Here is a 71746-nt window from a genome sequence, read left to right as displayed (position 1 = left end):
GCAACTGTAGTGCTGAACTTGGGAGAGCTTCCTTAGGATGTCCTCCTCAGGGAGCTGAACTTGATATTGCCATTCTCCCCTCCAGCACCTGCCAAGGTTGCCAGCTTTGATGGCTGGAGTCCCAACCTGAACCAGAAGCTCCAGCCTGGATTCTGCCTCTGAGTGGCTGTGTAACCTGGGATAAACTTTCTGGGCTTTGGTTTCCCCATGGTCAAAATAAACATCTTGGAGTCAGTGTTCTTGAGAACCTGGTTTTGTGAGCTTCTCAATCCTCTGGGGCTTTTGAGCTGGAACCTACTGAAAGTGGAACCTGTCAGCTGGATTCTATACTGCTCTCACCTTCTCAGCTCTCGCGGTGGGATGTGGGTTCCGGGGACAGAATTTTCAGGGACTGTGCCAGACTTCACTTTGGCCTCTGTAGCACTCTCAGTGTCCACCAGGCAGTGCTAGTCAGTGTCCCCCTGAACTGCTCTGAGCTGGTCACTGACTGTTCACACTGCTTATTCTGGAGGATGCACCCGTGCAGCCCAGCTCTTCCCCCTGGAGGACCATTCCCTGCTCTGCAAGCCTGATGAGGACAGGATTCCACATCAGATCCTTTCTAAAATGAGGAAGAAAAGCTGGGCATCGTGGCACATGACTTTAATCCCAGCATTTGGGAGGCAGAGGCAGGCAGATCTCTGTGAGACTGAGACGAGCCTGGTCTATATTAGCCAACTGGCACTATAAGGAGACCCTGTCTCAAAAAAAAAAACCAAAATAAATAAATGAATAAACATATTAAATAAATAAATAAATAAATAAATAAATACAAGGAATTAAAAAAACCCTAAACCATATTACTTAAAAGAGTAAGGTTGTCAGAACATGTTTCTTTCCTTCCCTGGTGACTGTCTAGGGTCTCTGTCTATTGGTGTTATTTATAATACTAATCGTGTTTGTTAAGTTCTTACTTCATGTCATGAACTTCTGTATATTGGATGATTTAGGGGTAACTCTGTGAGGGAGGGTCTATTTATTTTTTTAATTTAATTTTATTTATTTTTTGTCTTTTTGAGACAGGGTCTTCCTATAGTCACAGCTGGCCTGGATTCATTATGGAGACCAGGCTGGCCTTGAACTCACAGAGATCCACTTACCTCTGCCTCCCAAGTGCTAGGATTAAAGGTGTGCGCCACCACGCCCGGCAGATATTTTTATTTCTTGTGTGTATGAGTGTATTACCTGCATGTATGTAGGTGCACCTGTGTTATGCACTGCCCTCAGAGATCAGAAGGGGGTGTCAAATCCCCTGGAACTGGAATTACAGATGGTTGTTAACCATAATGTAGGTGCTGGAACCGAACCTGGGTCCTCTGCAGGAGCAGTCAGTGTTCTTAACCACTGAGCCATCTCTGTAGCCATGGGGGTCTATTTGTATTCCTTTTTACAGAAGGGAAACAAGCTCAGAGAAGCAGTAGTGGTCTTATACTTGGGCAACAGGACTCTTGCTTGAGCCCCATGCTTTTGGGAGCTTTTTCTGACCTTTTTCCAGCCAGTGTCCCTCCATGGGGTAAGAACTATCGAAGACCAAGGGGATGTGCCCTCCTAGAGGCTGTATCCTCCTTTTGGACTGCACTTTGGGCACTGGGGAATCATAGAGTCTTTTGCTCAAATGGCCCAACTCTACTTTTAGGACACCCACTAGCCTTTTTTCCAATCCACCTTTCTCTCATGTGTGTTTCCACAGCAGAAACTTGGCCCCAGGGGACGTGTTTAGAGAAGATGCAGATGTACCTTAGACCCACAGATGGGGGTGTTTACATGCATGTCCCTGAGCCCTCTTGTTTGGGGGTGAAACTGTCACTGGGAAAAGAGTAGGACATGATGTATTTCTATATAGAACCTCAGGGAATTTGGTCATTCTAAATTTGATCCTAGATTTCTAATATCAGATTCCTTTGTAGAATTTAAGATTGGTGATCTGGCTTGGGAGGCAAGGGTTACTTTGAGGGGAACTCTTACTTGGCTTGGACCGCTGGGGTAAGGATAGAACTCTTAACTGTGCTATCATAGTACTTTTGTTTGCACTTCGGCCCCAGCTCTGCACATGTTGGTTACAGCCATGCCAAAAAGTCACATAACTTCATCAAGAGGTGATGCGGCTGAGCAGCCACAGGGCCAGGCTCTGCATCCAGGTGCACACTAATCTTTCCCTTTTTCTTCCATGCAGTGTTGACCAGGATTTTGGCTTCCTGGAGGTCTACTGTTTCAGGGTCCCACTGTATCCACTGGAGTTCCCTCTTGGATGAAGAGGGCATCTGTCTCCTTAGACTGTGAGCTTGTTAAGTGACCTAGCACAGAACCCATATTTTCTCCGATTCTGCCTATCTTGTTGCACCTGGCACATCCCAGGAAGACACTTGGAAATATTTCTGATTTATCAGACACACACTCTGCTCGGCAACTCCTAATCTAATAGTCATGGTGCAAGGTCCTTTTCACGCTCATCAGGGTGCTAGAATTCAAGGTGCAGGGTGGGGTGAGGCAGTGCTTGGAAGTTCTGCTTGATTAGAAGGGTTGACTTAGGCTCTTAGTCTTGGAACCTGTATTATCAGGAAAAGACTGATGGGTCCACTTCCCTGTTGTGTTAATCTCCCATCTTCCCCTTATCTCTCTATGGTAGTTTGAATGACAATGTCCTCCATAGGCTCCAAGTATCTGAATACTTAGCCCCAGTTGGTGACACTGTTTGTGGAAGTTTAGTGTGGGAGTGCTGGAGGGATTAGCCTCGCCCCACTTCCATTTCCCTTTTCTTTGTCTGTTTGAAGATGTGAACACTCAGGTTTCTGTTCCAGCTGCTTCCTGCCATGTCTTCCCTGCCAGGATGGACTCCCCCCTCTGGGACTGTAAGGCCCCCCCAAACTATTTCTTCTGTAAGTTGCCTTGCTCATGGTGTTTTAGCACCATGACAGAGAAGTAACTAATACATTCCTGAAGACACCCCAGAGGGATGGGTGTTTTGGGATCTCCTCACCGTGGGACCATCTTTGGGCAACACTTTCTTTAGTTATATAGTAGTTGATAGGGTGGTACAATTCTTCACCCTCACTTCTTTGGATTGAAGCCATGGGATTTTCAAGGGAGGCCATGAGACAGAGGCATCTGGGGGTGGGTGGGTGAAGAGCTACAAGTCTTAGTAGGAAGGACATGAAACCTTCTTCTGGGGTCACTGGCATGTCCAGACCCCCACTACAAGATCCTGCTGACAGGTGTCTCTGCCTTTCAGTCCATTTTCCTCAATTAATCTAAAAATTAATCTTCCCAAGGTGTAGTTTTGATCACGCGTTATCCTGTTCAGAAGCCTCAGTGGCTAAATCTGGCTGGCAAATGATTTGCATCTACCCACTCTAAAGCACTCACTGGAATCTATCATACGGCTGTCCAGACTTCAACAAACAGGTAGAAGATGTGGTGGCTGCTTCTCCCAGGAGGATAGGGAGAGAGCAAACAAATATTTGGAAAATAGCTTAACTTGTTTGTGATCAAAGAGATGGAAATGAAAGCTGAATCAGGATAGCATTTCAGACTGATTAAATTAGCAGAATCTAATAAACATCATCACCCGGAGCTGGCAAGGGTGTGTGAAGCCTTGGTTTCTATGTCTTTGGAGGTGGTGTGCAAAAGTCTGCAAAAGCAATCCAGCTAAATGTAACAACAGCTGTCCAAGTATTATTGTTAAGAAAGGGCAGGACACAAAATTTGCACGAGCAGTGATTGCAGCCATGCAGAATAAGTATGCATATTGACAAAGTCAGGAAGAGAATATGCAAAAATGAAAATTATTGAAGGTTGGGAGAATGATGAGTAGTTTTCTTATTTTCTTGTTTAACCTATCTTCTTTATTAATACTGTTGAAATAATGCTACTGAATGAATTCCCTAACAACAATATCTTTTAATCAAAATATATCAAAAGGAAAATTCCTTATACTACATTCCAAAAAATGAAATGAGCACAGTGTACATATGGTTTCATTGAACCTTGTAACAACCCTAGGAGATAAATACTATCACTCTCATAAATTAGGAGCCAGAGCTCTAGTGTGGTTAACCTACCTGCCTGACTTTACCCTGTCAAAGAGCTGGGCTCTAATCTCAGTCTGTTTGATTCACAGATCTCATACTGAATTCTACAGTCAGTGCTGTATATCAGCACACCATTACAATTTTGGGATAGCTGTGGCTCACATATCATGTAGTATTAATTATTTGAAGTGATTTTTCTTTTTAGACAGGGTCTCAGTATGTAGCTCTGTTTGGTCTAGAGCTTCTAATATGTAGACCAGGCTGGCCTCAAACTCACCAGGATCCACTGCCTCTGTTTTCAGAGTGCTGGGCTTAAAGGCATGCTCCACCATGCCTGACTGAATTACTTAAATTTTAAACTTAAGTCAAATCACCTTTTAAATATTTAAATGCCTACTTTAGCATTTTATTTATAAAATTATTTTATTATTATTATTATTATTATTTTGCCAGGCGTGGCAGCACATGCCTTTAATATCAGCATTCCGGAGGCTGAGGCAGGTGGAATTCTGTGAAATCGAGGCCAGCCTGGTCTACATAGTGAGTTCCAGGCCAGCTGGGGCTATAGGAAGATCCTGTCTCAAAAAACAAAAATACAAAAGCCACCCCAACCAAATTGTTCATTTTTGGTGTGTGTGTATGTATACATGTTGTCTGTGCACATGTGTGTGCATGTATGTGCACATGTATATGGAGGCCAGGGGTCAATGCTGAGTGTCTTCCTCAGTCACTCACTTTTAAAAACTATATTTATGTGTGTATATGGGGTCTGCATGTATATTTGCACACTTGATGGGGTGTCCACTGAAACCAGAAGAGAGCATCAAATCCCCTAGAGCTGGAGTTATAGGTGGTTGTGTTTTACCCAATGTGGGTGCTGGAAACTGAACTCAGAGTCCTCTGGAAGAGCAGTAAGTACCACTGAGTCATCTCTCTAACCCCTCCACCTTATTTTTTGAGAGGGTCTCTCACTGAACCCAGAATGCATTGATTCACTAAGCTGGCTGGTCAACAAGCCTCAGGTCTCCCTGTCTCCACCTCTCCAGCACTGATGTTATAGGCATGTGCTACTACACCCAGCTTTGTACATGGTGCTGGGAACTCAGGTCCTCGTATTTGGGTGGCAAGCACTTGATTGACTGACCCATCTCCCCAGTCCCTACATTAACATTTTCCTAAGTGTGACTCTTCTTGGAGTCATCTCTTAAGTGTGTTGTTTATATTTTTCACTGCACAGTAAAATAGAAACATTAACAGTATTTTTAAAAATCACAATGAGCCTGGTGTGGTGGTGCATATCTTTAGTTCCAGCATGCAGGAGGGAGAAGCAGGCAGATCTCTGTGAGATGTAGGCCAGCCTGGTCTACATAGTGAGTTCCAGACAAGCTGGGACTACAGGGAGACTCTGTTTCAGAAAAACAAGACAAAACCAAAACCAAAGCAAAACAAAATAAAACAGAACACAGTGATCTTGTGTATCGCCCTTTGGGAAAAACCTAACTATGCCACACTATGAGCCCCGATCTCTCATTCCAGTCTTCTTTGATAGACTCTGCTCCACCTCCACTTGCGAGGCCTGAATCAGACCCTACTGGTCCACTCATCCTGAGCCTTTGTGGCCCTTCTCACTGGATGCATTCAGACCCACCTGCACCCCATACCCCAAACCCCATACCCCAAACATAGCACTTCCCCAGGTCTTGCCTGAGTCAAACCTAGAGAAAACTATTCATGCAGAAAGAGGAAACTCGGGTTCAGAAACCTGCTTACGCGGGGCCAGCAGCTTGGTATACATTGTTCCTGCTGGCCCTTCATAACGAGCAGATATAGCGCTGAAAAATTTCTGCACTATATCTTAGGAAACTGAGGCCCACCAAGGGTTAAGACATTGCTCAAGTCACACAGGGAGCACATATTTCGTGTTGGTCATGTGGACTCATGCCTGTGATCCCAGCACTGGGAAGTGGAAGCAGGAGGATCAGAAGTTCAAGGTCAACCTTGGTTACATAGTGAGTTCCAGGGATGCCTGGGTTAAGTGAAAAGGTAGGATTCGGGGCTGGAGAGATGGCTCAGTCCTTAAGAGCACTGGCTGCTCTTGCAGAGGACCTGGGCTCAATTCCCAGTACCCACATGGTGGCCAACAACCATTTATAACTCCAGTTCCAGGAGATTCAAGGCCCTCTTCTGACCTTTGCAGGCATTGCACAACATGGGTGCACTTACACACATGCAGGCAAGGCACTCATATACATAAAAGAAAAATAATAAAGTATTTTTTAAAAGGCATTCAAGTCTGACATTGTTGGATCCCCAAAGTCCTCAATCTTATTTTTCTGCTCTTGGGTCTTAGTCACGAGAGGAGTCATATAACAGGCCAACCACTCCCACCTGCATGTCCTTCAAAGTTGATCTATGAGTTGCTTGCCTCCCAGAAAGTGGAGAAAAGAGGCACTCTCATCTAGCAAGGGTGTGGGTGTTAATTGGTATGACTACTTTGAAAGACAATTTGATAAACATCTATTAACTTTAAAATGTACATACTCTTTGATCTAGAAATTCACTTTTTAGGAAATTATACTGCAGTTACTCTTGAAGTCTGTACATGGATATTTGCAGATGGACCGGCAATGCAGCCTTGTTTGCAGCAGCATATTATATGGCAGAAAAACCTAAACCTCATCAATGAGGCATTAAGGGCACAAAGTCTACTACTTATGTATGCAGCCATTACAATGGTCAAAGAGGGCTGGAGAGATGGCTCAGAGGTTAACAGCACTGGCTGCTCTTGCAGAGAGCCCAACATGGCAGCTGACAACCATCCATGACTCCAGTTCTAGGGTATCTAACACCCCCTGCTGGCTTCCGTAGGCATTGCATATGTGTGATGCACTTACATACACTCAGTCAAAACACTCATATTTGTAACATAAAAAATTTAAAATTAGGGCTGGAGAGATGGCTCAGTGGTTAAGAGCACTGACTGCTCTTGCAGAAGACCCTGGTTAGAATCCCAGCACCCACATGGAGGCTAACAACAATCCATGACTTGAGTTCCAGGGGATCTGACACTGTCTTCTGTCCTCTGTGGGCACTGCAGGACACAGGTACACTTACATACATGCAGGCTTAACACTCATAACTCATACACATAAAATAAAAATAAATAAGTAAATAAAATTTCAAATTTTAAAAAGATTAAGAAAAAGCCAAAGAAAAGGCTGGGAGTGGTGGCACACGCCTTTAATACCAGCACTCAGGAGGCAGAGGTAAGTGTATCTCTGTGAGTTCAAGGCCAGCCTGATCTACATAGGGAGTTACAGACCAGCTGGAGCTACAGGGAGACCCTGTTTCAAAAAAAAAAAAGTCAAGGAATAAATTTAATAAAAAATACAAAAAGAATGAAGGTTTATATGTTCTTGTGTGAATGGTATCAAAGATCCTAAGTTAAGGGCTGGTTGAGTTGGTAATGTGCTTGCCTTGCAAGTTTAAGGACTTAAGTTTGATCCCTAGAACTCACATAAAAAACCTAGCACAGTGGCATGCATTTGTCATTTCAGAGCTAGGGAGGCACAGACAGGTAGATCCTGGGCCTTTCTGACCAGCCAGCCTGACCCACTTGGGGAGTTCCAGGCCTATCTCCCTTGTGCATGTTCTTATCAAAGAACAAGGTGGGCAGCTTCTGAGGAACAATGCCTGAGGTTGACCTTTGGTCTTCATATGCATGCACACACATGTGCACTATATGCACTAGCATGCAACATATAGGCACACATACATACAAAATAAAAATTGTTTAAAGACTCTAAGCAAAGTAGGATATGGAACAATGTAGCAGTATGCTGCTACCTGTGTCAAAAGCCTGTGTGATGAAATATTGATTCAATAATTATACACACATTAAGGTCTTAGAGGAAACAGAAACAGTATCTGTCCAGAATCCTGTGTTGGAAGGTATTTGTTTGAGAGGGGAGGGCTAGAGGCTTCTTCTGCATCTAGGATTGCACAACTGACTGTACTTGAATCTCAGATTAATTTGAGGGGTTTGAAGATATGGTGTGAGCAACGGAAATCATGGAGATCCAACTCCTCTCAGTATTGCCTCCCACCGGCATTGGATGCTCTAGGTACTGCCCAAATGGATGAGCACTTTTTCTTATTTTTTAAAGGGGATGCTGGAGAGCAAACCTTGGGCCTCACATCCAACACATATTCAACCATGGAGTTATGACCCTGACCACAGAGATATGACCCTTGCCCTAAGACTTGTTTTTACTGTGTAATCTTTTATACTGTTTTTTTTTAAACCTGGTATATGTATTATCTCTTTAATAATTTAACATTTAAAATTAAAAAAGGAAAAACTTCTTGCCTGAGGCAAAATTCATTTAAGAATAGGGATGTTCTAGGCTACAGGTGGCACCTCAGCTCCTGTGGACTAAGGCAGGAGTAGTAGGGTGTTGGGGCTGAACCCCCTCTTCTATTATACATTCAGGACCTAAGTGCCCTCTCTGCCCCTTTCAGTGGATCTTATCCTTTCCTTTCTCTGACCAGTAGCTGGTGATATTTTCAGAGGTGAGTTTCAGTCAAGATGTATTTTAGTATCTTCCCTGAGCTCTTTCTTAGGACTTTCTGTCCTTATTTCCAAGATAGAGTTTATTAGTTACTTTTGTCATCTCTGTGACAAAATACCTGACAGAAGGAACTTAAGGAAGGAAGGTTTATTTTGGCTCAAAGTTCCAGGGGATATGTTTCATCATAGTGGGGAAGGTGCAGCACCAGGAGAGGCGACTGGTCATAATCTGCAGGGAGGGAGGAATGCTAGTGCTCAGCTCACTTTCTCCTTTTTATTTAGTCTAGGATCCTAGCACAGGGCATGGTGCCTTTCATCTTTAAGGTGGGTCTTCTCATGTCAATAAACCCAATCTAGAAACTCTCACAAGCATGCCCAGATTCTTGTCTCTTGGGTGATTTCTAGATCCTGTCAAGTTGACAATCAATGTTGACCACTGCACAGGGAAAACATATTCTCCACGGTATGGACGAAAGTGAGGAACTGATACTGGGTGGCACACAGGGCAAGACAACCCTCGATGATCTTGGAAAAAAGCACAAAGAATTTGAGAATTAGGCTTATTAAATCACCCAGCAGGAGGAGAAAGAATGTCCTTCATCTGTTAGAATGTTTGGTAGTGAAGGTTATACAAAACTCACCCCTCGCCAGGCATGGTGGCACCTTACCTAATTCCAGTACTCAGGAGGCAGAGGCAGGCAGATCTCTGTGAGATCAAAGCCAGCCTGGTCTAAATAGTGAGGTCCAGGCCAGCTGAGGCTACAGGGAGACCCTGTCTCAAAAATCCAAACCAATTCAAGGCCAGCCTGGTCTACATAGTGAGTTCCAGGACAGCTGGGACTACAGGGAGACCCTGTCTCAAAACGACCAAAAAAAAAAAAAAAAAAAAAAAAAGAAAAAAGAAAACCAAACCAACCAATCAACCAACCAACCAACCAATCCAACAAACAAAAACAAATACCCTGGCTAGCTTAAGCAACAAGATATGTATCTTGCATGACAGCAGATCCAGAGGTAGAGATACCAGACTTGGTTGAGTCTAATGATATGATCAAGGACTCAAGCTCTGTCCACAGTGTGGCTTCATCCTAAGCCATATTTGTTCTGTTTTGACTGTAAGTTGACTTCTAGGACAGCCAAGACTACATATCTCCTTGTTTACCTTCACAATGACAAAGTGGCCAAAGTTAGTCAGACTTTTTGTAACTATAGCAAAATACCCAAGAAAACAAAAGACTTTTTTTGGTTCATGGTTTCAGAGGCTTCAGCTCACTGACTTGCTGACTGGCTCCATTGTTTTTAGGGCTGTGGCAGGGTAAAATATCAGGAGGGTAAAATATGAGGAGAAGAGCTGCTTGCCCCCTGGCAGCCAAGAAGCTGAAAAGAGACAGGAAGAGACCAGGGCAAGTCATAACTCCCAAGGACACCTCCTCTATACCAGGGACCAACTTCTTCTAGTGAGGTCCTACCTCCTAGCACTTCCCAAAACAGCATCACCAGCTGCAGACCCACACCTTCAACACATGAGCCTGGGGGATGTTTCATATTCAAACTCTAACATGACCCAGTCAGTCCTTTCTTCTGTCTGGAATTTCTTAGGTCAAAACCCACCTGAGTTGCTCATTGGAACATGTATATGGCAACTGTTTTTGCCAGGGTTCCTGAAGCAGCCTCTCAGCAAGGACTGTGAAATTACTGTGATTTCTTTGGACTCATCAAAGCAGTCCTACCAATGAGATCGAACCCCAAACTGCATCACTTCCTCATTGGGGACAGAAAAGAGTTGTTGGGGGATGGTGGTCAAATACGATGGCTACCATAGTCCCCTATCTACCTAGTCTGCTGTCTGTTGCTGTGATAGAACATTGACCAAAACCAACTTGGGGAGAAAGTGTTTATTTGGCTTCTGCCTCCTCTTCACACATCATCATCCAGTGATGTCATGGCAGGAACTCACCCAGGAACCTGGAGGTAGAAACTGAAGCAGAGACCATGGAGGAATGCTGCTTATTGGCTTGCAATCCCTGGCTTGCCCAGCTGGCTTATACAGCCCAGGCCCATCTGCCCAGGATGGCACCACCCACAGCGGGTTGGGCCCTCCTACATCAATCAGCAATCAAGAAAATGCCGCACAGACATGGTCACAAGTCAATCTGATAGGGAGAATTCCTCAATTGGTTCCTCAAAGGTTTCCTCCTTCCAGGTGACTATAGTTTGTGTCAAAGACTTTGATATGAAACAGAGGAAAAGAAAATCTATCCACTCAAGTCATTTACCTGTTTAATTGTTTTTGTTTCTTTGTTTTTGTTTTGAGACAGGGTCTCAAGTGGCCCTGACCAGCCTTGAACTTGGTTAGATAGTCAAGGATGACCTGGAACTTCTGATCCTCCTATCTCTACCTCCTGAGTACTAAAATTGTAGATATGACCCACCATGCCCAGTTTATTCACTTTGGGAACTGAACTCAAGACTTCAACTATGCTAGGTAAGCACTCTACTAATGGAGCTACAATCCCCAGTCCCATCCAGCTAATAACTTATGAAATGATTATTGGGTGCCAAGTGTAGGTCCAGGGCCTGGAGATTTCATAGTGATCAGATAGACATGTCTCTGATGAGTTTTGTTCCCTTAGAGGTTTGGCTCAGATCTCTACCTTTTCAGTAAGGTCTCCTTGCTTAATCCTGTACCCCATGTTCTCTCCATACCCTGCTCTAATTCTCTCTCTCTCTCTCTCTCTCTCTCTCTCTCTCTCTCTCTCTCATTATGGTTTGAATGTGAAAATTCCCTCATAGCCTCTGATGTTTGATACGCAAGTCTCAAGCCACTGCTGCTGTTTTGGAAGGATGTGGAACATTCGGGACATGTGGCCTAGCTAGCAGAAGTGGGTCACTGGGGATGGGCCTTGAAGGTTATATTTACTTCTGGCTCTGGCGCTAACTCTCTACTTCCTGATCCACCAATATATGAGCAAGCTGTGCTTCGAGCACCCACCACCATACCTTTGCCACCATGATGGACTGACATCACCAGAAAACTTGAGCCAAAATAAATCCTTCCTCCCTTAGTTACTTCTGTCAGTATTTTGCCACTGTGATGGGAAAAGTAATCACACAATGTTCATAACCTTCTGTATGCTTTGTAAGCTATTTACTCTTTAGATTTAATTGGGATTTCTTTCTTTCTTTCTTTCTTTCTTTCTTTCTTTCTTTCTTTCTTTCTTTCTTTCTTTCTTTCTTTCTCTCCTTCTTTCCTTCCTTCCTTTTTTCTTTTTTTTTTCTTTCTTTCTTTCTTTTCTTTAATAGGGTATCACTTTGTAGCCCTGGATGACCAGGAACTCAGAGAGAGCTTCCTGCCTCTGTCTCTCAAGTGCTGAGATTAAAGGTGTGTGTCACCATGCCTGACTGATTTTGGACCTTTTAGTAACAGTTGTGTCTTCAGCATCTGGACCTGTCCTTGGTCTACAGCAGTCACTCACTAGATGGTCATTGAACAAATAACAGAAGGACCCCACCCACATTGTGTGTGTTTGCACATGTGTGCCACAGGGGACAATTCAGAAATCAAGAACTTCAATCTCTAAGGGCTGCAGAGTGTCTCAGTGGTTAAGAGCACTGGCAGAGGACCTGGGTTCAGTTTCCAGCACCCACATAGAAACTAACAACTGTCTGTAATTCCAGTTCCAGGGGATCCGATGCCCTCTTCTGTTCTCCTTAGACACTGCACCACACAGGTGCATTTACATACATGCAGGCAATACACTCATACACATAAAATAAAAATAAATAAATAAATAAATAAATAAATAAATAAATGAACTTCAGTCCCCAAACACAGGGCTGGAGAGATGGCACAGTGGTTGAGAACATTTGCTGCTCTTCCAGAGGATCAGACTCGAATTTAGAGCACCCAAGTCAGGTGGCTCACAATGGCCTGTAACTCCAGCTTTAGGGGATATGACACCCTCTTCTGGCTTCTGAAGGCACCTGTACACATGTGGCATATACACGCAGAGATACACACGTACACATTAAAAAAAAAAAAAGATTAAATTCAATCCCCAAACCTAAATACATAGTTATAGCAGGAAAAGTTCTCTGGTGGACCAGTAGGGGGCACAGGGAGGGGGGCCTACTGTCTGTGTGGGTCAGTTTATCAGCCCACTCTGTTGGACCTATTTGCTAGTATTCCTCCAAGCCCAGCATTTGCATTGGACTTCTTGGGTGGCCAGCTTCATTTAAGACTTCTAGATTTGGTTCAAGATCATTTTGCTCTTGTGTGACTTAAAGGCTGACTCCATCTGGGAAGGGAAGAAACTCTGGTAAGTCCTGATTCTAAATTGCATGAGTTGGAGGAGGATGAATTAGGTGTGACTGCAGCTAGTCCAAGCTACAGTGGGCAGAACTCTGGGTGCCCCAGCAGGAGGAAGCCCAGTGATTAAGTATGGCCTCAGGAGCTATGCCTTCCCTCCTTAGCTCAGGTACTCTAGTCTGACCTTGGTAGGCAGAAGAGAGGTTATTGTTACATGTCACCTGATGGCCAAGTGACATTGCACAGAAAGCATACATAGTTTCTCCCGACTGTTTCTGGAGCCGTAGGCCTCTGGAACCTCAGTCCTCTGCCCTGCCCCTCTCACCTGCTCAGGCTTTGGGCCTGAGCCTCATCCCTTAACTGGGCAGTGGTACCTCTTGGGTGTCACTTCCCCCTAGCTGAAATATCTTTTCGTTGTGGGCTGATGGTGTTTCCGCAATCCCTGGGAAGTATCTGTATGCTCACAGGGGTCTCCAAAGCCAAACTGAAAGAAAGATCTGCCTAGCCCAGACTCCCCCTTCTTTCTTTAGATGGGTGGGGTAACATGACAGTTATGAGGAAATGCTTTGCTTTGCAAACTGTAGAGCTGTGTAAAAACAAGAGAGGAGCGCCCTATCTTGTCTATTTTCTTGTAATGTGAAACAGCATGCCATAGCCATGTGCAGCTGTGAAGGGAGGAAATACAGGCTCAGGAGGGGCACAGGAGAGAAAGTGGGGCCAGAGCTTGCGTGTGCATGGTCTCCTCCGCAGGTGCATTTATGATTTTTTTTTACCATTTACACATATGTAAATAAATGCAATAAAATTTTCATTATTATTTGTGTGTATGTGTGTTTGTGTGTGTATTATTAATGTGGGGATTGCATATCACATGCCCAGCATGTGTGTGGAGGTCAGAGGGCAGCTCTGAAGAATCAGGTTTCCTTTTCTGCCATTGGTTTCAGGGATGGAGCGGAGCTCAGAATGTCAGGCTTGCACGGCAAGCTCTTTTCACTCATTGAGCTATCTCACTGACTCCATTTATACTTTAAAGAAAAGGACAGGTGAGCTGGGGATGTAGCTTAGTTGTTGGAGTGCTTACCTAGAATACACCAAATCCTGGGTTCAGTCCACAGCATTGCATAAACTGGGCATGGTGATATATACTTAAAAATCACAGCACTTGTGTGGTGGAGGCAGGATGATAAGATGTTTAAGGTCATTCTCAGCTATATAGTGAGTTTGAGGCCAGCCTGAGCTACATGAGATGATGTCTCACGAAAAAAAAAGAAAGAAAAAAAGAAAGGGAAGGCTATACTTTTGTGAAGCTTGGGCCATTTATGTCTAGGTCTTTCCTGATCTTCATGAATTCTTTCTGGGGAAGATCCCATCCCCACCCCTATGAGGGAGACTCTCCAGTCTTACAAGATCCAGCCTCCCAGGATAGAGCACTGGTTCTGGGCTCTGGCTGGGTTCTGTTCATACCAGGAGAGGGTGGGGAGTGGTGTTCAGAGTGCAGGAAAGTGTGATGAAAACAGAGATGCTCCAGTTCCTTGCTGGCTCCCAGGGGAATGGTCCATGAGAGTGGGAAGCCATTAAGCTGCTTGGCATGTTACAACAAAAATCTGTTCAACCCCAGAGATGAACATGTCTTGTGTATTACTGGGAAAAAACTTTGTTTGATGAAGTTGTATGAGCTGACTCTGTTTTTTGTACATGCATTAATTTCTTTCAAGGGTATGGGAATAGCTTAGTTGGTAAAGTGCTTGCCTTGCAAGCATAGGGACCTGAGTTTGATCCCCAGAACCCATGTGAAAAATACTGGATCCCTGTGGTGGTGCTTACTTGTAATCCCAGTACCATGAGGGTGAAGACACATGGATCCCTGGGGCTCACTGATCAGTTAGTCTAGCCTAACTGCTGATCTCCAGGCCAATTAGAGATGTTATCTCAAAAGGAGGTGGTTGGGGGCTGATAAGATGGTTCAATTACCATAAGTTCCTTACGCTGGTTTGGGAATTTTTATACATTACCCCATATCTGTACTGGGATTTTGTCTGGTTTGAACTTACATGGGAGTTGTGCATACTGTCATCATTGCTGTGAGTTCATATGAGTGAATGACAAGCTGTCTGAAAGATTCTGTTTCCTTGTGGTCATTCACTCCCTTGGCTCTTAATAATTTTTAAAAAATATGTGGTATAAGCCAGGCGTGGTGGTGCATGCCTTTAATCCCGGCACTCGGGAGGCAGAGGCAGGCGGATCTCCGTGAGTTCAAGGCCAGCCTGGTCTACATAGTGAGTTCCAGGACAGCTGGAGCTACAGGGAGACCCTGTCTCAAAAAGACCCGCCCCCCCAAAAAAATATGTGGTATAAAAGTATGAAGCTCCAGGGCTGGAGAGATGGCTCAGTGGTTAAGAGCACTGACTGCTCTTGCAGAGGACCCTGGTTCGAGTCCTAGCACCCACATGGCTGCTGTGAACTTTCCTTAACTCCAGTTTCAGGGGAATCTGAAGCCCTCTTCTGACCTCCCTGGCATTGCATGACATGGGCACACTCAGATGCAGGCAATACACTCATACACATAAAATAAAAATAAAATAAATTTTAAAAAAGTATGAAGCTCCATTTGAAATCTTTACCTGATTTCTTTTTTTTTTTGAAATTTTTTATTGAGCTTTTGTAATTTCATACAACAGTTCTTAATCAAGAACTGTTTAGACTCCCTCCCCTATCCATGCCTCCCTCATCCCTGCACCAGACCTCATGTATTCTGACATACATGTTAAGTCCTATCCAGTCAAACATTTATACCCAGATGTCCTTCAGTGTAAATTTGTCCACTGGAGTCTAGTCAACCCATCTAGAGATGATACGTAAGGCATACTCTCCCTCACCCAGTAGCAATCAGTCTCCAATAGTTCTCAGTCTAGTGCTGCCTGACACCCATTTCTCTCCTCCCCTCTGGACCCTTGTTTAATTGACTTGACATTGTCCTGTGCTCGATGCCACCATTGCCACAAGTTCACATATGCAAGCTTCCAGTGGCTTGAAAGCCTCTGCTTCCTGTGTTCATGAACCAGCCCTGGCTCTTACAATCTTTCTGCCCACTCTTCCGCATTGGTTCCTAAGTTGTGGGTCCGTGAGCTTCAGTATAGGAGTCTTATCCAAGGATATACACTGTGCAGTCTCATATTCTTGAAAACTTGGCCTGTTGTGGCCTTCTGTGTGCATCACATTCTGTGGTATAAGGAAGCTTTACTGGTGAGAGTTGAGGGATGCAATAGTTTTCTCTCCAGCCCTTGTTCCACTATAGGAGCTGATGGCTTCTGGGAGGGGTAAGAAAGGGTCTTATAGGTTTGGGGCTCTTGGTGGGCCCATGAACAGATCCACACTGAAGGACATTGGGAGACAAAAATTGTACTCTATAGGCCATATTTTATATATATATACTTATAGGGTCGGGACTTTTTGGTGGGCCCAGTGGGCAGGGGGGCAGTGGGTAGGGGGGGTGGAGCAGGGGGAGGTGGATCTAAATGCCATCAAACTATATTATATGAAAATCAGTAACAATTTCAATAAAAAATGCAAAAAATTATATATATACTATATATATATATATGTATAAAATGGCTCAGCAGGTAAGGGCACTTGCCACCAGGTCTGATGATCTGCATTTGGTCACTGGAATCCACATGGTAGAAGGAGAGAACTGACTCCTCAAGTTGTCCTCTGATTGCCACACCTTCATTGTGGTGCACATGTGTGGTCACCACCAGCGGTGGCTGCTCCTCCGTTCTCACGGATGTTGCTCCTTCATTCTCACGGGTGTCCAGGCTGCTCCTCTGCTTGCCCTGCTCCTTTGTTCTCACAGGTGTGGAAGCTGCTCCTCAGCTTGCCCTGGGCTGAGGCCACTCTTCTGCTTGCCTGGTGCTGCCTTCTGTCATCGCTGCTTTGCCCAGTCCCGGACCCCAGGGCTGGAGTGGGGGGGGTCTGGTGAAGAGACTGTGTCAGCAGAGCTACATTCAGACACAGGAGGCCAGGTTTAGTGACACAGATCTGGTTTATTGCAGGAAGGCACAGGCTTGTATAGGGGTAGTGGTCCAATCACAGCACAGCAAGTAGGATACCTTATTAGCATAACAGACTTAGCGTCCTATTAGCATAACAGACTTAATGTCTTATCACAGAATAGAAGGTAGGATGCCTCATTAGCATACTGGGTTTCAGATTACAGAGCCTGGATTCCTGGAAACCACATGACCCTGACTGTTGCACTATCTAAGTGTTGCTATTTGGAATTCCAAGGGTGGTGATTAGGGAGTGGTGAGCTCTAGGTCTCATGATCTGCCAATGGGAGCAAATGTCACAAGGCATTTCTTGTGGCTCCAGGGGTCAGGCTGTTGCCTCGGGCCTGCTGTATGGCTGTCAATAAGACTTTCACCCTAGGCTCAAGCCTGTCTCCCACAGACATGTGCACACACACAATAAATGCAAAAAAAAAATTAAAGAGGGGGCTGGAGAGATAGCTCAGTGGTTCCAGAGGACCCAAGTTCAATTTCCAGCAACTATGTTGGGCAGCTGAACTTCAGCTGATGGGGGAATCCAATGTCTCTGGCCTCTGCAGGCACCTGCAATCACGTGTGCATACACTACACACACACACACACACACACACACACACACACACACAATTAAAAACAAAAATAAAATCTTAAAAAATATTAAAAGAGGTGGATGACATCCAAGACTGTCCCCAGGCCTTCATACCCACATGAACACATGTGTATGTACAACACACACACACACACACACACACATATACATACAAGTATGCCTACACACATTAGGAAAAGAATATGTTTCAAATCCCAGAGAAGAAGGATAAAAATAGTCTGTTCTCCCATCCTTGAAAAGTTTAGGATGAATTTAAGGATGACCAAATCTGCAGAATGGGAAACAAAGTAGGGTATAAATATGGCATAGGGTAGTGCTCGCCCAACAGAGTTCCATGAACAGCAGACTTTTTGAAAGCTAAGGTAAACCATTTATATTTTGTTAAGATTCCTTCTCCTCCTCTTCTTCCTCTTCCTCTTCCTCCTCCTCTTCTTCTTTTTCTTCTTCTTCTGGTTCTTTTGAGACAAGGTGTCCCTTTAACTCTGGCTAGCCTAGAGCTCAGTATGTAGACCAGGCTAACCTCAATCTCACAGAGATCTGCCTGCCTCTGCCTCTGCCTCCTGAGCCCTGGGATTACAGTTGAGTGCCACCACACTGGCACTATTTTATTATTTTTAAGTATTCTTGTGTGTCTGTGTGTATGTGCACATGAGTGAAGGTGCCTGCACAGATCAGAGGCATCAGATCCTCCTGGAACTGGAGTTACAGGCAGTTGAGAGCCACCTTGTGGGTGCTGGGAAGGCGGTAGTCCAGCCCTGGTTCAGATATAGTCTCTGCTTCCTGTTCCTCCAAGACATGAGGAACAGACTGTACTGCAAGCTCTGCCACAGTGATGGATGGTATTTCTGAACTGTGAACCAAATAGATGTCTCTTCCCTTGAGTTGCTTTTATCAGTCCTTCAACCACAGCAATGAGAGAAGTAGCTAATGCAGTAGCACTTTTGACAAGGCAATGAACTCACCTCACTCCTAGAGCTGCCCAACCTCTGCCTCCTAATGCCACTCTCAACTGGCTTGTCCCTTCTGAACTTTATGCATATAGAACTGAATGTTATAAGCATTTTTGTGTCCTTCCCTCCTTTCCTCCCTCCCTCCCTCCCTCCCTCCCTCACTCCCTTCGTTCCTTCCTTCCCAAACTGGTCTCGAATTCACTATGCAGCTGAGGATGACCTTGAACTTAGGAAGGTATGTACTTCCATGCTGAATATCCAACACAGGGCTTGCTTCCTGGATGCTAGGCAAGTACTCTACCAACTGAACCACATCCTCAGCCCCATGTGTCTGTTTTCTTTGCTTGATGTCTTGTCTGTGAAATGCTGTGTGAGCCAAAGATTTGTTCTTTTTGTTGGGGAGTGGTATCTACTGCATGAATAGAAAGAAGACAATTTGCTCATATCCACACTCTTATCATTGGGCAGTGAACCATTGCCAGCTTGGGACTATTATGAACAAAGCTGTTATAAATGGTCTCATGCTTATTGTTTGGTGAACTTATACACTCCTTTGTTTTGGGCGAGTATCTTGACAGAACTGCTTGTCAATGGGCAGAGGTGTAGGTTTGTGATGTGATGAGTTGGCAAAGCTGAATTCCTTTGTACCTGGAAAGCTGAATTCCCTTTCCTGTGTTTTTCTGGTGAGGGTGGGCTTTGAGGGAGATGCTGGAGGAGATTTGGAGGGTGAAAAGGAAGCAGAAGCCAGTTTATAGTTCAAACACATTGTGCCTAGTCTCTGACAGGCCGGATTGGCACGCAGCCATGGCTAGATCTGCCTTCATTTAGCTCTGCTCTTGAGTCGCATGTCTCTGAGGTGACCTTTGTGGGGAAGGTCCTTGACTTCTGCAAAATTCCCACAGCACCAGTGACTGCAGAAAGAATTGACATGGGTTTAAGACTTCAGTCCATCTTCTTGGGATTCCAACCTATGCTTATGGGGTCTAGCCTGTTGTGGGTCTCCCCCACTGCATGTCTAGCTATGGCTGTCTGACTCGAGGAATTGAAGATCCAGTATGAGGTGCCAAGATAACAATAGCCTGTGCATAATGGCCTAATCGGATCTATAATTAAGACTGAGCACCCATAACACACACACACAGGACACACACACACATGCACACACACACACACACGCACAAAGATACATACAGAAACACAGACTTACACATGGAGACATAGACATACACACATAAAGACACAGAAATAGACACACAAACACACAGACATAGAAACAAGTACATACAGACACACAGACATATAGACATAGATACATATACAGAAACATAGATGTACATACTTCCATACACACAAATGCATGCATGCATAGACAGTCACACAAATAGACACACATATACACAGAATAGTTTTGGTTCCTTAGTTGAACCCAGCTGATTCAGTTGTTGTTTGTTTAACTCCACTGAAATTTGCCAGACATTCTTCCAAGCAACTGTTCCTACACACTTCCCTCTGGTTGTTCTGCAGTCTCGCCTTACCTTGATGGTTCATTCTTTGAAAATTTATCCATTTTGGCAGGTGGGTGGGTATTTTCATTTTAAAAAGAGCTCCCCTTCAGCTTCCTACAAAAGCTCAAGGATAAGAACTGGTGACTGAGCCACAAATTTAAAAATGCTATTGTGTCATTTGCAGAAGAATGATGGAACGGGGTGGGGGGGCATAATACCAAGAGAGATAAGACAGGCATAGGGGGAAAAAAAAAACAAACCACTGGATGTTTTCTCTCATGAGTGGAAAAATTTGTCACCCTGAAAGTAGACAAGTGATGCCTAGAGACTGGAGGAACTGCTGCAGCAAGGGGTAGGGGGTGGATGAAGGATGGATGGGAATGACCCCTGTGTGCTGTGTGCATGTGTAGAAATATCACACTGAATCCCATTAATATGTGTTAATAAAAAAGGAAGCTCAGGACTGGAGAGTTGGCTTAGCAGTTAGGAGCACTGGCTGCTTTTGCAGAGCACCTAGGTTTGGTTCCTGGCACCTGCTTTGCGGCTAACAACCACCTGTAACTCCAGTTCCAGGAGATCCAACTCCCTCTTCTGACCTCTGCAGGCACTGCATGCATGTGGTGCACTTACATACACGTAGGCAAAAACATTCATACACATAAAATAAAAATGTTTTTAAAAGGAAGCTTTGAGGAAAGGCTTTGTTAACTGAAGGAAGGTATTTGGTGTGGAATTACATCTTCACCCTTACTGGCTGTATGATCTTGGTTGACTTTTCATCTCTTTCAGCTTCAGCTTTTTCATCTATGAAATGAATTATTCATCATTGCTAACAAGTATTGATTGCTTACCAGATGCCAGACACTGTTCTAAGTACTTCACATGTATTCTGTCATTGAATTTTCTTGATTCATATTGGGGTGAATGCTGCCATGACCCTTGACTTAGAGAAGAGGTGACTGACTTAGATAATGTATTCACAGCACACACACACACACACACACACACACACACACGCGCGCACACACACACACACACACACACAAACTCAAGGTTCAAATATGGACAGTTTGGTTCCAGCTTCATGTTTTCCAGTATTCGTGACACTCCGTGGCAAGGAGATGTGGGGACAGAATGATAGTGCAGGTACACACACAGGTTCCACGAAGGGAGCAGGACTAATATAGAGGGATTCTTTGTCTTCAGTAAGTTTCAGTAGGAATTTGCTGTAAGGTTCTGTTAAACTACATAAACACATCTAAATAAACAAGTAGATAAGAAATCCAGCCACAATCATGGTAAACACCCAAAAGGTAGGCTTTCCATAGGATCCAGAACAATCCAGAGTTGTTCAGAGATGACACCCAGGGTGCTCTACCTCAGATATTCTGGGTCTTGGCAGGCAGGAGGCTTTAGAGGTATGCCAGGCTTCACCTGTGTGTCAATCCATCAACTCTCTTCACTGACTTTGTACTGAATAAAGAACCTTCTGGTATTGATTTCCTTTCCCAAAAGTCTGTCCTTCCTGAAAGAGGACGTGCTGACCAGTCAACCTCAGAATTCCTGGCTGTGGGCAGGGGGTGGTTCATTTCTCAGTGTAAATTAATAAATTGCATTTCAGGCTCATCAATCAGTCTCTCATGAGTTTGTTTAGTATGAGCCATTTCCTCTATACCTAATCATAATAACCTCCCAGGGAGAGGCTGGAGAGGAAATACCATCAGGGTAATAAGAGATGCTCAAAGAATGGTATGAAAAGGGAAGAGTGTGGTTGATGGAGAAGGACACAGTCAGGGTGGCTTCTTGAAGGAGGTGTCATTGGCAAAGGAAGAAAAGGACTTCAGTATGGTGGTTGGAACACCAGCCCTGGGGCCTGCTTGAGCTGCAAGTGTATCTTTTCCCACTTACTGGCTGAGTGACTCTGCCAAGTTTCCCCATCCCTCTGAGCCTCATGCCCCTCACCTTTAACGTTCTCTTAATGGGGTGGTTTGAGCATCAGATAATTACAAATGTCCTTCAGAATCACAGAGATCTGGTTCCAAGGCTTGTCCTACCCAGGATCCCCAAATATACAGATGTTCAAGTCCCTTATATAAAACAGCATAGTATTTACATTTAGCCCAAACACACAGTTCTCTCATATGTTTGATTATGCATGGTGTGTGTGTGTGTGTGTGTGTGTGTGTGTGTGTGTGTAGGTGTGTAGGTGTGGGTGTGCATGTGTCTGTGCATGTGGAGGCCAGAGGAAGTCATTTAGCATCTTCCTATGTTGCTGCCCAGTCTGTTGGAAGCTCATTGTTTAGACTAGCCTGGCTTTCCAGTCAGCAACCAGGACATACTTGTTCTGTACCCCCAATGCTAGGTCCCAGACACTTACAACCATGCCCAATTTTTTTTGACATGGGTGTTAGGGATTAGCATTCAGGCCCTTGTGAATGCACAGCAAACACTCTTATCCACTGAGCCATCTCTCCAGGCCCTATGAATAACAGGACATTATGTGTAAATGTCATGTAAATAAATAGTTGTTCTAATAGATGGCACAGTGATGCATGTCTGCAATTCAGGTACTTTGGAGTTAGAGGTAAAAGGATCAGGAGTTCAAGGCTATCCTCAGCTACATAGTGATTTTGAAGCCAGCCTGGACTACTTGAGACCCTGACTCAACAACACAAAACAAAAAAATATAACAATGTATTATTTTGGGGCGTAATGACAAAGAAAATGATTGCTATACATTTAGTACAGTTGCATTTTTTCCTGAATATTTGACCTGCAGTTGATTGAACCTGTGGATGCAGAACCCGCAGACACAGAGGACACACTATATCATACAAAACTCTTAGCTTGGGACTGGAGAGATGGCTCAGCAATTAAGAGTACTTGCTGCTCTTGCAGAGGATCAGGGTTCCGTTCCCAGCACCCAAAGGGCAGCTATTACATGTGGGTAAGTATATGTATTGCACTTACATACCATGCAGGCAAAACACTCCTACACATAAAGTAAAAATAAATAATTCCCTCCCCCACCAAAAGCCCTTAGCTTGAGGCCTGGTTCACAAGCGACACTTAGTGATTGTTATCATTACTCTGCCTCTATGAATGCCCTGAAGGGTGTTTTCATGGAGAACATTTCTGGAAGGAGTCTTATTTGGCACTTGGTACATCCCTCATGCCCCAGAGGTGGCTCTGTTAGTGGTGACCCTTAGCTTTCAGATGTGGAGGGCAGAATGTTCTTTGTAGTAGAGAGCTCCTTCCTTGAGAGCGATCGCAGCAGTTCTGTGGTTTTGCAGTAGATGAGGAGAGCAGTGTGTACAATCTATAATACCTCATCAGCCAGCTCAGGGAACTTCTGTGGTTTCTGAGTCACTGTCAGGTCATCTCAGTTTCCAAGCAAGCATTCTCAGGGTGGGAAGGACAGTGCCTGCAGGCACCTCATGACAGGTTCCTGCCCAGTGTTGGCCTCAGCACTGAGGCCCAGCATTTCAGCGAGCCGGGGATGAGACATGCTCAGCATGTGCTTCATAGAGAAAGGAACTGAGGCATTCAGAGGGAAAGATGCTCAGTGTGGTCCAGGTATCATGGGCAGGTCCCCAGGTCTCCTGCTTCCTTGTTCTATGCTTGGTTCACAGATCCTGATGGGTCTTCCCTTAATTTCACCACAAACTCACTTGGACAACTCAAGGGGAGAGGTATAGAAGAATTCAGGCATACTTAGAGGGAATTTGGGGGGGGGTCTCATCCTACCTGTGTCCCCAGCAAGTGGAGGTCTCTCTATGTTTTAGTTACTTTTCTTGTTGCCGTGATAAATTACCTACAAAAATCAGCCTAAGGAAGCAAAGGTTTATTTTAGCTTACAGTTTGAGGGTGCACTCCATCATGGCAGGGAAGGTACAGCAGCGGGAGCGTGAGACAGCTGGTCGCATTGCATCCACAGCTGGGAAGCAGACAGAGAGATGAATCCTTGGTTTACTTCACTTTTTTTCATTCATCTGGGATCCAGGACATAGGATGGTACTACCCACAATTAGGTGGGTCTTCCCATTTTAGTCTTTTCAATCTGGAAACTTCCTCATAGCCATGTTCAGAGATTTGTCTCCTAGGGGATTCTAGATCCTGTCAAGTTGACAACTGGTATTAACCATCACATCCTGCTTCCTGGAGCCTTTCCCAGTAACAGAAGAGGAGTGTTCCATCAGTTCACCTCGTTCCTGTTCTTTTCATCTTGGGGGAGCTGGGCACATGAACCATTCCTGCTATTTCCACTGAAGAATCATGTTTCCATCTCCTGGATACATTTCCCCTTCTTGTGAGAATGTATGTGGGTAGGTTTGTGTGGCTATGAGTGGAGCTGGGAGACAGACTTATGACAATGCTTCTACCATTTTAGCGAACAATGCTTTCTGAAGGCAGTGTGTATCTCTTCCTTCTGCACTGAGTAACTGATACATTCTTTTGATGCAATTCCACAGCTCATGTTTTGTGTAGTTCCTGGGGAGGGGGGGCAGGCAGACTCCTCAGGGAGGCTAGATAAAGGATGGGTTAAGGATATCAGCTGATTCCAGAACATCCTGGCTTGTACTTCAGCCCTATCATTTACTTCAAAGTGATCTTGGGGGAATTGTTCAATTTCTCTGGGCCTCAGTGGCTATATAATGGGTACTAATAAGAACTCTTGTCTTGATGGGATTATTGTGAGATCAAATGAGAGAATAAACACAAAACACTTCAAATAGTGTCCAATACGTGGTGTGTTACCTTTCCTTCACTACAATAAAATACCCGAGACAATTAACTTACGAAGAAAAAAGACTAGGGTCTGGGAATGTGACTTCTTTGGTAGAGTGATTGCCTAGCATGTATAAAACCCGAGTTTCACCCCCTGTTCGGCTTAAATAAGACCAGGTATGGTGGTTCACATCAGTAATCCCAGGACATGGGAGTTGAAGCAGGAGGATCATCCATGGTTATATAGCAAGTTTGAGGCCAACTTGGGATACATGAAATCCTATCTCAAAAGAAAACAAAACAGTAAAGACTGGCCAAGCACGGTAGCACACACTTGAAACCCCAGCATTCAGGAGGCTGAGGCAGGAGGATCTTGAGTTTGAGGGTGTGTGGAGATATATAGAGAGATCTTGTCTGAAAACAAAATGAGAGTGAAGCGAGAGAGGAAGAATGAATGAGGAGGCTTATTCAGGGCTTTAGAAAGCTTAGTCTATGACTGAATGGACCCTTTGCTTTTAGGCCTCTGGTGAGGGAGCTGATTTGATGGTGAAGCAAACTGTTCACCTCATGGTCAGGAAGCAGAAAGGAAAGAGGAAGGGAGTGGGTTTCTCCAATTCCTTTGAGGACCTCTAGAGACCTAAGGACCTCTTATAAGGCCCCACCTCCTAGAAGGTCCACCACTTCCCCATAGCACCACCCTGTGGACCAAGCCTTTAACACATGGGCCTTTGTGGGAACAGTCAATGTGTAAACTAGCACAGGATCTGCACTTGGTGTGGTGTTCACCCTGGAGTTGATACAGTGTTCTCCTGCATGGTCCTTAAAGTCGCAGATTTAGCAGATTTAGGCCGGGCGTGGTCGTGCACGCCTTTAATCCCAGCACTTGGGAGGCAGAGACAGGTGGATCTCTGTGAGTTCAAGGCCAGCCTGGTCTACATAGTGAGTTCCAGGACAGCTGGGGCTACAGGGAGACCCTGTCTCAAAAAGTCAAAAAAAAAAAAAAATTCAGATTTAGACATTGTCAGTACTCTTGAAGGCATTTTGTTCCAATACAATCTAGTTACCTATAAATGGCCCCTGATGAACACAGGTAATAATTTTAACCCGAAATGCCCCCCATAGGCTCCTATTTTGGGTGCTTGGTCTTCATCTTGCAGTACTAGTTTTTAACATTTTATTTTATTATTTTTATTTTATGTGTATGAGTGTTTTGCCTACATGTATGTAAGTTACCAAGTATGTGCAATGCCTGTGGAGGCCAGAAGAGAGTCTTGGATCCCTTGGAACTGGAGTTGATTGCTGGCAATCAAACCCAGGTCCTCTGGAAGAACTGCAAGTGTTCTTACCTGCTGAGTCATCTCTCCTGCCCCTTGTGGTACTATTTTGAAGGCTGTGAAGTCTTTATGAGTTGGAGACTGACTGGTAGAAGCATGCCACTAGGAGCTTTTGAAGGTATATCCCAGTGCTGGTTACCACCTGGCTATTTCCATTTCCTGGCTCACCCAGATATAAGGAGTCTCCACCATATGCTCCCTCCACTGTGAATGCTACCAAGCCCTCTCTGCTGCCATGAACCAAAATATCTCTGAAACCATAGACCAAAATACATCTTTCCTCCTTTAAGTTGTTTCTGTCCAGTATTCTGTCACAGTGACATGGAAAGTAGCTGATACAGAAAATTGGTATAAAGATTGTGGGTGTGACTGTGATAAAGCTGAATATGTGGTTCTTAGGCCTTTGGATGTGATTTGCAGGAGAAATGTGGAACAGTTTGGAGATGCAGACCAGAGAAGCCCAAGAATGCTGTAAGTAGAGCTCACTGGGCAATTCTGGTGGGAGTTCTAAGGATCAGAATGGCAATAGAAATGCAAACAGTAAAGATGACTCATGAGCTTTCAGATAGGAACAAAGATCTTACTGAAAATTGAACCAGAATATATTAATGGCTGCATTCTGCCCATCACCTACACATTTGAGTGAGGCTGGATTCAAAAGTAACGGACTAATTTATTTGGTGGTGGAAACTGCAAACCACATAGAAGGCAGGCTGTTGCATGGTTGTGGTTGGTTGCTTTTATCCAGGTTTACAATGAGATCCAGAGAAAAAAGTATAGTGAAAAGGTGAAAAATGTACAGTTTGGTGAGTAAAGGCACATTTCAAGGTCATGGACTGTTAAAGAGCTTAGTGCCACTAAGAAGTCCCACACACTGCACCTGGACAATAGGAAAGGCATCTTGAACATAAGGTCACACCTGTTGAAGGCTCCAGGATACACAGATGCAAACGCATGTCAAACACTCTCCTTTAGAGAGTCCCTGAAAATACAGAGTTGCAAGGATGTCTTGCTTGCTAACAACTAGCTAGGGAAGTGTGTTCCAGGTTTAGCTGTGGAGGTACTCAGAAGTCACTGCAGTCATGCTCCAAGGGTGCCAGGCTACATCTTGAGATAGCAGCAGAACTTGGCATCATCTATGTAGTGCTGGTTTTGAAGGTATACACCATGTAAGAGTTGGGCCAGCAAGATGGCTCAATGGATAAAGGTGCTTCTGCCAAACCTGAAGACCTGAATTCAATCCCTAAGACCTATGTGGTGGAAAGAGAAAACTGACTTCTGCAAGTTGTCCACCGACTTTCACATGTGCACGCATGTGCACGCGCACATGTGCACACACACACAAAATGCAATAATAATAATAATGATGATGATGATGATGATGATAAATGGAAGGAAAGAGTTATAGGGTTATGGGAACTCATGCAGAAGTCCCAGAAAAAGAAAAAGCTCATGAGGGCAGATAGGATGTAGCAGGGTTGGATTCTTGGCATGGGCGTGTTCTTCCTGGGTGAGCTATGTAAGAAGATAGGGAGGTGAAGCCTAGGTTGTAATGGAGACACCATGATGTTGCATGTTCCAGGAATGTGGAACATCTGGGGAAAGTGACAGGTACTGAATGGAGCTAGTATAAGAAAAAAGACTGTACAGCAAATAGTTACAGTGGGACAGCGTCTCAGGCATCCTGCGATCATGTGGTCTGGATGCTGGATGTGAAGCAACAGGATTTAATATTTTCTCTGCTGGGGTTTGGTCTTGCTTTGGCTTTATATTTCCTTGCTGTTCTCCTGTCCCTCCCTTTTGGAGTGGGAATGTTTATTATATTTTGAAGTATGTAACTTGTTTTTCATGTTTACAGGATCACAGAGTTAAGAGTTTGCTTTTAATTTCAGAAAACACTTTAGACTTCTGAATATTGTTAGAACTGTTAGGGCTATGGGAGAAAATGAGTTTGGGGACTTTTGAAGTTGGACTAAATTTATTGTGCATTGTAAGATGGCTCAGGAGCTGAAGGTTATGGCTTGAGTGTGAAATCTCCACCACAGCCTAATGTTTGGATTGCTTGGTTCCTAGTTTGTGGTGCTATTTTGAAGGATGTGGTGTCTTTCAGGTGGGGCTTGGCTGGTGGTCACAGGGGTGAGCTTTTGAAGGGATAGCCCAGCTCTAGTCCTGGTCTATCTCTTTTTGAGTCCTGGTTTGCTGAGGTGCAAGGAGGCTTTACCACATGTTCTTGCCACCATGAACACAGCCATGCCTTCCCTACCACGATGGACTGAAATAATTCTGAAACCACAAGCCAAAATAAACATCTCCTCCTTTCAGTTGATTCTGTCAGGTATTTTGCTCCTGCAATGAGGAAGTAATTGTTATAACATGGCAGTGAAGTTAAGGGGAGAAAAGATGGGCAGCAGGACACTCTGGAGGCCAGGTATGGTGAGGTCTCCTATTTCTATCCCTAAAGCTCACTATGACTGGCTGGGGAGCCTCATTCTCTGCAAAGTGGGAGAGAGGCTGCAATAGGTGTGACAGCTGCCACTGACCATGTCCTCAAGGGCTGAGCTGGTGGCTGGCCTGGCTTGTTCCAGTGCCTCCTTGTGCATCCTTTCACACTCATGGTCCTCTGAAGAGGAAGGGCTGCCAGAGCAAAGAGGTCTCCTCCTCTTCACTCAGAGCCACTGAGTCATGTCCCACCCTGGTCAGAACTGCTTTGAGATACCCCCTCCCCCCGAGAGAGCAGCTCTAAGGCCCCCCTCCCCTTTCTGTTTACTCAGTTTCAGGAACTGACTTTGCTCATAGCTCAGCAGCACAACCATGCAGACACTTAACTTGACCCTACCTCGGTTTTTGCTTCCCTAGGATGGGGCTTTTTTTTTTTTGTCTTTTTGAAGCAGGGTCTCCCTGTAGCCCCAGCTAGCCTGGAACTCACTATGTAGACCAGGCTGGCCTTGAACTCACAGAGATCCGCCTGCCTCTGCGTCCAGAGTGCTGGAACTACAGGTGTGCGCCACCACACCGGGCTTGGGGCTCTTTTTAAAAAATATTTATTATTTATTATTTTTATTTTATGTGTATGAGTGTATTGCCTGAATGTGAGTGCACACGTGTCATGCAGCACCGCAGAGGTCAGAAGAGGGCTTCGGATTCCCCTGGAACTGGAGTTAAGGACGGTTCGTAGCCGCCGTGCGGGTGCTGAGAATCGAACCCAGGTCCTCTGTAAGAGCAGTCAGTACTCTTAACCACTGAGCCATCTCTCCAGCCCCAGATGGGGCTCTTAAACAGGTGACTTGACTGAGCTATGACACAGCGACCTTAAGACTCATTTATTTCTTTGTTATTAGGGATACTTTGCAATCCTTCTCAAATATAACTTAATTTTATTTTTGATGTGATTCCTTTTTGATTTTCCAGCAGTTAAATAATTTTTGTTAACAACAATGGCTGCTACTTATTAATCAGCCACTGTACTAATTGGGCAATTTTCATACATTAACTATAATAGACACTGTAACCCGACTCCAATTTTGTAGATGAGAGGAGGGAAGCTCAGAGAGATTGGTAATTGGCTGAGTATCAATGTGGTGCTGATTTTTTTTTTTTTTTTTTTTTTTTTTGGCATTACCTTAGGAAGACTGGAATTTTTCTCTCCAGTGGAAATGAAAAGGAAAATGTTTGCATTTACCTTTTACTCTTTCGACTTTCAAAAGAGGTTCTCAAATCCCCTTTCAAGACTGGAGTTGGGAAAGCCAAACGTTGATTTGCACAAGCCCAGATTTTGAAAGGAAAGAGAGCTTGCTTGGTTTGTTTGTGTGCTTGGTCTATCAGCAAGCAAAGCCCTTTATGTGGATGGCTCATGGATTACCTGTTTGGAAAGGGGTTGAGAAAGAATGTGTGAACTCTGTCCAGGGAGTGGCAACTGAGGAGATGGAATGGTCCTTCCTGAGGACACCAGTCAGAGGGGAGGTAGGGCTGCATTGGAAGGTAGCACTGCAGTGCTTGTGCTAGGAGTACCCTCTCTTTCTTCCTTCCTTCCTTCCTTCCTTCCTTCCTTCCTTCCTTCCTTCCTTCCTTCCTTCCTTCCTTCTTTCTGAGACAGGGTCTCATGTTGCCCAGGCTGACCTTGAACCTTGACCTTCTGATCCTCCTGCTTCTATGGCCTGAGTGCTGTGATTATAGGCACGCACCCCCACACCTTGTTTATTATGCAGTGATGGGGTTAGAACCCAGGGTCTAGTACATACTAGGCAAAAACTCTGGTAACTGAGCTAGAGCCTCAGGCTCCCCCCTCCAGGGTGGGATTCAATGCTGCTCATTCACACTGCCCTGAGTGGCTAACCATTCATCCTTGACGTTAATAAATCAACCCACTTCCCCATGGGATGGAGCCTAGGCATCCAGATGTACTAGTGATGGGAAGGAAAAGTTCTCCCTGTACCAGTCCTTGGGAGATAAGAATACCTTCTCCTTGTAATGCGATATCTATGACTGGTATCCCCAAAACATGGGCCAATCCTCACCAGCTGCTTGACTGGAGAGAATTTGAGCAGATAAGTGGTGTCATCAAATGGGAACCCTGAAGGGCTGATGCCCTGATGCCATAGAGGCTGGAAATGCCTGAGCAAGAGATGAGGAATAGCTGGCTGTGGCAGTGGTCAAGGATGGGAAGGAGAGCTATAACGGATGGAGCCAGAAGGACATGACTGATACAGGCTGAAATCCAAACACCTTCACCCAGGTACCTGCTCTAGCCTCAAGTCTTGCCAGTACCCTCACTGTGTCTGCCCCAGCTGGTTCCTGAATGTTCTTGCTCTGTCCAGGCTCTGCCTTGACCCCATGCCCTTGGCTGGAAGTACTGTGCTGGGCTCTGCCTGGAAGAGCATTCCCTCCTTTTAGTAATCAGTTTTTGTTGTTGTTGTTGTTGTTCCTCTACTAGAGAGCTACTTGAGGGAAGACACTGAATCTCTTCTCTGAATTGCAGCATCTGGCACAGAGCTTGATGCGTTACACCTATCTGTTGAGCTAAGCAATCAATAAAAGAAGGGGAAAGAGGAAAAGAGAGGAGGGCTGAAGACATGGTGGAGCCCGTCAGACCTTATTACAATCATTCGGCTCTCTGATGTTGCACACTAATCCTCAGTGGAGAGAGGCCAGAGAATGATCAGACTAGCACCTGCCTCTGCTAACTGTTGGAACTTGAACCAAATAAAACCTTAAGGACTCAGAGAATCTAGCATTCTCTCCAGATGGTTTCAATAGGCCTGCCATGTTACTAGGGGTGGTGTTTTCTGCATACTTAGGTGGGTGGGGGCACTTGGTTAAGAGGGAGGAATAAGGGAACATTTAGAGTCCTGGAAGGTCTGCCTTGAGTCCTGTGTTCTGGTCGTAGGTATTCAAATAGCTTGTGAGCTGGGCCTTTCTGAGTGCTTCTGCTGATTTGCATGTTAAATTCTCTTTATCTTAGCTTTGACTTTTTCTGTTCATCCTTTGTTATTCCCACTTCCTTATCTACCAAGGCTTCCGGAAAGCAAAATGTAAGCCCAGTGCAGAAGCCCAGAGCTGCATTAATTTCAGTGTCTGTGACTTGCAGTAGAATGGAAAATCTTGCATTGCAGTTCCTGTTGTCTTAAACTGCTATGTTTTTAGTTCCCATCTTTCCCCCTCTTAAAAGAAGAAATGACTTGTGTTCTGCCATGTCCAAATAGCATTTGGTAAGCAGGAGTGTTAAGAGCACAGCTTTTGGGATTGAGTGGATACTACAGCTTTGTGGCAGGACCTTGGGCAGGTTCCTCTGAGGTCTCCACCTGTTGAGCTACTTCTCAGGCCTAGTACACAGGGCTGCAAAGAGATCACTGCTTGCCTGGGCTCCCCCAGGCTCTTAGACACCCACCTTATGCCTCTTTTGGGACAACCATAATTAAGGAGCTTTGCTCTCTCCTCACAGGTGAGGAAGCCCGGAGCCCCCCTCTGTCTGCTTATCTCCAAAGTCATTGGGGTGCAGGATGGCAGCACCCTTTCCCACCAGTAGGTCACTTGAGTGGCTTTCCTTGATCTTTTGATTTGCCAGTGATCTGGAAAACACTTCCTGGTTCTGGCCTTCCGAAGAACCTTTCTATTTCTTCTTTAGAAAGAGGGCTGGGCCAGGAAGCTGGGCATGGGGGTCTGGGTCTAATATACAAGAAGCTGCCCCAGTCGTTGAAGAGGAAGCTGTGGGACAGGCGGGAAGACAGCAGCTCTTTCGCCTCGCAGCTGGTCGGGCTGGCTATCTCACGCTGATCACAAGCTCCGATGGGCAATTATGTATGTCTTTGATTAATAAAAAATGGGGTGATGAATGAATAATCAATGCCATCTGGCGGGAAGGCTCTCTCAGAAACTGGGAAGGGGGTGAAGCAGGGGTTCGGAGAGGGCAATGAAAAGGGTACTTCGGGGTGAAAAGGCAGCCCCCCGCAAAGGGATGGTGTCTGAAAACGCCAGTCTTGATTCCAGCTCCCTGATTCTGTGATGGGGATTTCCTGGCAGCATGAATTTGGGGTGGGTGTTGGGGTGAGCTGATGGGCAAGTGGGAAGCAATATGCTCCGTGCCCACCCAAGTGGACAAAGTAAAATGCAGGAAACAGCGTGCATGTGAGTGCGTACTTGAGTGCAGAAGCCTGCTTTCCCTGAGCTGTGCAGTCTGATCTCTACGGGTGGACCTGTTCGTGGAACTGTGAAAATGAACTTGGTTAGGAGGGGCAGAGGCAGGAGAGTCCAGAGGCTGCAACCAGTCAAATCAGAGCATCCTCAAAAGACAAAACAACAAAACAACACAAAACCAAAAAGCATCCTCTCCGCTGCTTAGACGGCTTGTGGAGAGTAGAAGAGAGAGAGAGAGAGAGAGAGAGAGAGAGAGAGAGAGGGGGGAGAGAGAGAGAGAGAGAGAGAGAGAGAGAGAGAGAGAGAGAGAGAGAGAAGGAAGTGATGGAGCCCGGGAGGCGGGTCCCAATCCCCTACTGGAGGGCGCTAATGGGAGGAGGCGGCGAGTAGAAGATTGGGAGGGGCGGCAAGAGGAGCGAAACCCAGCGAAGGCGCGCGCGGGAACCTCCCGGCCGGCAGCTCACGGGTAGGATGCGGAACAGGTCAGGCTGAGCGGAGCAGGGCCGTGGGATCCGGGCGGCCGAGGGCGGTGGCGCCGCGGTGCTGGCTGTGGTTCTGGCCCCCCGGGGGGGGGGAGCCGCGGCGGGAGGGACGCGACCGCTAGGCCTGGTAGAAGTTAGTGGATGTCTGGAGAGACAGCGGAGGGTGGGGGACTGTAGTCCTAGGCAAGGGTAGGGCTATTTTTGCGCAGTGACTAACTAGCTGTGTGACCTTGGGGCAAGTTCACAAAACCTTCAGAGGTTTTTGTTTATTAGGGCGAACTGACATTTCAGACTGCTGGACTGCTGGTGTAACGATCCGCAGCGCCTGGCTCAGGGGTCTGTTGTTTTAGTGGACAGTATTCAGACTAAAATCAAAAGTTCCTGCCCCCATCTCCGGCTATCCCTATACTTTGTGTAAAGCCCTCTGTTTATCTGCCACACGAGTTCCATTTAGACCTTCCTTATCTGCCTATCCATGTGGTTCAGCACATGCCATGATGGGGGGGACTTGAGAACGTTAATTTTGTTGTTGTTGGTTGATTTTTCTAGAGACCGAACTCCAGGCAACTGTGAGCCCTTGACGATGTTTAAAAGTTTTCACTTCCTAAATTCACTGACAATAGGCTCTTCCCCTAAAGGGCAGTTTTCCACCCTCTGCCTTTCTCACAAGCTTCCTGTTCCAGGTTACCCCTGCCTTATTTTACAGGATCCAGATAATCCATCCCATGGTGCTCCTTGTGAAACCCCGTGACAGTTGAAAACAGAGGGCTTTTTGAAGGCAAGGGCAAGGATCCACTCGCCAGGACCTGTGGTCAGCCCCAGGAGGCCAGAGTGGGATTTGAGGATCCACTTCACCTGGGGCCATGGCAGGCAAGGACCTGCCCCTTCACTTGGCTACGCTCTTGACTGGGCTGCTGGAATGCCTTGGCTTTGCTGGAGTTCTCTTCGGCTGGACTTCACTGGTGTTTGTGTTCAAAACAGAGGGTTATTTTGCAGAGCTGTGTGCACAGGATGGCCTCCATAATGCCAGCCACAATGCCACAGGGCAGCTGGGTAAGGACAAAAATACCTTTTCTAAGGAAGCTGAGCCTGGTTCTGGTTTCTGGGAGGTGGGAAGGAATAGGAAGGAGTCCAATACCTACCCACCTTGCCAGTCTTTCTATGGGAGAGGGAACATCAGGGTGAGCCCCCCTCCCCTCTGTGTAGGAGGTGTCAGGAGAAGTACTAGCTTTTGAGGGCCATTGGAGACAGCTGCATTTTAAGGAAACCTGATGGTCAGCTTTTCACCCAGCAAGCTGTCCAAGATGAAGGGGAGCCAGGCTGGATGCTGAGCTGGCAGGAAGGCTGGGGTGACTGGATTTTGGCTCATGTGTCCTGGGCTCCTGAGAGCTTTTCTTTCCCAGGCTGCAAAGCCCAGGATGAGAGATTCTCACTCATCTTCACCCTGGCATCCTTCATGAACAACTTCATGACCTTTCCCATTGGCTATGTTTTTGACCGCTTCAAGACCACCGTGGCCCGCCTCCTAGCCATGTAAGTTTGGAGCCCCTGCCTGGGCAGAGGTGAGAGAGTGTTCAGGCAGCAGTCTGACTTGGAGGGAAACCCTGCCCCAGCAGCTAGCTGGCAGGATGCAGACTCTTCTGCAGGTCCAACTGCTTCCCTTGCTTCCCTTTCCTCACCTCCTTCCCCTGCACGGCAGGAATGTGTCATCTTCTTACCTCTCAGTGGAGCAGGAACCCGGCCGATTTCCTGAGAGGCCTGGTCTGGGGCCAGGGTTACAAAATCAGTACAACCTACAGTTGATGCAATCTGCCTTCCCTGCCTGAGGATCCTCATTCTCATCTCCTTCAGGGCCTTACATCTAGGGAACTCAGGGTTTGTCTTCATTGGGCCCCACTCCATCATTTGCTGGGTATCCCCAATAGTGGAATTTCAGCTTCATTTGACTTGAGGGGAGGCACTGGGCATTCCCCCTGCAATAGGAGTTTCCTTTGCCAATGAGCCAGAGTTCAAGCAACTGACCTCATGTTGCTTTTGCAGGGCGCTGCAGACTCCTGATCCCTGTGCTCACAGTCAGGTTCACTGATAAGCAGTGGCGTGCTGAGTTCAGGCTGATAGAGCCCAGAGCCCATGTGTGATGAGCTGTCAGCAGGGTCGGGGGGACTGCTTGGGCCACAGCCTGGAAGCAGAGAGTAAATAGTTCCTTAAAGCCTTTGAGTGAATAGTGACTCTAAGTCAGATGTGCTTGGTTTTGGCTGCCTGTTTCCTTACTTCCCCACCTCACTTCCTTTCCCCTTTTTCTTCTCCTGCTTTGGGGCACCACTTTTTATTATTTCATGCCTTACAAAGTCCTCCACTGCTAAGGGATCCCTATAACCTTGAGAGTATTCTGGAATTATTGTACTCAAACATTGTTTGTTTTTAATGGTGCTGGGAATCGAACCCAGGGCTTCATGCTTGGTGGGGAAGTGCCTGGCTTCTGAGCTTCACTCCAAAGTCTGCACTCTAGAACTTTGAGTTTGGAGTCTAGGTCAGTCTAAATCAGGTGTGTCCAACCTTTTGACATTGCAACACCATGTCAACAAGTTGTCATCTTTAAAGTTCACTTTGGGGCTGGAGACAGGGCTCAGTGGTTAAGAGCACATACTACTCTTCCAGAGGATCCAAATTCAATTCCCAGCACCCACGTCAGGTGGCTTATAACTATCTGTGATTCCAGCTCAAGGGGGATCCAGTGCCTCTAGTCTTTTTGGGCACCTGCATCCACATGTCCATAACCATATGCACCCACATATATACACATACTTAAAAAGAATTAAAAAAAAAAAAAAACACACTCAAGAACCACACAATCCAGTTACATACACACAGAAAATCCGTCATGTTTTAAGTAAGTTTACAATTTTTCTTTTAGGTCAAATTCATAGCTAATCTCAGCTGTATGTGGTAACTCTAATCTTTTCCATTTTCAGAAAAGGCTGCTGAAGCCCAGAGTAGGGCAGTGCCTTGCCCAAGGAGGAATTAGAACTCAAGGTTTTGATTTGCAGATCAGACACCAACCCTTTTCCTCAGGGGGTGGCCTCAGGACAAGAGGACCTGCCCACTGTGCTCCTGAGCCTGCCACACATCTTGTCCTTAGCTGATGACAAGACTTCTCAGCCTGGCCCTGACCCTGGGATAAGCAAAATGCATTGTCTTACTGTTAATTTTTCTGTGGCTAGGATAAAATACTCTGACAAAAGCAACTTAAGGGTGAAAGAGTTTGTTTTGGCTCACAGCTCTGGGTTCCAGTCCATTGTGATGGGGAAGTCACTGTGATGGGAGCTTGGGGGAGCTGGTCACATTGCATCCACAGTCAGGAAGCAGAGTCATGAATGCGTGCCAATGCTCAGCTTGCTTTCTGTAGTTCACCATCCCCTGTCCCACCCACAGTCAAGATGGGTCCTCCTACATCAATTAATGAGGATTATCCCTCATAGACATAGCCAGAGGCTCATCTCCCACATGATTCTCATCAAGTTGACAAGTGAGAGTAACCATCGTACGTACTACCTCTGGGGTCAGGACCATGCCCTAGTCTGTCAGGGCTTTTCAGTGGGGCTGAGCCTGTCAGAGGCATCTGAACCCTTTGAGTTCCCAGGCTGAAGCTGTTGTCAAGTTCTAACATTGGGAGGTCAGGGGAGCAGAATCCTGCTTGGTCCTCAGGTTTCTTTTTTTAACTAGATGCTTCTGTATTTCAGATGTTTCTACACCTGTGCCACACTCACCATAGCCTTCGCCTCTGCAGGTGCGTGTTGACAGCAGGGTGGGAGAGATAAGCTCAGAAGTGGATAGACTAGGCATGTGCAAAAGGCAAAGGGTCCATGATTTTTCAGAGATTCACAGTTGGAAAGAATCCTTGAGAGTTGCTTAGTTATTGCTGATCTGTGAGTTTATTCTCCTGAGGAAAGGATTATATCTTTATAGTGTTAAAATGCTCTTGCTTTTTGTAACGTGCATGATTATTTTGACAATATCCTCACTTAGAGTCAAAATTGACAATAGTACCAAAAAACTTTGCCTTCAATGATCACCTGTCTGTAAAACGCCAGGAATTCCAGTCTGGTTTATTTTCCTCCTAACTGTTCTGTAGAGGAGAAAACTAAGGTGGGGGAGGAAGACTTACCTGAGGCCACAGAAAAACTTGTGGGAAGTGGACCCAGAAGGCAGATTTTTTGACCCTGACTAATGGTTAGGCTGACCAAGAGATGATTCCCAACATTCCTCTCCAGGGTCAGATTGGGTGGCTCAACTTTGGAGGTTGAGAAATGAAAATATGCAGCTGTGGTTTTGTGCAATAGCTGTGCTGGAGCCAGCCGATGTCACAGGGGTGTCTCTGGTAGATTTGTTTAGCAAATCTAGGGACTGTTTGAGTCCAAACAGATCTTATTAGAGTCATGTTTTTAAATTTTGAGCAATAATCCTCTGCTTATTTATTTACATCATTTCTTGTGTGTGCACGCACTTATACATGCACGCACAGGCTAGAGGTCTACCTTGGGTGATCTTTATGCAGCATTCACCTTTTAAAAAAATTAATATTTTAGGGAGCTGGTGAGATGACCCAGCAGTTAATAGTACTAGCTGCTCTTGTAGAGGACCTGGGTTCTGTCCCCAGGACCCGACATGGCAGTTAGCAGCTGTCTGTAACTCTAGTTCCAGGGGATCCAATACCCTCTTCTGACCTCCGCAGGCATTGCATGCCTGTGGAGGCAAAACACTAAATCCCCAACCCCCATAAAAAAAATTTAACAAGTAGTATTTTATTAATTCTTTGAGAATTTCATACGTTTCTTGATCACATTCACTCCCTCTCCTCCATCTCTCAGCTCTACCCCCCTCCCTGCCCCCCCACCCTTTTCAAGCCCATAAAGTCTGATTTGTGTGCCCACATGCTCTTGTGTGAGTCCATCCCCTGGAGCAGGCTGACATACCAGGAGTCACACTCCCCTAGATAAAACTGACTCTCCCCCTTACAGCAGCTATCAATTGTCAATAGTTAGGGATGGGACTTTGTGCCTACCTCCCCTCTCCATGCTAGGATTTAGTCTGGTTGGAGCTTGTGCAGGTGTTACACGTTGTCAACAACTGCTTAGGGTTCACATGTGCAACCGCCTTGTCGTGTTCAGAAAACACTGGCTTACCTTGGCTTATTTGTTTAGACAGAGTCTCTCTACATAGCCTTGGCAGGCCTGGAACTTACTATGTAGATCAGGCTGGCCTTAAACTTACAGAGACCTACCTGCCTCTTGAGTGCTAGGACTAAAGGTATGCACTGTGCCACCATACCTAGCTCACCTTTTTTTGTTTTGAGACAGGGTCTCTTACCTTTTACACAGAGCTTGCTGGAGCTTGCTGATTAGGCTGTACTGACTGGCCGGCAAGCCCCAGATCCTCCTGTCTCTGCCTTCCCAGCACTGGGATTATAAACACATGTCACCACACCAGGCTTTTTACATGGGATCTGGGGATAAAATTTGGGGCATTGTGCTTGCAAGCACTGTATTGACTAAACCATCTCGCCAGCCCAGGAAAACTTCCCTCTTCCTTCATAAAACAGGACTTTGTTTTGGGAAAAGTTTTGAGGTTACCATGATTTTATTGTGAAACTGATCTCTAACCTTTAGCTCATTAGGAGAGATATATATTTGATAAGGATAGAAAGTGAATGGTAAATAGTGTGACTCCTCTAAAATCATCTCTTTCCAGGACTTCTTAAGGCATAGAATGATAGTTACTTAAGAGGATGTTGGTGGACAGGGGGATCGAGATGGTGCAGCAGATAAAGGTGCTTGCTGATGACCCGAGTTCAGTCCCTGGGACCTACAAGGTGGAAAGAGAGAACCAACTCCCACAGTTGTCCTCTGACCTCCACATACATGTCAGTACACATACACATCCAAATAAGTGAATAGAAATATAAAAAAGAGAGGTTTAGGAGCACAGATACACTGCACCAACAAGCTTTGGATCACTGGGTGCAAAAATTATTCCTTTTTTATTGCTTTCTCACTGATTCCATGAAAGGTTTGGTGTGAACAGGACTTACACTGATGAAAAGATATCAGACTTTAAACATCCTGAGCCCAACTGCCTCCAGATACAATTTAGCAACATTATATTTCTTTCTTTGTATTTATTTTTACATTTACTTTTTATTCATGACAATCAATGCAAGTGTTTCTATTTATAGTAGGGATACAAAATATCTTTTAAAAATAGGCTTCTTCTGGGTAAAAGTGAGTCAAGTTAAAGAAAACTTTTTTGGGGTGAGGTGATAGGGATCAAACTGAGGTTATCACACATCCCACACAGGTACTCTGCCCAGGAACCACACTTCTATCCCTTAGAGAAAACATTTTAACAAATAATAAGATAGGCATGGATAATGGCCAAAATCCTAAAAGTGAGCGGAAGTCTGTGGTTTGGCAAAGATTAATTTATTAAGGGCTTCCCTACCATTGACCTATGAGTCACTCCAAGATTATCCAACACTTAAGAGGCCTGTTGTAATACACTCCTGTAATACACTCCTTTTTTTTTTTGAGAGCAAGGAGTGTGTCTGCCTGTGCAGCATTTCCAATGCCAAGCTCTATGTCTGGCACAAAGGAGTCACTCAAAGTTTTTCATGAATAGAGGAAAAGGCCACAAACTTTTCCCCATTCCTTTTTCACAGTGCTCTGATGAGGCAGGAGAGGTAGAGATGCTTGTTCCATTTAACAGGTGGGGTGAGTGAGGTACAAAATCAGAAGCCAGCTGAAGGTCATGGTCATGCTGTGATTTCGAGGCTGGACTTGGGGGCTGACTCCAGAGTCCCGTCTTCCTGTAGTGGTAGAACATACTTGTGGTCACGGTTAGGACCAAATTTGGTGTGGAGAAAGTATCTCAGGACACCTCTGCAGGCATGAATGGAGAGTCTTGACTGTTCCATAAGGCCTTCAAGGGATGCCAGCAGGATGGTTGGAATGAAGGCTCTGAGTTCTGTGTTGGTGAGAAAAGTTTGGAGGTGGCAGGAGCTGGGGCCTCCTGGAAGAGAGGGGAGCATGTATAGTTTGGGAGCTTCATGTTAGGTGTGTGTTGACATCACCCCCCCTCACCCCATGACTTTGATGGTTCTAGACTCTGCCATGCTGCTCTTCCTGGCCATGCCCATGCTCACAGTTGGGGGAATCTTGTTTCTCATCACCAACCTACAGGTATGAGCCTGCTCCCCTTCCCCACTGTACTAGGCACCTAGGGGAGGTGGGGCCATGGGTGGAGGGAGAAGCATCTTTGACCATTGTCTGCTTCTGGGGGAGGGTTGGCCCAAGCCAGGTTGGGAGCAATTGGGGTGGAAGGGTGTTGGGATATTCTACATGCCTGACACATGCTGGGTGCTGAGGACATATTTGTTTCATGAATAAATAAACGATCTAGGCTTGTCTTCTCCAGATTGGGAATCTCTTTGGCAAACATCGTTCGACCATCATCACCCTCTACAATGGAGCATTTGACTCTTCCTCGGCTGTCTTCCTTATCATTAAGGTAAGAACACCAATAGCTGGGGCTGAGGACGTGGCTCAGTCAATATAGTGCTGGCTCTATAAATAGGAGGGTGTGAATCAGGTCCCCAGAACCCATGTGAAAAAGCTGGGTGTCCTGGTGCATGTTTGTAACCCCAGTGCTGAAGTGGTAGAGACAGACAAATCTCTGGGGCTTGATGGGCAGCCCAGGTCAATGAGAAACCCTGTCTCAAAAACGAAGATAGACAGCCCCAGAGGAATGATGTTTGAAGCTGTCCTTTGATCTCCACACACGCACACATACATGCACACACTTCCACACACACAAACACACGTACATATGTAATACCATAGGCCAACATTTATTGAGCACTTGAGCCTTTATCTATTCTAGGTGTCTGTCCTGTGAACCCTCATGACTTCTGCCAGCCTTTGAGTATTTAAGCTCCAGTTTCCCGGTGATACATTTGAGTCTTAGAGACATCAATGCATGCTGGTAACTGAAATTTTAACCTGAACTTAGGCCTGTCTGATTCTTGAGCTGAGCTTGTAATAACTAAGCCCCTTCTTCACATTTAACCTAGACTCTGTGGTAAAGAAGGAAGATGTGGGTACAGTGTATTTGGGCCAGGGCTGGGCAGAGACCAGGAACCCTTTTGAAGGGGGCATTTCCTGATGAGAGCTTCTGATTTGGATAATGTGCTAGATAGCTTCAGTTGTCCCCTTCTCAGTTGGGGAATTTCCTCTACCAGATTGGCCTGTTAGGCAGATGGTTCTACCTCTGGGCAGGTAGTCCTTGGTTGTATAAGAAAACAGGACGAGCACAGGCCAGAGGAACAAACCAGTAAGCAGTGCTCCTCTGTGGTCCATGCTTCAGTTCCTGCCTTCAGGTTCCTGCCCTGCTTAAGTTCCTGCCTTGACTTCCCTTAGTGATGGACTGTCACTTGGAAGAGTAAGATGAAATAAACCCTCTCTTCCCCAACTTGGTTTTTATCAGACTTTTATCAAAGCAATAAAAAGTAATTAGGAAGGAAAACGAGGTGGCAGGGACCACACAGGGGCCTTTTCAGCCCTGTGGTGGTGATGAATAGCAAGGGAGCAAGCTGCTACCAGGGCTGTTAGCAGCCTATCAACACCCAGTCTGCTAATGGTTTTGTTTTTGTTTAATTAAATTAATTATTATTAAAAAATTATTATTGTTGTTTGACAGGGCCTCATTCTGTAGTTCCAGCTGGCTTGAAACTCACAGTGTAGTTCAGGCTGGTCCAAACTCATGATCCTCCCTCCTCAGTCTTCCTAGTGCTGGGGTTGCAGATATGTGCTACCACACCTTGCTTTAATTAATTTTTGAGATGGAGTCTCACTGTGTAGGGCAGGCTGGCCTCAAACTCTGCCTTAGCCCTCAAGCATCAAGTTTTTTTTTCGGTCTTTTTGAAGCAGGGTCTCCCTGTAGCCCCAGCTGTCCTGGAACTTACTATGTAGACCAGGCTGGCCTTGAACTCACAGAGATCCGCCTGCCTTTGCCTCCCAAGTGCTGGGACTACAAGCGTGCGCCACCACACCTGGCCAAGCATCAAGATTTTAAGCATGTATCGAAGTACCTGGCTTTGTTAATGATTTTAGTGTTTAAGTCATTGCTGACAGTTTTATCTGGCCAGTGACCTGCCCAGCCCACAGAATGAAGTCTGATTGGTCTAAGCGAACCATGGCAAACTCTTGTCTTTGGGAATGAGATAAAGGGAGTGTATGGTATAGAACTTCAGAGGACATTTCCTCCCTGAAGGAAGGCGAGAACAGAGGACAAAGAGAGCTTTCAGACTGGGGACGTAGCTCAGTTAGTGAGTGCCTGCCTAGCATCCATGAAGTCCTGAGATCAACTCCTAGCATGGCACACATGGTGATGTATGCCTAGAGACCTAGCACTAGGGAGGTGGAAGCAGGAGGATCAGAAGTTCAAGGTCATCCTCCGGTACACAGTGAGCTTGGGGCCAGCTTGACTACATGAGACTCTGTCTCAACAACAACAGAAAGCCTTCTTCCTTGTCTCTTTTTACTCTTCCTCTTTGTTGCAGTGGGAAGGTGTAATGGCTGGAATTGTAGCAACCATACCTCATGATTATGAGGCAACAAAGTGGAGGACAAAATGGCTGTTACATTAGTGAAAGGAAGTGGATCTGAACCTGGGATTCCTTCTGGGCTTTTGTTAGGCCACCCATAGGCTAGTGAACTTCCATTGGACGAGCACCTTAGGCACAGGGTCTGAACCCCTGGGACACTCTAGATTTGGTCCTGCAGGAGCCATTTTCCAGTTTCTCTCTCCTTCCCCTGGACGCACATCTTCCTCTCATCTTTCTCCAGAGGTGGAAGGGAAAGGCTGGAACAGGAGCTGGGATTTTTGGTTTAGTCTGACTGACTGCTTCCCGACCATGAGCACCTGTTATTGTTCCTCTCCAGATCTCAGAGTCACGCTTTGTGAAGGAAGAAGTTGGTCTAGATTAGTGGTTTCCAGCCCGGAAGTTGATTAATTTAGAGGTTCCCTTTCATGTTATGTCAGCCACTTAGAAGAACACAGGGGAGGATGACTGCAGCTGCTTTGTAAGCTAAACTCCTATGTGAAAATGTGAACAGAAAGCCGTCTTGCTACTGGGAAGGAAAAAGCATTAGGATAGAAGATCTTGGAGAGTCACATGAGGTTCCACAGAGCTGTGGGTCCGTGTGACAGGATGGCATCCCTGCTGCTGGCTGGGCCCTGGGGGAGGGCACACGGAGACCAGGTGTCCTTATATAGCTTAGGACAGGCAAGAGTCTGTGCTGAAAGGAAATGTGGCTTCCAGCCCCTTCCTCCTTCACTTTTCTACATGTGCTAAAAGACATCTAGCAAAAAATTTACTATCATAATCACTTAAAATATATTTATTGGGGCTGGAGAGATGATGACTCAGTGGTTAAGAGCATGTGCTGCTTTCCCACAGGAGCCAGGTTTGATTCTCAGCACCCACATGGTGGCTAACAACCATCTGTAATTCCAGTTCCAGGGTATCTGACACCCTCTTCTGGCCTCTGCATGCATTGGTGAACTTACATGCAGGCAAGACACTCATACACAGAAAATAAAAGTAAATAAAATTTAATTTGTTTTTGCTCTTTTTGAGTCAGGGTCTCCCTGTAGCCCCAGCCAGCTTGGAGCTCCCTATGTAGACCAGGTTGGTCTTGAACTTACAGAGAGCCACCTGTTTCTGCCTCCTGAATGCTGGGATCAAAGGCATGTGTGCATACTTCAGTAGCATTAAGTGAATTCAAGCTGTTGTGCAGTGAGCACCATCACCTATCTCCTTATAAAATTGGAACCTTGCGGGCTGGAGAAATGGCTCAGTGGTTAAGAGCACTGACCACACTTGCAGAGGACCTGAGTTCAGTTCCCAGCACCCACATGGTGCCTAACAACCATTCGTAAGCCTCTAGTTTCAGGGGAATCTGAGGCCCTCTTCTGACCTACTTGGGCATTGCATGACACAGGTGCACTCATATACATGTAGGCAAAACACTCATAGACACAAAATGAAAATATTTTTAAACAGCACTGGCTGCTCTTGCAGAGGACCCAGGTTTGATTCCCAGCACCCATATGGTGGCTACAAACCGTCCTTAAATCCAGTTCCAGGGGAATCTGAAGCCCTCTTCTGACCTCCGCGGCATTGCACGACATGGGTGCACTCACATGCATGCAGGCAATGCATTCATACACATAAAATAAAAATAATAAGAAATATTTAAAAAAATTGGAACCCTATACCCATTAAATGCAAGTTGCTCCTTCCTCCCACCCCTATCCAGTCAGTGGCAACTGCCACTCTACTCTCTAGGAATTTGACTGTCCTAGGAAGCTCCTGTAAGTAGAATGTTACAGAATTTGTCTTTTTGTGACTGGTTAATTTCACTTGGTGTCATGTTCATCTGTATTGGGATGACGTGTACCTGGATTTTCTTTCTAAAGGCTAAATAATATTCCATTGGATGGATAAGTCCCATTTTGTTCATTTTCCATTTATAGACACTTTGGTTACTTCCCTCTTTGGGCTGCAGTCTGTAATATTCCTATGAGCATGGTTTTCTTTTAAGATTATTTTTATTTTATGCATACAAGTGTTTTTTTTTTTTGTCTTTTTGAGACAGGGTCTTCCTGTAACCCCAGCTGGTCTGGAACTTGCTATGTAGACCAGGCTGGCCTCGAACTCACAAAGATCTGTCTACTTCTGCCTCCCAAGTGCTGGGATTAAAGGCATGGGCCACCACGCCCAGTGCATACAAGTATCTTTTAAATATTTATTATTTTTATGTATTATGAGTATATTGCCTGCATGTATTTAAGTATACCATGCCATGCAATGCCTGTGGAGGTCAGAAGAGGGTGTCAGATCCCCTGGAACTGGAGTTAAAGATGGCTGTTAGCCACTATGTGGGTGTTGGGGATTGAACCCAGGTCCTCTGTGAGAGCAGCCAGTGCTCTTAACCAGTGAGCCATCTCTGTAGCTCCAAGTCTGGGCTTTACACTGATGTTTCTCTTTTTTCTGCAGCTTCTTTATGAACAGGGCATCAGCCTCAGGGCTTCCTTCCTCTTCCTGTCTGTCTGTAATATTTGGCATATTGGGCGTACTTTACTACTGATGCCCCAGGGGCATATCCCCTACCCACTGCCTCCCAACTACAGCTATGGGTAAGTATGGTTGACCAAAGCCCCATCTGATCTGTGACTGCCTAATTTTACTTGGAGTCATATTCATCTATCTGTATTGGGATGACATGTACCTGGATGCAAAGAAGAGTAGACCTGTTATAGGAGAGTGCATCAGTGAGCTATTCCTGTGTAACAAGCAAGTCCAAGTTTCAGTGGTCTAGGACATACATTTATTTCTCACATCAGAACCAGACTTGGATGATCCTCATGCCTCTGGTCATCTGATGTGTTAGCAGGGAGTTGGCTTGCCTGGGATGGCCTCACATGGGATTTGGAGTGACAGCGATGTCTGGGTTCCATGCTTATCCTCCAGCAGGCTAGCATGGCCTTGCTTACGTTAGTTCCAGGGTTCTGAGAGGGTGCAGAAACACACCAGGTTCCCGGAGGCTTAGAGTTGGAATTGGTGCATCTCCTGTGCTACATTCTCTTGGCTGAAGCGGTTCACACATGTAGCTTAGATGAGGGTGAGAAATAGGCAGAGGTGCAAAGTCCCATTGCCAAGGATGGAGACAGAGGAGGTGGAGTGGTGCGATCACTTTGGCTGTCAGCTCCGGGGAGTGGGGGGAGTGCAATCATTTGCTGCTCACTTGCTGCTTGTCAGACCCAATGTGCTCCCTGATTTCAGTCCCACTGTCACTTTTCTCACTGATAGCCTTGCCATTGTTTTCCCCAACTGGAAAAATGAGACTCAGAGGTAAGCTGGAGCCATGTTTCTGTAGTGAGGAAGAGGCAGAGCTGGAATACCTACCGAGGCTCATCCTCCTCTTCTAGGCATTCAGGGTACCCCAAACTTGTCTGCCTTCAGAATCAATTGGAGATCATTATAAAAAAATAAGACAAGTGGAAGCCTGGCTCTTAGTCTGTAGATATTCTGATTTAACTGGCCTGAGCTGCCACCTGGCCACTGGGTTGTTAAAAGGTGGTTCCCTGTGCAGTGTATCAAAGGCCTTCTACACAGCTCCCTCTGGTCTGATCCTTAGCCTGACTGCCAGGGCTTCTGTTTCTATAGCTTGTGCTCTAGGTTTGGCAACAGGAAGGAAAAGAAGAAAACAGCTGAGCCTGAAATCAAGGAGCTGCAGTCAAAGGAATTCCTTACATCAAAGGAAGGTGAGCCCTGCTGGTTAACCCAGGTTCCCTGAAGAACCTGTCCCATGGCTCAGCTGGCTTCTCATCCACTCTTTATGCCAGGAAGTCTCCCCAGGGGCTCAGAACCAGCCAGGCCAGGCAGAGAAGGGTCCTTAAGCATGTTTTAGCCCTCTTACTGTTTTTTAAATTAAATTTTATTTTTTTAAGGGTTTCTGATAATGCTACATTCTGAACATACAAAGGGCACAAAATGATTTTTTTTTCCCAGAATATTTCAAAGGATGGTGCCAGTCTATCATTGTCTGCAAAGCACCTTCGCATACTGTTACTGTAGGTCATGTTGTCTCTTAAAGTAAGATACCATATATCCATAGTTTGGGCCTATACTGAAATGGGGAGAAAGAAGGTCCCCTATTAATCTCATTCATAAAAGAATTGAAGAATGGACCCAAATGGCAGAAAGTGGGCAGACTTAAAGAGACCTACATGGCTGGTCAGCAGTTCTGCGGGGGTTCTGTTACAAGGTGGGATTCCAGGCAGGAAAAATTTGCTACCTCATTAACGCACCAGGTATTCTGCCTATCTATTTAGTATAACAAGGCGAACCTGCCTTCCTAAGGGTGGTTCTATCACCAGGTGATTGACCAATGAGATTGGAAAGGTGGGTCCTCTAACAGATAGACTAGGGATTTTATATTCTTGACCAGTTAAACTTATGGAAGCCCCCTCACTTTATAGAGGGTTCTGAGAGGGCAGGACCTTTGTGTCCTTTCCATTTCTCTTTCTTATCCCATCTCTCTATTCTCCCTGCTCTGAAGTCCACTTCCATTATTTTGACCCCATCCTCTGGTCCTGCAGTCTCCTGGGATGCCAGGGCCATCAGGGCTGGCCTTATGGGTCCCCATTTCTGTAGGTCTCCTGAATCTGCCTTCTTTCAGTCCACTGCTTCCTTACTCTCCTCTATGTGCTCTGGGTCTTTGGTTGCAAATTTATAAACCGTTGTTGGCTATGGTAGAAATAAAAATAGGAGGCAGAGGGAAGGAGTGGAGAGACAGGTCAGAGGACAGAAAATAGCAGCTGGGAAGGAGGAACCAGTCTCCTCATCTTAGGCAGAACCTCAGCACCCAGTTAATAAAATTACACTGTATTTGAGATTTTTTTGCTACATGAGCAGATTTTTAGCTGTTCTTGGCACACACACACACACACACACACACACACACAAAATGGGCCACAATGTGAGGTGATGGATATGCTAATTTGCTTCACTATAGTAACCATTTTACTATCTATATGTACCCAATGAAGGCATGTTGTATGCCTTAAATATACACAATAAAATTTATTTTTTTTTAAGAAAAAGAAAGAGTAGGGGTTAGGGATGTAGCTCAGTTGATAGAGTGCTTGCCTAGTATGTTTGAAGTCCTGGTTTCAGTCATGCATATCTCCGGGCATGGTGGCACATGCCTGTAAATCTTCAGTGTCATCTTTAGATACACAGTTCAAGGCCAGTCTGGGATACATGAGATCTGATCTCAAAAAATAAAAAGAGAACTAGGACTCTGGGAAGCTCATACAATGACACAATGATGAGGGAAAATGAACTTGGCAGGTTCCAGAGGAGTGGGCCAGGCTGCCTCTGCGTATCCCAGGCTCCTAATGTTTTGGACAGTCTGTCTGCTTAGGGAGAATGAATTAATTGGTCAGTTGGATGAGAAACAAAACATTTAGTTCATGGTCTAAACTGGACCAGGGAGACCACGGCAAGGGAATATACCCAAGACACGAGGAATTCTGGGACCGAAAGAAAGGGAGGGGACACAGGACAATAGCTGTCCATCTCAAATCCTCACTTCATCCCTAATGTCCTCCTTTGTCTTTTGTTTCACCATCTGGGCCAAAAAAGATCAGGAAGGCACTATTGCAAGAAGTGGCATTGAGCAGGCTGTGAGGAACAGATTTGATTTCAGGACGCAGAACAGGAGGAGAGCCCTCCAAGGTGCAAGGACCTGGATGATAAAGCATGGTGGAGGGTGGGGGAGTTTACTCGGCTCACAGAGCACACTGGATGAGTTATGATGACAACAATGGAAGGTAAAGTTGGACCTGAGACTGGCCTGGGAGGGCCACTCCAGCCCATCCTGCCCCGCCACTGTCCCTGTCATTTATGCCCGCTTCTTCCTTTCTGCCTCAGAGAGCCAGGGACCAGGGCAGCAGGAGCAGGAACAGCGGTCTTTCCGGAGCTGTGTACTCTCTCGGTGCTTTGCCTTGCACTTGGTGTGGTTGTCTGTGATGCAGCTGTGGCATTACCTCTTCATTGGCACTCTTAACTCTCTACTGACCAACTTGGCTGGTGGGGACAGTATGCAAGGTATGTGGTGGGCTGGGAGGCAGCCTACTGTGGGGCCTAGATTGGGGCTTAGGGCCTTGAGGAGTCCAGGAATGAGCACCTTGCCAGCAAAACTATATGCTGCAGGGTGGGGAGGAGGGATGGAGAGGAGACGGGCAGGGTGGGAATGTTCTCACCTGTAAAGCAAGCCTGGAACTTTCTTCTCACTCAACCCCTTTCTGTAGTCAGTACCTACACAAATGCCTTTGCCATCACCCAGTTCTTTGGGGTGCTATGCGCCCCTTGGAATGGCCTGCTCATGGACCGCCTTAAACAGAAGTACCAGAAAGAAGCTCAAAAGACAGGTGAGTAAGGAGTAAAGAGCCAAGAGGAGATCATTGGCTTCCACAGTCATCCTGTCTGCTTTTAACCTTTTTCCCTGCACTTGTTCATCCACCTATTCAACCCTTAGTCACAGGCGTGTGTCAGCCATGGTACCAGACTCATCCTGACTAACAATGGATGAGATGGATATATGTGTCTTCCCAAGCTGTTCCAGAGGGTAGAGAAAGGCAGTCACAATCCATGGAGTACAGATGGTCTCTCACGGACAAGTGCTGTTTTCTGAGGCAAAGGCACACCCACACAGCCATTCTATTTTCCCACTTTTATTACCCATAAGTTATGTGAGATATTCAGCACTTTATTATGTAGTAGGCTTTCTGCCAGGTGGCTTTTTGTTTGTTTGTTTTGTTTTGTTTTGGTCTTTTTGAGACAGGGTCTTCCTGTAGCAAAGCTGGCCTGGAACTTACTATGTAGACCAGGCTGGCCTTGAACTCACAGAGATCCACTTGTCTCTACCTCCCTAGTGCTGGGACTAAAGGGATGCATCATCACACCTGGCTCTGTCAGGTGGTTTTGCTCAGCCATAGCCTAATGTAAAGTCTTCTGAGCATGATTAGGCTAGCCTACACTGAGCGATACATATTGGAACGCAGGCTCCAATGCCTTGCTTCATGCTTGGTGTGTTCAATTTCTGTCTACACAAAGTTCAAAGTACAAAGTCCCCACAAAGTTCAATTGATGTGTCTTTTTGTTTTTTATTTTAATTTTATTTTAAGATATTAATGAATTAATTACAGACAGTCTCATGTAGCCTAGGCCAGCCCAAACTCACTACACAGCCAAGGTTTGCCTTGAACTCACTATGTAACTGAGGATGGTTTTGAACTTCTGATCCTCCTGCCTTCACCCCAAGTGCTGGGATTACAGGTATGTACCACTGTGCTATCAGACTTTTTTAAAAAAATATTTTATTTATTATTTTATGTGTATGAGTGTATTGCCTGGATATGAGTGTACCCATGTTGTGCAATGCTGTGGAGGTCAGAAGAGGGCTTCAGATTCCCCTGGAACTGGAGTTAAGGACAGTTTGTAGCAGCCATGTGGGTGCTGGGAATCAAACCCGGGTCCTCTGTAAGAGCAGTCAGTGCTCTTAACTGCTGAGCCATCTCTCCAGCCCCAGACTTTCCCCCCCCCACCTCTTCTTTCTGTGGTACTGGGAATGGAACCCAGTGCCTCATATATTCTAGGCAAACACTTTACCATTGAGCTATGTTCACTGAGCTAGCTCCATACCCAGCCCTAACCCCCGTCTTTTAAAATTTATATCAGCACCCCTCCCCTTCTTGTTTATTTGTTGAAGAGAGTTATTTTTTCTGTCAGAGTTCCATTTTGGACTTGGCATCCTTCAGGTATTATTTTGTAATTTGATTGGGTATTTCCTGTAAACAGGCAGCTTCAAAGCTGGAGGAGACTCAATTTAATTTTTTTTGTTGTTTGGCAAGAGTAGCTGGAGCTGTGGCCTTCCTCTGGTCGCTCTACAGGCCTCATTGTCTGCTGTCTCTGCTCTTTAGACGTTAAGATGGATCCACTGCTTCAGACCTCGTCAGGCTGATCCGCCCTTTACAAGCTTCCCATCAGCCCCTGCACCTAATGATATCTGCAGGCGCTGGTGATCCATTTGAGAACCGTGATTTGATTAGGGCTGTGAAATGATTTACTATTTCCATTCTTTTCTTCAGCTTTTAGCAGCTACAATTCCTCTAGAAAGAAATGTTTTTTTCCCCTTACTGTTTCTTTACCTGAAGTAAGTGCCTGCCTTCCTCCTCTACTGCTTTACTGGCTTCAGGATGAGTTGGTGCTTTAGCACCACAGGAAATGGAGTAGAATTACTGTGTTTTAGGAATACACCTAGAGCCCGGGGAGGTGGCGCACGCCTTTAATCCCAGCACTTGCAAGGCAGAGGCAGGCAGATCTCTGTGAGATTCAGGCCAGCCTGGTCTATGAAGCGAGTTCCTGGCAGCCAGCGCTACATAGTGAGACTCTTGTCTCAAAAAGAAGGGAAAAAAAAAAAAAAAGAATCCAGTTTGATACAAATGGTGTCATTTTTTTATGTGTATGGGTGTATTGCCTGCATGTGTAAGTGCACCTGTGTCCTGCAATGCCCATGGAGGTCAGAAGAGAGTGTCAGATCCCCTGGAACTGGAGTTATGGGTGGTTGTTAGCTGCCATGTGGGTGGTGGAAATTAACCCTGGGTCCTCTGCAGGAGCAGCCAGTGCTCTTAACCGATGAGCCATCTCTCTAGCCCCCTTCTTTTTTTAAAAGCATTTTTTATTATGTTTACTTATTTTGTATGTGGAGTGGCACATGCCTGAGCACACATGTGAAGGTCAGAGGGCAACTTTGGGGGGGGTCACTTCTCTCCTACCATGTGGGTTCTGACAAGCACCTTCCCCTCACAGTCTTGATGCTTACATCTTTGATTGGCATCTTTCCCTGTCTAATACATGGCTCCCTAAACATGACCCATTAGCTTTAGACAGCGACCTTACCTTCTACCTAGCATAATGAGGTGCTCAATCTGTTTTACCAGGTATACTTCCTGCCCCAAACTTGAAATTGACTATTTCTCCAACTAGTCTTGGGTTTCTGTAATGGAAGATGGTATTTAAATACTGCAAGCTGGGTCCTAGAGTCCTCTCTTTCTTTTCTCTCTTTCTCTTTTGTTTTCTGTTTTAAAATTAATTTTTAAAGTTAATGTAAAGTGGGGTTCACTATGGCATTTTCATATTCATTATATATTGTTCTCATTCCCCAACTGCCTTCTCCTAGCCCCTGCATCCCTCCTGCTAGTACCTTCCACTCCCCAAATAGGCCCCTTTTTGCTTTCATGTCACCCCTTCTCAGTCCTTATCTCTGAGAACACCCCTTTCTTTTCTTCAGTGACCTATGTGCACACACACATACATACATGCATACATATACACACATACACATACAAATCCAACTTAACACAGAGCTGTTTGTCAATCACATTTTGTTTCTGATATTTTAGGATTATTTTATTTGCTTTCTTCCCATTTTAATTTAATTTTATTAAAAAATAAAATTTGCAGCCAGATGTGGTAATGCACACCTTTAATCCCAGCAGAGGCAGGCAGATCTTTGAGATTGAAGCCAGCCTGGTCTACACAGTGAGTTCTAGGCCAGCTGTGGCTACAGAGAGACCCTGTGTAAAACACACACACACACACACACACACACACAATTTTGTGCATTAAATATTTACATTTCCTCAAAGCTAAAGCTGGGAAGCAAATATTCAAAGCTTAGTTTCTTTTCTGATTTTGTTCACCTTTGTATTTCTCTGTAACTAGCTGTTTTTATTGTTTTTCTTTAAAACAGTCATCATGACATAAATGTATGTTTCTTAGATAAAAGACAGCACACTGTGCACACAGTTGTGTGGTGTCTTCTCTATGTAGCTCTATTCCGAGGTTAATTTATAGTAAGAACTCCCCTTGCCCTTTTTAACTACTGTCTAGTTCTCCATTTATGTGGTTGGTGCGTACTTGACACTATGTTCCTCTGTTGGTGGATGTTTTGGTTGTTTCTGGCCTTTTGCTCTATACACACACACACACACACACACACACACACACAATGCCTGTCTTCAGGTTGCAGGGGTAAGAGTAGGTGTAGAGCCTGTTCAGAGGCCACTGTAATCATCTGTGAGTGAGTTCAGGAGCTGGGGACTGGGAGGAGTGGACACGTTTGAATGACACGTAGGAGGGGAGTATTAGCATTGAGAAGTCAGCATTCTGACCCGCGACCTGCGCCCACATGGTTCTGCTCTATCAGGTCTGCCCTCTCTGGGCTTTTCCTGATCTCCCTTGGGCTCAACTCCAGGCAGCCTGTCCTCTTCCCTTCCCCCTAGGCTCCTCTTCCTCGGCTGCAGCTGTCTGCTCGGTGGTGCCTTCACTGGCCCTGACGTCTCTGCTGTGCCTGGGCTTCACCCTGTGTGCCTCGGTCCGTATCCTCCAGCTCCAGTATGTTACTTTCATCCTGCAAGTTGTCAGCCGCTCCTTCCTCTACGGGTGCAACGCTGCCTTCCTCACACTGGCGTAAATGGGATTGGGGGGAAGGGAAGTAGACTGGAGGTAATTGTGGGGTGAGATAGGCCTGGAGTGGTCAGGTGAGGGCACATGTAGACAGGGCGCTGGCTGGAGATGGAGGATGGTGGCCAGGATGGAGCCTTTGTGTCCATTGTGCCCCGGGTCTCTGTGTCTACCTGGGGAACTCTTATTCACCCCCCAGTGCCCACTTCTGTTCCAACTTTCCCAGAGAAGAGTTGGAAAGTGTTAACAGATCTTTGTGCCTGGAACTGTACTCCCACTTCCTTTGACAGTGCACGTACATCTGTCTTTCCCTTAAGACCTTCCCAGGTACAGCCAGTGTCCAGGTCCCTTCTGTTTTCCCAGGACCCAGCACAATGCCTTCTCTGTGTCGTGTTTGGAAAGCCTGAGCAGAGGAAGGGCTGTGTGGGTGGGTGAAGGGCAGGCCCAGGATAGGGAGATGAGGGAATGTGGCTGAGGGCGGTCCACAGAGGCCAGACCCCTCCTTGGAGGGAGAGTCTGCAAAGCTCACTGGAATCTGTTTTTCTCCCCAGTTTTCCTTCCGCGCACTTCGGAAAGCTCTTTGGGCTGGTGATGGCTTTGTCAGCCATTGTGTCTCTGCTGCAGTTCCCCATGTTCATCCTCATCAAGGGCCCGCTCCACAATGACCCTTTGCAGGTGAGTCCCAAGCAGGGCCTGCTCTGGGCCAGCCTGTGTGCTGGCCCTTGTTTAGAAAGGATACCCAGGCAGGGCTCGCAGCACAGGCCAGCAGGGGGCGCCCTAAGCTGCTCAGGAAGCTTGGATGTGCTCCAGACCAGGCCTCTATAGTGCTTGCTCTACACAGAAACGTTCTGGGCTTTGTTTCTCAAACTAGGGTCACAGGGAGCAACCTGGCTTAGCTGGGGGTTCCTAAAGTCACAGAATTAACATGGAATTGCTTCCCAGAGAAAATGTGGGATTCAGAAATTTGGAGAAAAATAGTTGTTTGTGGGTATGGAAATAAATGTATGTTATTCTGCAATAGGAATCAAAATCCTCACATATTTCAAGCAAAAGGGTTATTTCCTGTTTTCTGTGCTTGCAGGCCAATCCTGGCCTCTTCCTCAGGGCTATAGTGCCTCCTAAAGTTGCCCCAGGGCAGGAGCTCTGTACTCTCTTCCCTAGAAAGCATTCTGGGGAATGCTTACAGCTCAGGCCTAGGAGGTAACCAGGGCTCTCCAGCTTTTTGAGGAAACTGAGGCTCAGAGAGTTTACATGAGTTACAAACTCAAAAAATCATGTCTCAGGAACAGAAATCTCTGTAGTTGGAAGTCAGTGTTCTGAACTGACACCTCTGGTTGCCTCATTTAAAAACGATCCATTGGGCTAGAGAGATGGCTCAGTGGTTAAGACCACTGGTTGTTCTTGCAGAAGACCCAGGTTTGAATCCCAGCACCTACATGGCAGCTAATGACTGTCTGTAACTCCAGTCCCAGGGGATGTGACAGCCTCTTCTGACCTTCGCAGGCATTGCACCACAGGGGTGCACTGACCTACGTGCAGGCAATACACGCATACACGTAAAATAAAAATAATAAATTTAAAAAATTGTTAAACAAAAACAAAAAAACATCCATCAAGGTGGGGGCGATGGCTCAGTGGCTAAGGGTGCAAGCCTAGCAACTTGAGTTCAATCCCCACATGGTGGTAGGAGAGACCAAACTGCCACAAGTTGTCCTCTGACCTCCACACATGCTCTATGATGCTCGTGTGTACATACACACACACACACACACACACACACACACAAATGCACACAAATGTAATAAAAAATTTTTTAAAGATGAAAGTGCAAAGCAAGAGTTTAAATTTGTTGCTAAGAGAAATGCGACTAAACTTAAAAATGGAGGAAAATGTCAATTGCAAAATCAAGTGACCTAACTCCGATGTGTAGTCTGGCAGGTGGCTCCCCGACGTCTCATGTGACCTGGTGGTTCTCTAAGTCACCATTTCCCTACTTGTGAACTGGCCCTCATAGGGGCTGGAGTATGGCTTGTTGATAGAGTGTTTGCCTAGTCTGTGCAATACCCTGGGTTTGATCTCCAGCACTACATAAACCAGTTGTGGTGATGCAGGCCTGTAATTCCAGTATTCAGGAGATGGGTTAAAATATCAAGGTAGCCTGGGCTATGTGAGACACCATCTAAAGGGCATAATATTCTTTCTTCACCCTGATGGGTAGAATAAAAATAACAGGAAGTCCTTCAGGACACCCTGGTATCTGGGTAGAAAGTAGACATTAGACTAAGTAGGACTCTGGCGCCTGTTGGTGCTGAGTGTGGCTCACACTTTCTCAGTTGCTGGATTGGCCCTCTCTCTTTCCTGTCTCCCCAGGTGAACATGTGGCTGTTGCTTGCCATTCTCTTGACATTCGCCCATCCTTTCCTGGTGTACCGGGAGTGCCACGCAAAGAAAGCAACCCCGTCAGCAACCACCTAGCTCAGAAACCTCGCTCTCCAACCCTGGGGGTGCTTGGTCGGATCTTTCCTCTCCTTTGAGGACTCGGTGTCCACAAAAACTTTGCCTACCCAGGCAACTTGTATTAAGCAGCCATTATTTTTCCTTAAAAAAACAAAAAAGATATTTAAGTGCCATCTAGGACTTCTGATCTGTAAGAAGAGATGCCAAGAGGCCTGAGTTCATCGTGATCCAAAGCAAAGGCTCCTACATATCTGTGGGTAGGAAGTTACTCCTGTACAGAGCTCACTGTGAGGGAGTGATGTGGAAGGGGAGATATGTCACCAAAGCCCATGTGTGCCAGGATCTCTGTCACCAGGTGAATTTCCAGGTTAAATGTGAGGTCATTACGGCTCCAGTCATTCCACCTGACTGTTAGAGGCAGGAGAAACAGCAGCCCCTGCTCCCTCACACACATATCTTGGTTAGAGAACTCCATGAGCTTTGGAGGAAAAAGGAGCAGACAGAGGTCCCTGGGCCTCAGCCCCTCTCTCCCAATAATGCTGGATGACCTTGGTCTGACCCCTGTCAGGTCTGAGCATCACTTTTCCCATGTGTAACATGGCAGAACTCGGAGTCAAAGGTGGTTTTTGGAAGTAATGCTCTGGAAAGTTTTAAAAACAGTGCTAGACAGTCAGGTTACCCCCAAAGGATTTGGGAACCAGGGGACCAGATGGCCAGAAGGATTTTAAAAGAACCCTCCCTGGGACATTTCTTCCTCAGGAAGAGGTGTATTTATTGACTTCAGGTATTTTATTTAAAAATCCTTTAGGAAACAATTTTGTACAATAATAAAGCCTCTATAGTTAAAGCAACTACTGTTTGGATTTGTGTGAGCTGTGTATACATGTGAGTAGGGTGTGCTCCTGAGGACGTGTCACCCTCGGGGAGTGGGTGCAGGGGCAAAGGTGGAGGAATCTGGTTGCACACTGTAGCGTGATAGTTTGACATAGAATTGGGGCCCAGGGGTGAGGTAACCCTCTGCTCTCAGGCCTTCCTCTTCCCTGCCAAACCCTTCAACCTCAGTCAATGTGCATCCTCCATGTCCAGCTCCAAGCACTAGTTGGACTTTGCTGGTCCTAGGATGAGTGTCAGGTCTGTCACCAGCATCTGTGAAAGTCCTGTAACCAGAGTCACAGTTTCCTCACCTGCAAAGGGACTTGATCATTTCTGTCCCTGAGGGCGACTGTGAGAAGGGAAAGTAAGTGCTGCCTAGCACTCGGTGGAGGTAATGCCTCTTTATTAGTCAAGACCAGTGGTGGAAAGGTACAGAAGGGGCCAGGAGACTGACTGGAGGAGGGCAAGGTGGGACAGTCTAAAACATACCAGTTATATTCTACCTGGCCAAGAGGGAAGCTGGGAAAAGAGAACAGGAGGGGGAAAGGAAGAGAGAGGTTCAGCTGACAGATTCATCCATCCATCACCCATCCATCATCCATCCATCTATCACCCATCCATCCATCATCCATTATCCATCCATCCAACAACTGTTCACTGAGCACTTACAGATGCTATCCTGGGTGCTGGGACATAGGAATACAGAAGAGCACAGCTCTTTTTTCTCCCGGGTTTCTGAAAAGAACCTGAGTTTGAGAATGGACATCAGAGTTCTAGGTCATGGCTTTGACCTTGTTACCCTGCACAGAAACATCCGAAGGCTTACAAGATGAATTCCTGACCTTCTAGGTTCTCTGCAATGTGATTCCAATCTCCCCATGTCCCCTCCCGGCCCCAGGGAACACAGCTAGTCCTGTGGACCAAGGATCCTGGTCTCTGGATCTGTGTGCACATTGATTCCCCTGTGTGGGCAGTCAGTTGTCTTTGCTTAGGAAGTGTACCCAATCTGGTCCTGCTCAAAATGCCATCTCTAGAAGTTCTTTGTTGGACTCTCCAGTAGCATGATATCTCCAGCAGTTGGTCATACCCTTCAGGACGGCCAACATCAGCTTGCTTTCCACAGTAGCAAACTCTGGGAGGCAGCGTCTGGGTCCCACCTGGCAGTACCTGACAGGTGCTTGCTGTATTCAAGGCGTCAGTTACGCATCATAGAGTGAATGATCACTGGGTGACTAGATTCTTCCTTTTCCAGCCTTATTGCCAACTGAAAGGAGGTAAGAGTACCGGGAAGAAGGAGTAAGGTGAAGTGGGGTGCATTGGGAACCCCAGCTCTGCCACTTATTAATATGACACTGGATGTCATTTTACCTCAGCATCTTTTGTCATTGTGATAGGAGAAATATACCTGCCTCCCTGCATTAGGTAGGAATAGAGGGTCAAGAGCCTGGACCTGAACTGAGCACAGCTAGCATTGCCGATAATGTTAAAGCCAAAAAGACATCTGAGGTCAATCAATGGAAAATGGACAAATAAGCTATACCTATGCAATAGAATATTACTTGGTGATAAAAACCAAATAAGTACTGATGCATACCATAATATGTAGATACTTGGAAACATGCTAAGTGAGGGAGCCAATCACAAGAGACTACATTAGTATAATTAATCCCTATTTACATACGAATTCCTGAGTACGCAAATCCTTGGAGGCAGAAAACGACCAGTGATCAGCTATGCCCATTGCAGCAAGGCATGAGAAGTGAAGGATACTCATGGGTAAAGGGTTTCTTTTTGGGGTGATAACATTTTGAAATTGTTAGTGGTGATGGGTATAGTATACTAAAAACCATTGAGTTTTATACTTGAAATGGGTGAGCTATATGGTACATGAATTACATTTCAATAAAGCTTTTATTTAAAAATAAATACCTGGATTTCCTAAGAAATGCAGAGAACACTCATCCTGAGAGTCAGAGAGGATTTCTGGGAAGGTGAGCAAGAAGGAAGGGAGGGAGCCCATATACATGGCCTTCCCCTTGTTCCACCTGCAGAGACCTCCCTTCCTCTGCAACCTCTTCCTGCAAATGGACCAACTGCTCTTTCACAGGAGGAAGCAAACAACACAGGGCTTTCATAAGTTTTGGGTTGACTGAGACAGACTTTCAGTGCAACCCTGCACTCCTGCTACCAACTGAGGCAAGTGCCTCCAGCAGGCCCGTGGTGCCATGCTGGGCCTCCACTAGAGGGCAGCACCAGCTACATAAAGGTCAGTTAACAGTGTGACTTAGGAACGTATGATGTTCTCCTTTAATTAAGTCTGTCTAGCCCAGTGAAGTGTGTGTGTGATCAGCCCCATTTTATAAGTGAGAAGAGCTAGGTTCATCTACTAGTGGACTGTGGAACTGGTTTTAAACAAGGTCTGACTCCCAAGGTCACATTCAGAAAATAAAGATCTACTTGAAAAAGAAATACCACTGTTGGTCATATACTTTTGCCATAAGCATGGTTAATATGTTAGTATGGTTCTTCCTGATCCTTTGATTAGACAGTCTTAGAAGATTCCTTTCTTCCCTCCCTCCCTCCCTCCTTTCTTCCTTCCCTCCCTCCCTCCCTCCCTTCCTTCCTTTCCTCTCTCCTTCCTTATCTCATGTATTCCAGGCTGACCTTGAACTCACTATGTTGCCAAGGGTGACATTGAACTCCTCATCTCCTGCTTCTATCTCCTGAGTGCTGGAATTACAGGCATGCACCCCCATGCCTGGTTTATGTGGTGCCAGGGATTGAACCCAGAGCTCTATGCATGCTTGGCAAGCACTCTCCCAACTGAGCTACATTACCAGCTAAGAAGATTTTCTTCTCTTTTCTGTTCCCTCTCTCTCTCTTCTTTCTTTTCTTCCCTCCCTCCCTCCCTCCCTCCCTCCTTCCCTCCATCCCTCCCTTCCTCTCTCTCTTTCTTTAGTGTCTTGCTTTGTAGGCTTGGATGAAACTCCCTATGTAGACCAGGCTGGCCACAAACTCACAGAGATCCACTTGCCTCTGCCTCCCAAGTGCTGGACTGTACCACTATAACCAGTGAAGAGTTTCTTTATGTGATCAAATAGTCACCAAAAAGCATGATTTTAAGCAACTGTTTGCAGCACCATTGGATGGCTATTCCACTTCTCATGTATCCTCATCCATCCATGTTGGATGTTACACTCCCAAGCACATTCTTGTGATAGTGTGCCCTTGCTTTCCTTCTTCTCTTTCTTTTCCTTTTTCTTTCCTTCTCTCTCCCTCCCTCCCTCCCTCCCTCCCTCCTCCCTAGGCAGACTAGGTGAGCAGACTAGAGAGTGTAAGTAATAATAGAATTTGGGAAGGGGTGAGATGTTGTCACATGTCATTGCAGAATTGTCACCTTGGGAGTTTCCAGAGAATGATATGTAGAGACAAAAAGTCACAAAATAAAAAGGCAACAATCCCAAAATAATCCCCCCAATAAAGAGCAAAATCCCCCGCTTTCTGGCAGTCAGACTCCAACTGCTTGTAGCCTGACCCAGTGATTTGTGATTTAGTCAAACAACCAGAGCCTTACTCCTAATGACTCCTGGTGCCTCATCCCAGATGAGCTGTCTCAGGGAGGACACGTGGTCTTATGAAGTCTACTACTTAACAAGATAGTGCAATACCCTCTTGAACTCTTTTCAAATATGATCTCACACAAATGGCCCAGGAGGCAAGACCAAGTCACTTCTTAACTACTATCAAAGAACTTGACTCCCTCTCAGAGGGGCAACACTCTCTCTGAGAACTTACCCTCTGAGCTTCTGCCTACAGTGTCTATTCTTTATTAAAACTTCCTTTTTGTCTTTTTGAGACAGGGTCTCCCTGTAGCCCCAGCTGGCATGGAACTCACTATGTAGACCAGGCTGGCATAGATCTCACAGAGATCTGCCTGCCTCCCAATTGGTGGGATTAAAGACATGCAGCACCACAACCCATGCTTTATTAAAACTTTTATGGTCTGGCAAGATGCCTCAGGGAGTAGGAGCACTGGTCATCAAACCTATGACCTGAATTTGATCCCTGGGACCCACAGGGTGGGAGGAGAGAACCGACTCCTGTGAGCTGTCCTCTGACCTCCACGTGTGCTCCATGGTGTACACACACACACACACACACACACACACACACACACACACTAAATAAAATGTAATAAAAATTTTAAACTTTTATGTAAATTCTGGTCTGGTGATGCTTTTACCCTCAAAGCATGGGGGTGGGCTTGCCATTCCCGGAATGACCTTAGGAGCATCTGATAATCCTCCCTGATCATCTGATGCTGTATTAGCTACTTTTTGTTGCTGTGATAAAGCACCATGGCTAAAAGCAACTTATGGAAAAAAGAGCTTATTTTAGCTTATGGTTCCGGAGGGAGAGTCCAGAATGGCGAGGGAGGCATGGTGGCAGGCAGGCATGGTGACTAGAGCAGAAAGCTGAGCGATCACATCAACTACAAATAAAAAACAGAGAATGAATTGGAAGTGGGGCAGGGTTATAAACCCTCAAACCTGTCCCCAGTGACACACTTCCTCCAGCAAGGCTGACCTAAACCTCCCCAAACAGCACCAGCAACTGGGGACCAAGTGTTCAAATATCCAAGTCTATGGGGGACATCCTCCCCCATAGACACATCCTCCCCACTGCCACAGATGCCATCTTGCTCTGCTGAAGGTGCCAGATGCCAACACCACAATGTTGTCAATATTTCTGCCCAAATCCAGTGCTTGGAGCGAGGACTCCTGTGGTTTTGTCCTGAAGCCCCCTTTATCTCCAGCCCCTCAGAAGCAGTAGGGGGTCCTTCCTCTAACATTCTTTGCTATGACAGTTCTGTCTGCTTCAAAGCACAGGCTCCTCCTCTGTTGAGCAATAAGGAACTCACAGATGGGACACGGCTGACTGCTCCTGAACTTACAGCAGCTGGCATGGCTTCCCGTAGTGGGGCTGACTCACTAGCATGACAGTGAAGCACAGGGCCATGACCAGGCTCATACCAGCTTCCACTCCAGAGGTTTCCAACCCCAAATATCTATCTGCTCATGGCTCCTTCAACGTTTTGTTTCCCAGATTTGATGTGTGGGGAAGGCTGTAGTATGTGATCTCTAAGTATATTATTGATTTATCTAGTGGAAATTCATGTATATGAATGTTTTGCCTTCAAGTGTGTAAGTGCACCATGTCATGCAATGTCTGTAGAGGCCAGAAGAGGGCGCTGGATCCCCTGGAACTGGACTTATGGATGGGTGTTAGCTGCCATGTGGGTGCTGGAAATCAGATTTGAGTCCTCTGCAAGAGGAACCAGTGCTTTTAACAGCTCAAGCCATCTCTCCAGTCCCCAGCTATGGGATCTTGAAGGAAACTTTGACTACATTGAGCCTCAGTTTCCCCAGCTCTAGTGAAGATAGTAGTAACACTGAGTTTTTCTGCAAGAACTGAAGAGAAAATTTGGGGAATAAAATATATAGCTTGGGCTCTGGAGTTGGAATCTCTAAGACTGTCTTCCAGATCTGCCTCCTACAAGTTCTGGACCTGCAATGCATGGTGCCTCCATTTTTTCATCCACAAAATGAGGCGACAATAGGACTGCATCATGGAGCTGTAGGTATAATGGATGAGATGCTGCCTTTTCCTGGATTTCTTCTGATCCTAACCCTGACAGCCATATCGGTTCTTAAGGAGAACTCACACCAAAGCACAGGGAGTGTGAGTAGTGGCGAAGGTTTATTTTTGGCAGGTGAGAATGCAAAACTCAAGTGCACCCTCCAGAGTGGAATGCAGACTGAGCTTTTGGACTTATGAGTTTTGGTTTCCATTTCTCCTCCCCTTGGCCATCCCTAGGGTGGCTTGGGGTGATGGCCTTTTGGAATAGGCAGCAGCCTTCTTAGATGCTTACAATCCAGCCTGTTACAATGAGATGCATTAGATACAGAAATAAGCATAAAGGTGTAATTATCCATAAAGGTGACAAGTTTACTAGAGGAAAGAGCAATGGTGCCTTGTGCACGCTCCCCAGGGAAGTATTATGTGAGAGCTGGCAGGCTGTTAGAAGAGCCCCATCCCTTCTCTTCTCTGTGTAGCTTAGCTATCTCATACCCAGACACAAACCTTATTTATCTTCCTCAGTGTTCCTAACATTCATTTTTTAAATTTCACATTTATTCATTCACACATTGATTCACTTTGTGTACGTACATGCGTACATGCGCACACATGGGAACACATGCATACCACAGTGCCTGTGTGGAGGCCAGGGACAACTTGTGGAAGTCGTTTCTCCCCTTCCACTGTGTGCGTCCTGAGGCTAGAACTCAGCTGGACAGGCTAGCCAACAGGTGCCTTGACCTGCTGAGCCATCTTGCTGACCCTTAACATTCATTTTAACCTTATCATCTGTTTTAATTGTAACATAAAGATGGGATGATTTAGGGAATATTAAGCACTTCAGACAGGACCTGGTACATTGTACATTTAGGTGCAAATCACCTGGCTGGCCACAGGTGTGCATGTGTGCGTACGTGTGTGCGTGCATGTGTGTGTGTGTGTGTGTGTCTGGAAGCAAATATTCCTGTAGTATCTGTGGTGCCCTGGGGGAAGGGCAGAGAGAAGTGTGTACACATTTCAGCCCTGGTGGAGTCTGGAAAGCCACCACCTTAGGGTGGGATGGAAAACTATCCCACAAGCATATGTCCAAGCTTGTTTTTATCTAGCAAACTAATGCTACTCTTCTTATCACCCACAACTGGAAAACTTCAAAGGCAGAAGAAAACAAAAGACTTCCTCATTATCCAAAATCTTAAGCCAAAGTCAATGAAAAATATCAATCTTCATATTCAATTTTTTTGTGTCATGTTTTTTCCTCTGGCCATCAATGTGGAAAATCCAAACACAGAGATGTCAATGATTTGGGGGAGGGTTCTTGATTCCCTCGAGCTCTGGGGGTAGGAAAGAAAGAGATCTGAGCCTCATTCCCACGTTCTCAGGTTACGTGTCCTTGAGAATTATAGAGTCTCTTGATATAGCTGTTTCTTTTCTTGAGAATGTAAGTTATCAAAACTGCTCAGTGAGTGGCAAGGATCAGTAAGACTCCCCATGAGAATGCTTGGTCCCAACTCACAGCAGATCTGTAATTAATGACATCTATCATTTTTTACTAAAGATGAAAAATCACCTTGCAAGCCAGTATACCATTTAAGAGTGACATGGTTTCATTTGATCCTTGCTTAGCAGGAGGTTTTTTTTTTTTTGTCTTTTTGAGTCAGGGTCTCCCTGTAGCCCCAGCTAGCCTGGAACTCACAGAGATCCACCTGCCTCTGCCTCTCGAGTGCTGGGATTAAAGGCATGCACCACCATGCTCGGTGCTTAACAGTTCTACCTGATCCATAGTCATCTCCCTTAGTTAGTTCTGCTCTTGACTTTGAAATCTCTCTTTCTGTCCAGTCTGCTACCTAGTGTGGGTTTTCATAGTACCACCAGGCTCCTTTGTACACACAGCTTGTTATGATGTGGTTTAATGTATAACCATATGATTAAAAAACATTAAAATGTAGGTCACGCATAGTGGCATATGCTTTTAATCTCAGCACTTGAAGGAAGGCAAAGGCAGGTGGATCTCTGTGAGATCCAGGCCAACTGAGGCTACAGGGAGACTCTGTCTCAAAAAACCAAAACCCAAAAACCAAAAAACAGAAAACAAAAACAAAACAAAAAACGGACTGGAGAGATGGCTCAGCGTTTAAGAGCACTGTCTTGCAAAGAACCTGGGTTCGCTTCCCAGCACCGACATGGCAGCTAACAACCAACCATAACTCCTGTTCCAGGGTATCAGACACCGTCTTCTGACCTCTGTGGGCATTGCACAACACAGATGCACCTACCTACATGCAGGCAATATACTCATACACATAAAATTAATAAAATATTTAAAAAAAACCCAAAGTCAAGAAAAACAAGAACAACAAAACTGAACTGTGTCTTCCTTTAGGCTGGGCCCTCCATGATGGTTGTAACTGTATCTTTCATATCTTTCATTGCCCATTGTGTCCTCAGGTGCTTTAGAGAATGGAGAGAGGAGAGAAAGTGAGAGAGGGAGGAGAGAGAGAGAGAGAGAATTTCAGAGGGGGGGGAGAATTTCCAATCTGAACTCTAACCTTCAGGTAGGGAGAACAGAGTTAACAATCCAGGTGCGTATTACTTAGTTTCTTAGTGGTAGAAACAGTGACTTGCCCCACAAAGTGATGACCATATGTGTAAAAGGTGCAGTATGGTGGTGCAGGCCTGTAATCCCAGCATTCAAGAGGCCAAGGTAGAAGGGTCACAAGTTTGAGGTCATCTTGAACCTCATAGCAAGACCCTGTCAAAACAAATAAAAAAACAGAACAACTCACAAAAACCTCTTTGTGAATGACAGTTGAGTTAGAATTCTTTTTTAAAAGCTATTTTATTTATTTTTATTTTATATGTATGAGTGTATTGTCTACATGTATATAAATACACCAGTGTTGTACAATGCCACAGAAGTCAGAAGAAGGTGTCAGATTCCCCTGGAGCTGGAGTTAGGGACTGTTGTTAACCACCATGTGGGTGCTGGGAATCAAACACAGTTCCTCTACAAGAGCAGCCAGTGCTCTTAACCTCTGAGCCATCTCTCCAGCCCCTGCACAAGGTATATTATAAGGCTGCTGTGAGATCCTTGCATTTGAAAATCAGTGTAGGCACCTTTGCTATTCACACAATGGAGGATGATGGTGGCTCTGGAATCAAAGCCAGCTCTGACACTTACCTGGAACATAACCATTCTGAGCCTCACTCTTCTTGTCTGTAGTTTAGAGATAACAATATTCTGTGCCTAGTACTTGTTTAGAAGATTGAATGAGAAGGAACACTTAAAGTAACACATAGAAAGTACTCCCTAAGTTGTAATTACTATTGTTATCATTAAAATTCCTGCCTAAGATTTCATTTCACAGAGCATCTGCCCAACTCAGTCTGTGCAAAACTTAAACAAGAAATGCTTCTCAGCATTTATTTTCCTGTTCACTGTGATGACTAACCTTCATTGTCAACTTGACTGAATTTAGAATATACATGGAAATTAACCTCTGTGTATGTCTATGAGAGAGTTTCCAGAAAAGCACAATGAAGGAGAGAAGACCTACATTGAAGGTGGATGGCACCATCTCACAGGATGGGGTCCTGTACTGGATGAAAAGGAGAAAGTGGGCTGAACACTTGCATTCATCTCTCTCTGCTTCCTGACTGTGAACACAGTGTAACCAGCCACCTCACCCTCTTGTCATTGTACCTTCCCATCATGATGGATTGTACCCTCTCACACTTTAAGCTAAAATAAACCTTCTTTCCTTATGTTCCTTCTTATTGGGAATTTGGTCAAACAACAAGAAATATAGAAGACTGGTACTGAGAATCCAGGCTGTCAATGTGTAAACACAACCAAGTAGTTCTTAGGCCTTTGTGACTGGTTTGTAGGAGGAATGTAGAAGAATTTGGAGCTTTGGGCTTGAGAACCCTGGAATGCTGCATAGGCACAGTCTGATGAGCCATTCTGGTTTGAATACAGAAGGCCAGAACGCTGCCAGAAATGTGGGCAGTGGGGGCCTGGCTCATGAGGTTACAGAAGGGAACAGGACGCTGTTGGAAAGCATGTTAGAGGCTATTTGTTACATTTTGGCAAATAATCTGACTAATTTTGCCCATGTCCTGGAAACTTGAGTGAGGCCAAATTCAAAAGTAGTGGGCTAAGGACTAGGGATGTGACTTAGTTGGTAGAATATTGGCCTAGCATGCACAAAGCCTTGGATTTGATCTCTAGCACTGTAGAAACTGGGTGTGGTGACACACACTTGTGAGACAGAGGATAAGGAGTTCAAGGTCATGCTTGCCTACACAGGGAGTTCAAGGTCAGCCTGGGCTACAGGAAACTGGGTCTCAAAAACAACTTCAAAAATAATGGGCTAGTTTATTGGAGGAATTTGAAGATAAGGCAGCATTCAGGCTATGGAATGGTTACTGCTCACTGGTATTATCTAGGTCTGCAGTCAGCAGAGAACATCAAGTGGGGCAAAAAGATAGGAAAACTGCAGCTTGCCAAGGGAGGGTGTGTGAGCGAGTTTAAAGTTTCAGACACGCAGGTATCAAAGCAGTAGCAACTGGAGATTAGCATCAGTGAAAAAAAGCTTAGTGCTTCACAGGGACAGGAGGGAACCATCTTATCAAGTGCAAATTGATTTGCAGAGAGAGAGCCTGAATTTAGACTGCCACTGAAGAGATTCTCTGCTCAAAAATACATGCATAGGAAAGTGTTTTCTCAGATTCAGTCACCAAGGTGCACAGAGGTCATTAAAGCTGTGACAGAAAGGGCCAGATTACACCTCAAGCTGATAGCAGAACTTGGCAGTATCTTCTATGTGGTACTTGTTTATAGGCATGAAAGAAACAAGACTGAAGGGGGTCATGGGGGTTTGCACCAAGGTTGTTGAAAACTGCTGAGACCAGGCAATGTACACAAAGAGGGAGTCCCAGAAAGAGCTCCCGAGAAGCCATTGTGTGACTATGTGAAGGTGAAGCCTAAGTTGCAATGGAGACCCCAATACTGGAATTACCAAGACTGTTGGAATCTGGGGAAAGCTACAGGCACAGAGTGGAGATAGACCAACAGAGAGGCTATGTGTACTTCATGCAGCAGAGATGGAGAGGTTGGGCTGTACAAAGATTTGGAGAATAGATGATTCCATCACCAGCCCTAGGCATGGAGCTGTAGGATTTGGTGTTTTCCCTGCTGTTTTCTTTTTCTTTGATCTAATCTTTTTTGTTTTCTTGCTATGCCCATATTCTTCCCTTTTGGAACTGGAATGTTTATTCTGTGCCATTGTATATTGGAACTATGTAATTTTCTTTTTGATTCTATAGTTCCTCACACTTAAAAGATTGCATGGACTTTTGAACAATGTTGGGACTATTAAAGACTATGGGATGTTTTAGGGATGAACTGATTCATTTTGCATTATGAAATGAAAATGAGGCTTTAGCAATGAGGGGTGAAATACTGTGATTTGAAGTGATATATGCCGGAGTCAAGTTGCCAAGAGGTAGAATTATGATTAATTTTCGTTGCCAACTTGACTGGGCTCAGAATCACCTTGAAAGCACACTTCTCATCATATTTGATGTTCCTGAAAGGCTTAACCGAGATGTGAAGACCTACCCTGAATGTGGGTGGCACCATCCCAAGATCTAGAGTCCCAGATTAAATTAAAAGAAAGCAATGAGCTGAGAACCAGGATTCAACCTCCTCTGCTTCTTGACTGTGGAGGCGATGTGACCAGCCCCCTCATGCTCCTGTCACCAAGCCTTACCATCACGACAGACTGTATCCCCTAAAACTGTAAACCAAAAGAAACCCTTCCTTTTTTTAGTGTCTTATTGTCAGGTCCCAGTGACAAGAAAAGTAACCAATACACTCACCAATCCTGTGTGATCAGAGCTATAATGGCACCAGAGACACACAGGTGGATAAAGCAAGGCTCAGAAAAGCAGCAAGACAGGGGCCAGAGCAGAGTTAAACCTTGAAGGTACAAAGATGCAGGGAAATTATTGCATATGAGTGGAAAGAGCGGGGTCTTCAGTATGATTGGAATGCTCTGTCTGTATTTCTATCTCTGTGTATCTCTGTCTCTGTCTCTGTCTGTATATATCTGGGGAGTCGAGATTGCAAAATAGTGACTCATAACCCAACATGATTTTGGCCCTAAACAGAACATTTGGCAATGTCTGAATACATTTTTAGTTGCCACAACCTGGGAGAGTTGCTTTTAGCATTGTTTTTATTTATTTTATTTTATTTTTGAATTTTTTTGAGACAGGGTTTCCCTGTAGCCCCAGCTGGCCTGGAACTCCCTATGTAGATCAGGCTGGCCTTGAACTCACAGAGATCCAGCTGACTCTGCCTCCTGAGTGCTGGGATTAAAGGTGTGCACTACCACACCTGGCCTAGCATTGTTTTTAAAATTTTTATTTACTTATTTTTATCTTATGTGTATGTGTTATGCATGCATGTATGTCAGTGTACCCGTGTAGTGCAGTGCCCACAGAGGCCAGAAGAGGATATTGAATCCCACTGGAGTTTATGGTCAGTTGTTAGCCACCATGTGGATGCTGGGATTTGAACCTAGGTCTTCTGCAAGAACAGCCAGTGCTCTTAACTGCTGAACATCTTTCCAGCCCCTCTAGCATATTTTTTGATAGAGGACAAGGAAGCAGAGGCAGGTAGATCTATGTGAGATTGAGGCCAGCCTGATCTACATAACAAGTGTCAGGCTAGCTGGGGCTACAGGGAGACCCTATTAAACCCCCCTCCCCCCAAAAAAGTCATTGTTATGAAGGCTGCCATGAATAGGGACTAGAACACAAAGAGGATTTTTTGCTTAAGGGCAGATAGGAATAAGTAAGAAGTGTAGGTATGATTAGTTCTGGAGTTTAGCTAGCTAATGAGGTGACACTAGAGAATTCTTCAGAGGTGGAAAAAGGTGGTGAGACTCAGGGCCAGGAAAGTAATTGGGGATCCACTGAAACTGTGCAAGTGAAAAAAAAATAGATGCCAGTAGTCAGTCAGGAGAGTATCAGAGGGAGAGGGGATGAATGGATGGACGAGACAGTGATTGAAGAGCACTGAAGCTGATGGATGTGTGGGCAATGGAGCAGGAGGGGTTGAAGGTGATATTCAGAGCTTTGGCTTCAGAATCTAAATGGAAGAACATGATTGCACAGAAGAGGAGCAGGTTTATGTAGTGTGTGTGTGTGTGTGTGTGTGTGTGTGTGTGTGTGTGTGTGTCTAGTTCATTCTGAGACATGCTGAATCCACAATGGAAAAGCCGGGTGGAGGAGCTCTAGGTGAACATCTAGATGAGTCTGTAGCTCAAGGGCAGGTATGGGGCCACAGATGACCATTTGGGGAGGACTGGTATATATCTGTAAGCTCGAGTCACGAGAGTTCATGAGATAACCCATGGAGAGCTGGAGAGGACACCAGGGGTCCACCTGATCCCTGATACTGAACTTTGTAGAAGAGAAGCCTGTCAGCAGAAACTGGGAGGCAGTGGCTACAAAGGTTAGTTACTAAAGATGCAGACAGTTTTCAAGAAGGAGGAAGTGAAGAGGTGCCGTGTACTACAGAAATCAAGTATATCAAAACTGAAGATTGTCTGTTGGGTTTGGCAATTAAGTGGTCAGTGGAAGCCTTGGTGGGAAGAAGGGACCTTCTGGTGAGGCAACGGAGAGGACAGAAACCAGGTCATTATTGTGTGAGGAGTAAAAGCAGGAGGGCTGAGAACCTGCAAGCCTTCACCACCTGCTGGAGGGGCCAAGCTTGGGTGCAAAGTGGAAAGACCACTATATGCTTTTTGCTTCCAGGAAACACCAAATCACCCGCATTTTGGTTCAAATTCCAGCAGTGCCAGGCCCCACAGTGCCCTCTTGTTTATTTTTCTTTATTTAATTTTTTCTTTTTTTCTTTTTATTTCATGTAGCTGAGTGTTTTGCCTGCATGTATGCAAGTGCACCCATTTGTGCAATGCCTGTGAAGGCCAGAAGAGGGTGTCAGACCCCCTACAACTGGAGTTAAAGGTGGTTGTTAGCTGCCCTCTGGATGCTGGGAACTGAACCCAGGTCTTCTGCAAGATCAGCAAGTGCTCTTAACTGATGATTCATCTTTCTAGCCCCTATTTTACTTTTTTTTTTTTTTTTTTTGGTCTTTTTGAGACAGGGTCTCCCTGTAGCTCGAGCTGTCCTGGAACTCACTATGTAGACCAGGCTGGCCTTGAACTCACAGAGATCCACCTGCCTCTGCATCCCAAGTGCTGGGACTACAGGAGTGTGCCACCACGCCTGGCTTTTATCTTCTTTTTACACATTTTTTACATGTTTACTTATTGTGTGTGTGCATGTGTCTGTGAGCTCACATGTGCCATAGCATGTGTGGAGGTCAGAGAACAACTTCCAGGAGTTGATGCTCTCTGTCCTCTATGTGGGGTCTAGGGATCAAACTTGGGTCATTAGGCATGGTGGCAGGTAACTTTAACCACTGAGCAAGCTAGCTGGCCTGTTCCCTCTCATTTCTTCTCTGCCTGTTCTACATTGTTTGTCAGTTGTTCAGAGCCCAGGCTGATTGTCACTTCCTCAAGGAAGCCCTTTCTGCCATCTTTGTGCTCTATGTGACTTTTGTAGCATTAAAAATGTAGGTCTTCAGTTCAGACATGTTCTGCACTTCCAAGTGCCCGTGAGTGTAGTGCTGTAGATTTCTAATAGACTTTTTCTATTTGTTGCATTTATTTGCTACATTAAACCTCCCAGGGAGGAAAGACCACTGATGAATGAATGAGTGAGTGATACAAGACACAAAATCAGGCCTATCATTGTGTTCATGATGGAAAAGGCTCAGGAAACACTTATAGAATCAAAAGAAATGGTTTTATTCTCTGACTTAAACTCAAGTGGACTTTCTCCAACGTGTAAGTTCACTTAGTCAATTGATTGATTAATTCAATATATAATTGAAAACTTCCATGACATGGATAGAGTTGTAGGCAGTGGATAAGATAGAAAAGGTGTGTGTGGTCATGAAGTTTATTTCTTTCTAGGGATCAAAGAAGGACAGACAACAAACAGGGTGGTTGCCATTTGGGTCGGTGCTCTGATGGAAATAGGATAATGTGGAACAAAGTCCCTGAATATAAAGGTGGGGTGGATGGGTTTTTCTAGACAGAGTTCTTAAAGAAGGCTTCTCTGAACAGATGACCTTTAGCTGAGGAGTGGTAGATGAGATAGAGATAGGAGGTCAGCGGAGCTGGGATGTGATGAGGGTTTATCACTCTAGAGAAGTGGGATCAGCGGACAAGACCCTCTTAATGAGCAGCCTTCCAGGCTGCAGTGATGAATTAGGTTAGTTGCTGGTGAACAGGAAGACTTTGAATGCAAAGTGTG

At 45.5% G+C, this 71746-nt stretch overlaps 1 protein-coding gene across 4 annotated transcripts; it reads left to right on the top strand.

Annotated features, from left to right (window-relative positions):
- The first annotated feature begins 33076 nt into the window (after nucleotides 1-33076).
- Nucleotides 33077-56691, top strand: Slc43a3 (solute carrier family 43 member 3). Of its 4 annotated transcripts, none has more exons than XM_029564929.1 (14): nucleotides 33077-33215; nucleotides 33938-34284; nucleotides 34635-34764; nucleotides 36972-37018; nucleotides 40390-40466; nucleotides 40702-40794; nucleotides 45347-45486; nucleotides 46160-46201; nucleotides 46517-46614; nucleotides 48788-48964; nucleotides 49168-49287; nucleotides 53203-53389; nucleotides 53935-54058; nucleotides 55754-56691. In XM_029564929.1, exons 2-14 carry the CDS (start codon nucleotides 34095-34097, stop codon nucleotides 55856-55858), a joined length of 1530 nt encoding a protein of 509 aa, XP_029420789.1. In that variant the 5' UTR covers nucleotides 33077-33215; nucleotides 33938-34094; the 3' UTR covers nucleotides 55859-56691. The 4 variants fall into 4 exon arrangements, with proteins under 4 accessions (XP_029420789.1, XP_029420788.1, XP_008834364.1 ...); XM_029564928.1 differs by having other exon boundaries at nucleotides 33112-33231; XM_008836142.3 differs by lacking the exon at nucleotides 46160-46201 and having other exon boundaries at nucleotides 33112-33231.
- Nucleotides 56692-71746: the final 15055 nt, after the last annotated feature.

This window comes from Nannospalax galili, unplaced genomic scaffold (assembly GCF_000622305.1).
Source record: "Nannospalax galili isolate Female #2095 unplaced genomic scaffold, S.galili_v1.0 scaffold337, whole genome shotgun sequence".
Taxonomy (NCBI): Eukaryota; Metazoa; Chordata; class Mammalia; order Rodentia; family Spalacidae; genus Nannospalax; species Nannospalax galili.
Note: the sequence above shows the minus strand (reverse complement) of the source record. Positions and strands in the feature narration are given on the sequence as shown.

Coding starts and splice junctions, on each gene's coding strand:
- Slc43a3 (XM_029564929.1), top strand. CDS start 34,095: ATGGCAGGCAAGGACCTGCCCCTTCACTTGGCTACGCTCTTGACTGGG. Junction 34,765..36,971: donor GTGGCCCGCCTCCTAGCCAT/GTAAGTTTGGAG, acceptor TCTGTATTTCAG/ATGTTTCTACACCTGTGCCA. Junction 48,965..49,167: donor TGGTGGGGACAGTATGCAAG/GTATGTGGTGGG, acceptor CCCTTTCTGTAG/TCAGTACCTACACAAATGCC.